The sequence below is a fragment of the Gymnoscopelus microlampas genome (genome assembly GCF_963454915.1).
Source record: "Gymnoscopelus microlampas genome assembly, chromosome: 21".
Classification (NCBI taxonomy): Eukaryota; Metazoa; Chordata; class Actinopteri; order Myctophiformes; family Myctophidae; genus Gymnoscopelus; species Gymnoscopelus microlampas.
In genome coordinates this window covers 29576581-29648669 of record NC_139958.1, presented here as the reverse complement: position 1 = coordinate 29648669, position 72089 = coordinate 29576581, and the positions used below count along the sequence as shown (strand labels likewise).

The following is a 72089-nucleotide window of genomic DNA, read 5'->3' as shown; positions in this document are numbered from 1 at the left end:
AACAAGCCACTACTGCAAACTTTGGATGTGAATCTCAGCCAATCAGGATGTAATCAGAAAAATCAAACAGATCCGTCTTGATCACATGACTTTAGAGATCATGTGTACCGATTTGCGTGAAATTTGGATAAAATCGGAGTCATATAAAAAAAATAGTTTTACATATGTCGGCCTCCTGGTGGCGCTATAAAAGGAAAAATGCAGGCCAATGACCTTTAGGGAGTGCGCATACAAAGTTTTACACAGATCGGTGCATTTATAGATAAAAACAAGAATCGGCCTGTTTTAGCGCCACCATGAGGCTGATTTGAAAGTTCAGATGGCATTTCTTCCTCGGCCTAGTGGGAATGTGCGTGCAAAATCTCATGGAAACTGCATGCTGTGTTCATGATTTGAGGCATTTTGTTCAAAACAGGACACTCCTGCAAACGCTGGAAGCCATTTTTAGCCAATCAGGATGGAATATGAAAAATCTGAAAGACACATTTCCGTTTAATGACAATAGATATACACAATAAGCGTTCTCAAAGTTAGTTTGTGCTCTTCAGTAATACCTGAGATGGCAAAATCCAAGTGCTTTGGTTGCAAAATTAAACAAGTCTCCGCCAGGTCAGGTAGATTATTGTGGCCTCCTGGTGGCGCTATAATAGGCCAATGTGAAAAGGGTGGCATTTCTTCTTAGGCCTTGCACGACAATCAGACACTGCATTCATGATTTGAGGCATTTTGTTCCAAAAATGTGGTTTGCTAAATTAGACCTGCTGGTGGCGCTGTGAAAAGGGTGGCATTTCTTCCTGGGCGAAGTGGGAATGTCTGTGGAAAATTTCATGGAAATTCCAAAAATGTGGTTTGCTAAATTAGACCTGCTGGTGGCGCTGTGAAAAGGGTGGCATTTCTTCCTGGGCGAAGTGGGAATGTCTGTGGAAAATTTCATGGAAATCGCACACTGCGTTCATGATTTGAGGCATTTTGTTCAAAATGAACCAATCCTGCAAACTTTGGAAGCCAATTTTAGCCAATCAGGATGGAATATGGAAAATCAGACAGATCCGTGTTGATCACATGACTATAGAGATACTGTGTACCGATTTGCGTGTTTTTTGGACAAAATCTGTAGGAGTAATAGCAAAAAATGTGTTTTGCAAAAGTCTGCCTCATGGTGGCGCTATGACAGGCTGATCTGAAAAATGTGGGGCAGAGGTTCTGCTGTGGCATCCAGGGAGTGTGTGTGAGCAGTTTCACAGCGACCGGGCCAACGGTGGCGGAAATTAGCTGGTCACAGACAGAAGGACGGACACACGGACGGACGGACGGACGGACGGACGGAGGGTAAAACATACTCTCTCGCCATGCCTTCGGCCTGGCGGAGACAATAAAATAAGAATAATAATATTACAGTGCTCAAGACAGGAATCACAAACCTTAGCAAAAGGCTGCAGCAAAGCGAAAGGTCTTCAACTTTGAGTTAAAAGAACTGCGAGTTGTTTAGCAAACCTGCAGTTTTCTGGGAGTTTTTCCAGATATGGACATGGTATATAAAAGTAAAAACTGGACGCTGCTTCTCCTTTAGTTCTGACTCTGGCTTCATAAAGCAGACCTGTCCCAAATGACCTGAGAAGTCTGGATGGTTCATTGCATGTTGACCCTAAACCATCCAATGCTTTATAAACCAATAGTATTATTTTTGAAATAAATTATTTGACAGACAGCCAGTGTAAATATCTAAGAACTGGGGTGATATGATTCACTTTCTTGGTATAAGGACTCAACAAACAGCATTCTGAACCAACTGAAGTTGTCTGATTGATTTTTTTCTTTTTCTTTTTAGGGAGACCTGTAAAGGCAGTAGTTGTGTCTACAGAAAATAAATGCACATCCTGCACATCCAAATCTTGCTGAGACATAAGTCCTTTAATCCATAACATATTCTTATGGTGACTTTGTAATTGTTTTGTTGCTGTTGTAGTCAGGTCTGAGCTCCTGACTACAACAGGATTTCTGGCTTGGGTTGAGGTAATACATTACATGTTGGTAGCGTCTTTAAATATGGGCTGAGACAACAACTCTTCCTATTTCCAAATATGTTGCTTTCTAGGTTCCTTTGATTGAGGTTTCGTGCCATCGTCACTCACAGCCAGACCTCTTTCCAAAAGAGCACGGGACTCTCATCTTCACCATTTACGCCTCACCATCACGCTAAAGCTGAATTTATGCTTTTTAGCCGCGAGCTGAAAGCGCTGCGGCTCTACAGACAGCCTCAGACATCGTCACTCGCGACACGACATGTTTTCGACATGTTTTCGGGACACCTATTTGTCTATTGGCTGTCCTGGCTGTCCTTCACTACTTTACAGCCAATGGGGAGACACTACTTTAAAGCCCATGGACGGCCCATGGACGGCCAATGGACGGCCGTCATTCACAGCACCCGCCTCCCCTCGCAGCACCCCCCCCCCCTCCGTCTCCATCTGTCCCTCTCCCAAGTCCCTCTCTCTCTCTCTCTCTCTCACACACACACACACACACACACACACACACACGCGCGCGCGCACGCTCTCTCTCTCTCTCTCTCTGGTTGCTTTGTTGATGTGTTAGCAACATGCTATGCTAACCGTAATAGTGAGAGGACAGAGTGAGAGGCTGAGAGTCATAAAGTCATTAAGTCATAAAAAGTCGGCCAGCGGAGAATCTTCTAATCATCTGTGACTTACAACAGCCGCAGGGCTTCAGTGTTGATTTAACTCTGAGGAGCAGTGGAAGTACTCAAATGTTTTACTTGAGTAAAAGTATTAATACTGCAATGTAGAAGTACTCTGTTACAAGTAAAAGTCCGCAATTCAAAATTTACATGAGTAAAAGTACAAAAGTGTTTGTATCCAAATGTATTTAAAGTACCAAAAGTAAAAGTACACAAATGTTTGAAAATAGCAGATCTACAAGCTCACAACGTGTCGCGATGCGACACTTTGTGAGCTTGTAGATCAGCTATTTTCAAATAGCCTTGGTATAAAATAGGGCTAAAGTGGTTAATGTATGTTTTATAATGTAATAATTTATATCTGCAAAGTAACTAGTAACTCAAGTTTTCAAATAATTGTAGTGGAGCAAAAGTACAATATTTGCCTCTGAGATGTAGTGGAGTAGAAGTACAAGTACTGAAAACTGGAAATACCACAGTAAAGTGAAAAATACCTCAAAATTGTACTTAAATACAGTACTTGAGTACATGTAGTTACTTTACACCACTGATGACATGCCTGTCTAAGACAAGTCCCAGAGTATTCCTAAAACTGTATATATCTGTAGGCTATTTTTATTTAGTTATTATTGTCCATTTTATTTTCTTGCTTAATATTTTCTTTTCTTCATTATATCAATTATATGTAGAACCATCTGTGGTACAAGTTCCAACAACATTTCGCTGCTTGTATCTTTATGAGTCAGTAACAAATAAAGCTTCTTGAATTCTGCACAATCCTAATGTTGTAATTCACTGCAGAAGGACTTGTTTTGTACCACAATAGGTAGCCTAGTCCTATACCGGTTACTTATTTTTATTTTAATGTTAAGACATTTATGCTTGAATGACAGTGATTAGGCCATAACATGTTACAGCACTATACAAAAACAAGACATGACAAAGTCATAATATAGCCGCAAAATGTCATATTGAGGTATGCCATTTTTTGGCAGAGTTCTTCTACATTGCAGTATTGATACTTTAACTTGAGTAGTTGGGGGGGGACACACACACAATACAGCTGCTAATAATATGAATGTCAAATCATATTCAAAAGGACATATATTTTTTTTTTAAGTTTTTTTTTATTTTTTATGTTTTTTCAAAAAGTTTTTTTTTTTCATTTTTTTTTTTCATTTAAATTTCTCAACGGCAGATTGGGGCAAAAAAAGCCTGCCGCTCGCGGCTAAATTATGACTTTAGTAATTTCTTGTTTTTTTGCATCGTGTCACTCACTGAAAATAACAGAAATAACAAATTATCCATACAAATTAAATTAAACTCGTAATGGCCTGTCAGGCAGGATGTGTCACGTTTTTCCGTTGAAAATTTGTCATTTTTGGCAGTCGTTTATATTAATGTCGAAGTATAAATTAGCCTTAATAACTGCACCGCCTCTGTTCCGGGAGCCATAATGAGGCACTTTGAGATGCTACTTCAGGTGAAACAGGCCTTTTTCTCCCCTCTGTTTTTCGCGAGTTTGAATTAGAACCTGTCAGACTGATGCAGGGGTCTCTACTCCGTGCTAGCTCTCTTTGCTTGTTGACTTGTTTGACAGCGTGATGAGCAACAAGAGAAATGGTTGAAGGCAGCCGGTCTGGTGTCGGGCACAGATGCCAGTGTTGGGAGGCGCTCGGCGGGGCAGCGTCCGTGTTTAGTGAGGCAGTTTGCTGTTTAATTACACGCGGTGGGAGTCACCTTCCCAAGACCTCGGGGTTCACGCGCCCGGGCCAAGGGCAGAGCACACCAGCTTCTGCGACCTAGATTTGTAAAGCCATGGGAATACGGATGTGGACACACACACACACACACACACACACACGCACACGCACAGGCACACGCACGCATGCAAGCACACACATACACGCACGCACACACAAACAGATGTAGATATGTGCACGCACGCACGCATGCACGTGCGCACGCACACACACAGTGACAGATATTTACAGTAGATGTGCATGCATGCGCACACATACACACACAAGCACACGCACACACATGTGCGCAAGCACGTGCGTGCAGACACGCACACGCGTGCACGCACGCGCTCACACACAAACACACACACACACACACACACACACACACACACACACACACACACACACACAAATTATCTAAAAGTACATATTCAGGCTCTACACTGTATAAGTTAGATTGGGGACAAAGTCTTGTCCTTGTCCTCTGGTGATCATAATGTTTATATCTCATTTATTATGTTGAATCCCCATCTACTCTTATGATCACAGCAGCAATGGTCAGTTCAATTCTCTCCTGGAGTTTTCTCCTGCAACTTTCCACACAGCGTTGCCTGTCATTGCGTCTCAGCTCGTGGTAATTTCTACTAATGATTAGCCAAGGCTAAAGAAACGATGGGGCTTTTCATCCATTGCTAAAAAGTCGAATGCTCTTACTCCAGAAAGATTAAAGACAGGCTCTTTTGTGCACTGTGGAGCGAAGCCCAATAAATCCTCATTGATGCCCTCGCGGTGTAATTATCACAAGACCCGGAGGCAGAGATCCAATCACTGTGCGTTATTGACAATGCAGCCTGATACAAACAGGTATGTTAGATCAGGGCCATTGGAGAGACCGCTCTAGGGTTTATCAGTCTGCCGTATCAGCCTGCTGATAGCTTTAAAAAAAAAAAGAACCCCAAAAAACCCTTGGGGTCTAATAATGGTATAACTCCCATGTGGATCTCAGGCTTCATCTTGGCCAGTCTATGACATCAGTCATCTAATGGTTACCAAACAATGGGCCGGGACCCATTTTTTGGGTCACAGACACGTTTTTATGGCTCATGAGTAAATATCCATTGATTTTGTTTCCTGCATTTTTTTTTATTATTTCAAAAGATTGTCCACAAAAAAGGTTTAACCGAGAATCTTTCGGAAATAATAAAACATTTTCCAAAAAAAAATCATACATTTAAAAAAAAAATTAAGAAATTCCATGAAATTAAAAAAGTAAGAAGTAGTGAAAATAGCAGATCCACAAGCTCTACTTTCACTAGTTTGGGTCTCAGCTAAAATGTTTGAGAACCACTGATCTATGCGGTATATCTATGACGTATGACTACAGAGCTGGGCACTGTTTCACCTGACCTGACCTCCATTGACTGACCTGACCCCCATTGACTAAAAGGGGAGTTAAAGCTGCACTATAACTTTCCTCCTCTACCCTGGATTTGAACCCTGTTTCCTGCGCAAGTGCTGAACTTTTTTACAATTGAGCTAACAGAGCCTGCCTGCTTGCTCGAGGGATAAATGGAATCTCGATCACCAGGTCAAAATCTGTGTGAGATCGTGTGTCTAGGTGAGACATACCCTTTGACATGATCTAAGTGTCTCAATAGAAGAGTAGGGAGACAAAATACAACCACCCCAATTGTAGTTATATTGTATTAACATACTCTACCATACAGATTGGACAAAATTATTAGTTTTTCATAAATAAATGGGACACAGTGCCGCTTTAAATATTTACAGTATGTGAAAAGAAAATTCATGGAGGTACTTCCTCCTTAGCCTGCTGGCTTGTGCACATTAGAGGTGAGTCCAGCATTATACCAGAAATAGGTTTTTAAAAAATTGTGTTCTATAAAGGCAGAACCCCCCTGGGTTTATTTATTATTGAAATGAATACAGAAAAAAAAAAGTACAAGTTATTTTCTCCATTTACTTATAATAAACATAATGAGCATTGCATTCATCATTTGTGGAAATGGCCTTTTCAATCCACAGTACTGCGCAGTTCTCGTCATGTTAACATTTCAGGTCAGATCACCACAGCTCATTGGCTTTGAAATACAGAAATAATTGACCACCATTGAAAGAAATGGAACAAAACTAGCAATTGAAAATAATATAGCGAGACATTGACAGTCGGTCTGATTTCTGATATTCTTTCTAGCAGTGAAAGGATTGACACGATATATTCAAATGCAATTATAAGATAAAATAATGTCCGGCTTTAGTGACCCTCAGAGGGGAAATTCATAATTGTACATCCTACTGTATAAATACAATAAGGTCATTAGATGTGTCTGTCTTTCAACAAAATACTACTCAGGCGATCTGACTGCTCAGCAAATAATTTACAAATACAAGTAATTATATATTTTTTTACATATTTGGTTGATTTGTGGGATGGGATCACCCCCCCCTTGAAACCGTACAGTACTTCATCTGTCAATTGTGAACATCACCAATTGCAGCATTTGGTTGATCGGCGTGAAAGGCTTGGGGTGGGTTGGACGCTCATCTCTCTCTCTCTCTGACACTCAGAGACTGACCCAATCAGCTGATGTATTGATCAGCTGAGAACAGAAGCAAGCAATGGTGACAAAAACAAATGGAACAAGAGCGACGGCCGCACTGTAATAATGGCAGCAATTATGAAAGACCTGGAAAATGTGTCCCTCAAAAGGAAATATGTCTGTCTTAATATAACAACATGGCTATTGGGATGTTGGCTGCCACAGGAGCAACTTGCGGCTCTCAATGAGCTGTCTTACATGCTGTGATTGTCCGAAGGCACAAGATTAGATTCGATCGATTTGAACACAATTCTGTAGAAAACAGGGTGCTTAAATTTGAATGACTACTATCAACCCACATCCTAATTTGTCAATGACGGACCGTGGAAGGAAAACACGATCATCTTATCAGTTGACCATATTTTTGGGTTGACATTTGCTCTCATGGGAGCAAAATGGCCGCTGTGTGAATATGGTCTATTCTATTGCATGGAAGAATTGAAGAAAGAGAGAGACAGAAGGATAAAGACAAGGAGAGATAAACAGAGTGAAAGAGACTTCTTCCCTCCTCTCATAAATGTGTGTGTGTGTGTGTGTGTGTGTGTGTGTGTGTGTGTGTGTGTGTGTGTGTGTGTGTGTGTGTGTGTGTGTGTGTGTGTGTGTGTGTGTGTGTGTGTGTGTGTGTGTGTGTGTGTGTGTGTGTGTGTGTCTTCTCGGTATGTGTTTCCGTACCTCCGGTAGGACTAGTGTTTGTGTGCACACACACACACACACACTGATGATTTTGACAGCCCGGCTGTATCAGCAGAAACAAGGCCTATAAATTGCAATGGTTTCAGATGCCTCATGCAAGCATTGACTGCTAATGTATTGGCTCGGCCTCCATGGAATAGCACAAGAATAATCCAGACATACCCCCCCCCCAACCCAACCCCCTCTCCACACACACACACACACACACACACACACACACACACACACACACACACACACACACACACACACACACACACACACACACACACACACACACACACACGCGCACACCCACACACAAATGCATACATACTGTACGCACATGCGCATGCATACACACACGCACGCACGCACGCACACACACACACACACACACACACACACACACACACACACACACACACACACACACACACACACACACACACACACACACACACACACGCACACACACGCGTCTATCCTCGCTACACAGTCCCTCAGAAACAGACATGGTAATTCGACATGCATATCCCCCCATGCACACACACCTCCTGTTCAATCTATATCTCCTTTACCTTTGACATTGAATCCAATTTGAGCACCAACACTTGCGTATCTCATTATTTTATCAAACAAATTGTGCTCATTCATTCATGATACTGCATTGGATCATGTAGTTGACCATACAAGATTTGCCTTGTTAGAATGTTTGATTTTTTCAAGATGTTTTGAAAATAGCAGATCTACAAGTCGGTGTGCAAATCTATGTCGCATTGCAACGCGTTTTGAGCTTGTACATAGAGTTGAAGTGTTTAAACTGATTTTGCTGATTTAATGCTATATTAATTAATTTTCCAAATCTCAGAGAAATTGGCCAATCTACAAGCTCACAACGTGTTGCAGCTTTCAGATCGTATCTTCGCCACAGTTGCGCGACGCTGTTATGCGACCAAGTATAAAAAAAAGTATAAAGGCCATTCATTTATGAAAAAACGAACATAAACAAAAACATTGAAATATGGAGATACAAGGTTTCTGCCCGTCAACAACAATTGTGTGAAATAATATGGAAATGGTTTGGAAAGGGGAATTCTGGCACTGATTTAATGTGGTTAACTTTCTCTCCGAGAGTTTGGAGATACGTTTTCTTTTTTGTTTTCTTTCTCTTGGTTGTTTTCAACCTAATTTCACAGTGCACTGAAGGCACTTTCTCTGCAGAGCTACCTTGCTGGCGTTAATGGTCTCTCTTCATGCCAATTAGTTATACAAGGTCATTATTTTTGAACATTTTGCGGTCTCTTCTGAAGAGGGACAGCTATTTAAAAGCTGGAGGAGTATAAATTGTGACAAAAATGCAATCTTGTGGTTTTGTTCCGTTCTTCTAAAGTGATGTGTTACGTGCAATATAACCTATGAACACGGGGCAACTGTATACAAAGAAAGTGTACAATATTTACATAACTGCAAAGAAGTCTCACTCTTCCAAGGCCTTGATCCTCCAATGGGATGGTTTACTTTCCTTTCTTTTTTAACGCATTAAGACCTGGAACGCATCTGTGTCACTTTTTTTGGATTTGAGCTAAAAAAGCATTATTTTACACTTTGGCTATTCAAAAATAGCAGATCTGCTCGTAGCGGGCACCGAGTGCCGCACTACGAGCTTGTAGATCTGAAAATGTGTGCAAATTAATATATTTATATGATTTTAAAGTGAACATTTTAACTCAAATCCTTGCTTCTGGGGGTCCCTGGAACAAAATATTTTGAGATGGGGGTCCGCGGCAAAATACATATAATTTTGGGGGTCCTTGACATGAAAAAGTTTGAGAACCACTGATATAGAAACATACGTTTTTCAGAATACTGTTGGGATTTAAGAGACATTTGTAGAAACGGCTTCAGTTCTTAATGGATTAAGATCTCATTTTATTCATAGGGACAATCGTCCTACCTTTTACAATTCCTATACAAGAGAAGTATTTTGCAGATGCCGTATGTATCCCAAGCAGTGGAAAAACACAGTTGCTGGCCTGTTTGTGTGCATAACATAATAAAGCTGGCCATTAATTTTCATTAAGTGCTGTCAGTAAGGACCATTAACCAGGCTAGAGGATAATCACCTCCCCAGAGTGGTGACCCGCTTACCTGCAGGTAAGGGTTAACAGAAACAGACCACCTTCCATGTACCAACACAACTCTACATACAGCACACCACATCGAGCTCTCTATAACGACTCACTATGTTTCAACAAAACAGTCAAAACAGAGATCAAAAGGCCACTTCCATTTGCATATGTAAACTCATAACAACTTATATTAAGTGCCAAGTTTTAGAAGACAATTTGGATTATCAGAAGAAAAAAAAAGATATATAAATAAGATACAAGACATCTTGTATCTATATATTGTGTATTGTATGTATTGTTATATTGTAAGATATATCATATGTGTGTGTATATATATATATATATATATATATATATATATATATATATACACACACACACACACACACACACACACACACACACACACACACACACACACACACACACACACACACACACACACACACACACACACACGTCCTAAAGATCAAAAGGTTTTGCTGAGGAGAACCAAGATTATTCTCAATTGCATTATTATTATTATTGTTTAATCTGTATCCTGACTGAGTTCTCTATCCTGATTGGATAAAATTGGTAACCTGACCTGAAAATGCATTTTCTGTTTAATAAAGAGCTGGAGAGACATGGAGACTCCTGTTACTGAACAAACACTCTATAGCAATGAGTACTAACAGAATATAGAGCGATTTAACACATATTTTGACCAAAGAAAATCACTTACCCTACCTTTAAAATAATAGAACATCAGACTTTCACTCCATGGTACAATAGAATTACCTTGCATGGTAGCTTTTACTGCCTATATGGCCTGACCCTAATCTAGGTTAAGAGCCTTATCTTACATTCAAAAGCTGTAGCCTAAATGTTGAGATTACAGTATTTGATGTGAACAACATGGTAAATAAATGTTTCAAGATTAAATGTGGGTGCTTAGTTATTCAGTGATGTTTCTAATAAGGGAGGCGCAAATGTCCCTTTCTCAGCAATGTATTACAAGGTACCGTACAGGATGGTCTGTGAATAATGTTACTAACGTTGATAACATAAACATCTTTTTCTCGTTACGTTAAAATACCTCCCCCCTCCTGCATCAGCACATCCACACGTGTGTAATTCCAGGATACAAAATATATATTAGGCCATGTATTCATCCAAAATATACTTCCCTATATATATATACTTTGTTGGTCCCGTCTTTTTTTCCCACTACTGCAATTTTCTTCGCAAAAAAAAGGTCGGCTTACAACCTCACAATGTGTCGCATTGAATCTTTGCCATTCTTTCCCTGAATGTTCACCTAGATATGCCCGGTATAGCAATGATAGGGTCCATATGGTTAACCCATTGAGACCTGGAACGCATTCTGTGCGTCATTTTTAGATTTCTTTGGGCTATTTTAGAAAAATCTAGAAGATTCGTGCAAATCTGTGAATATATATTCTACAAATGTATTCTAAAACTGTTTTTTGAAAACACTTCTGTTATATATATATCAGTGGTTCTCAGACTTTTTCATGTCAAGATTATATGTATTTCACCACGGACCCCCCATCTCAAAATATTTTGTTCCAGGGACCCCCCAGAAGCAAAGATTTGAGTTAAAAATGTTCACTTTAAAATAATATATATTCAAAGATTTGCACATATTTTCATGATTTTTCAAAAATAGCAGATCTACAAGCTCATAGCGCGGCACTCGATGCTGCGCTATGAGCTTGTATATCTGCTATTTTTGAATAGCCGAAAGTGTAAAATAATGCTTTTAAGCTCAAATCTAAAAATGACACAGATGCTTCTGTGCGTCTTATAAACACAAGTAGGCTACATACTTACACCAGTAGGAGACATTTATTTCTGCTTTCTTTGAGGGAGACTGATCAGTTGCCTATTTCCTTTCCTTCACTTTCTCTTTCTTTCCCAGCAGGAAAGCCTTGTGTTTTGATCCCCCTCCTCTGCAGGGGAGCAGAAGGTCATGAAGGACAGGGAATGCAGGGGACTCTCTCCTGCTGGGATTTGACTCTGGGTCAAAGTGGCACATGGGCTTCCTGTGGTGAACCATTCCAACCGATCGGGGGAAAAGTATAAAACAGCGAAGCACCGGAAATTAAACAGACCCCCACCAGTGAAGTCACAAAAGGGGAGTGAAGTTACATGATCAGCGCCTTTTTTTTTTTGCACTAGCCTACCTGTAATTTATACCTCAATCTCGGGGTATAAATATATGTATAAAAGTGGTGCAGCAAGTCAGTATTATATGCAGTGCAAGTTGTTCAATTTTTGTATAATGCCAAACAAATGTTTTTAAGATTGTTTGAAGATCTGGCATGTGCCATGTTGTTTCACAGCATGGCACATGAACTCATTAATAGACCCTTTTTCATGGTAGCTAATAGCCATATCATTGGCATGAAATATTAGGGTAAATACAGATGTTACCAATGATACTAATTGTAATGGTCTTTAACCTTTTATGAAAACAAAACTACCAAAAATATACAAAAATAAAGTATTGTATTCATTCACACACACACAAAAATCCTTTTAAACTTTGTGTCCTAAATCAACCTTTTCTAATAATCAAATTATACCTTTAACTGGAAAACCTAATTACCTTGTGGGCCCACACACACACACACACACACACACACACACACACACACACACACACACACACACACACACACACACACACACACACACACACACACACACACACACACACACACACACACACACACACACACACACACACACACACACACACACACACACAAAAAAAAAAACATTGCAGGCCTGGTCGCTGGGGAACGTGGTGGCTTTAAAACTGTTGTAGCCTCTTCACTCTACCGTGCCAAAATAAAAGGTGAGTACTCACGATATCAGAGTTCAAGTCACAGGAGGGTTTGTAGTTTGTACCTATATTGTGAAAAGCTATAGGGTGATTGAAAGGAAAAAATCTTCAACCATTTTAATTTCAGGGACCCCCTAGTTTGACATGCATTATGTTACGGACCCCCATTTAATGGCATTTCTATATCCGGGACCCCAATTTATATTGTAAAAATCAATGTTAATTTACCCGTTAGGGTCCATTTGGTTCCATTTGTACACTCTCAGAGTTACAGACCCATAAGGGTCCATTTGGTTCCTAACTATCTATCATTTAGCTGGGGACCCCCTGGAACTCCCTCGAGGACCCCTGGGGGTCCCCGGACCCCACTTTGAGAACCAACAATGTAAATGGTTAGGCTGAGTAGAAGTCTTTTCACGCTGATCACATTGAAAGGGTGTATCTCCAGTGTGAATTTCTCTGGTGTGTTTTTAATTCGGATGAGTCAGTGAATCTTTCCCCACATTGATCACAATGGAAAGGTGTATGTCCTCTGTGAATTCTCTGGTGAACATTCAGGTCAGAGATAGTGGTGACATTGTTGTCCACATTGTTCACAGTGGTAAGGTTTCTCTCCCCTATGGTTGCGCTGATTAACCGTGAGATGTTGTTTTGTAAGAAAACTCTTCCCACGTTGCTCATAAAAGAAGGGGTTTTCTGCAGTGTGAATTCTCTGGTGTATTTTAAGGTTGGACATCTGAGTGAAGTGTTTTCCACACTGGTCACATTCATAGGGTTTCTCTCCAGTGTGAATTCTCTGGTGTGTTTTAATGTACTCCATTCTAATGAAGTGTCTTCCACACTGGTCACAGCAGTGGTGTTTTGTTTTAGCCAAACATCTTTGTTCATTCACTGCTGGTAGGACAGGGAAGCCAGACGGATGATGCAACACTGGATTGAACATAGCAGTTTTTTGCCAATTGTAATTTATTTTCTTTTGCCTTTTTAAAGTCAGCAAAGCAGTAATTAAAAGCAAAACTAGCTAGCTAACTATGGCAAAATAATTTGTATATCCATAATATAATACAAATGAGTAAAATGTGACAAACTAATACTAAAACACTTTGAATCTAAAGTGAAAGAAACATATTAAGGCAAATTAAAAACAATAATAAACAAAAAACGATGTACAATGGGTCACGCTGCAACGCGTTGTGAGCTTGTAGATCAGCTATTTTTGTCATTAGTCATTCAACAAAACATATAGGGCTTAAGTGGTTCATTAGTATCATTGGTAACACCTGATCATGTGAAAATAGCTGCTTGTGGAAAAAGTTTCTAAAATCTAAACAAGTATAGGGTACTACTGTATTATGCAAAGGACAAACAATGAGAGCTTTATTCTCCTACATACTGTACGCACATGAATATAACTTAAGCACATCCATAAGGTTGCATAACTTCCTAGTATGCAAATGGGAAGCACTAATCAGTCGCCCTGTGTGAGCTTTCATGGGAATTTCCACAAGATATTTGTGTCCGTACCACAGCATGCTACTGTAGCTTCACTGTGGTAGATAAATAGTAGAATTGTCATTTGATTGTGCGATGAGGCAAAAAGTTCCCCAATTACTACAACTTGCACACATTAATCCATTCCGACCGGGAACACATCTGTGTGTCATTTTTAGATGTCTTGGCTATTTTTGGAAAATAATTGTGAAAATCTGTGCAAATCTTTGAATATATATATACATCTTTGCATCTGGGGGGGTCCCTGGAACAAAATATTGTGAGATGGGAGTCCGCAGCCAAATACATGGCATTTTGGGGGTCCTTGACATGAAAAAAGTTTGAGAACCACTGATATTATAGCAACATAGTTTTTTTTTCAAAAAAACTGTTAGTATTTAGAAGACATTTGTAGAATCCCCGGAAGCAAAGATTTGAGTTAAAAATGTTCACTTTGAAAATACACATAATTCAAAAGATTTGCACACATTTTCACAATTTTTCAAATGAATGAATGAATAGCCCAAAGAAATCTAAAAATGACACACAGATGCGTTCCCGGTCTTAATGGGTTAAATCTCAAAGAGTTGTTGATAATGGCGTACAGTCTGTGTAAGAGGCTGTGATGACTGTGGAAATATTTATCTTTTGTGTCCATTGAGCCCCAGCAAAAATCTAGCAGAGGTAATGGAAAAGTCCGAGGAGGCGGAGAGCAGGAAAGGTCAGGAGTCTGTGAGAAGAGAAAAAGCGAGTGGCATTTCCCAGTGACCGGCTTGTAGAGATAGTGGACTGAAAAGCTTCTACGTGCCACAAGCTCAGGAGTATCACTATAGCACTAAGACACTGCCACAGAGAAACGATGTGTATGGATATGGGAGGCTTGATATAAGTCCAAATGCAAGGCTAGGCATACAAAATATATATAATTTCAAGTTGTTATAATACAGGGGTCTTCAACAGGGGGTCCTCAGAGTTACTACAGGGGGTCCGCCAAATCTTTGTGTGATTAGATTTTTCTTTTTACCGTAACCTCTTGAACCCTAGCATCCCTTTTCTGAGGAGAACTTTAGCCAAAAACAGACGATCTACAAGCTCACACGAGGCGTTGTGGGCTTGTAGATCTGCTATTTTTGGCTTAGAGGTATAGGTGTAGAGGGAAAAAAGAGCAGACCAAGTAAACAAAAGAAGTATAATCTGGAACACAATTGTATACACTATAGAGGGGGTCCCTGCTTCATCTCACTCACAGCTAGGGGGTCCTGAAAACGTTGAAGACCCCTGTTATAATATATAACAAAACACATTATAATGATCCACTTTTTGGAAACTGCAATGTATCTTGTTTAAGTCTTCCTTACAAGTGCCCCTACATTATTTGGTTGTGCGTGTACTTTGTTGGTCGGGAAGGATAACAAAGTGTGTGGGGTGGGGTGGGGGGGGGGGGGGGTGTTGTGTGTGTGAGAGAGAGAGAGAGAGAGAGAGAGAGAGAGAGAGAGAGAGAGAGAGAGAGAGAGAGAGAGAGAGAGAGAGAGAGAGAGAGAGAGAGAGAGAGAGAGAGAGAGAGAGAGAGAGAGAGGGATAGCACTTACAGGGTACGTTCTTCATAAACATTGCCATTAATAAAATGCAATATTTATAATGCATTTCATAGTCTATCAGCCCTCCACAGGCGTGTGTGTGTGCAGAGTACTTCCTGTATATCAGCAAGCAACTCGGGCAGATGAAACCCTTTCTCTTCCTCCTCACGATAAACCACAGAAGCACCAAATAAAGACAATTGCCCACAGATTGCAGAACCAAATATAGCTTAACAATGGCCCATAGAAGTGTCACCCCCCACCACCATCAGTATATATATATATACTATATACTGTAGCACAATAATAGTCCATATACCCGCCCCTTCTGCATTTCACATTACGAGCAATCATCCCCTTCCACATGGGGTTTGAACTGTGACAACCTTCTGTATGAAGTCTGGAAAAACCCAGAGAGAAGAGGGAGAAAACACTCAAGAAGCCAGTGGGAGCCAGGAGCAGATGTTCCACACCCAAGAGGGTAAACAGCATTTGCAGGGCATGAAATTGATTCAACGCTTTTTGATGGGGAAAGAGGGAAGAAACTAAACTAAGGGATGGAGAGAGAGAGAGAGAGAGAGAGAGAGAGAGAGAGAGAGAGAGAGAGAGAGAGAGAGAGAGAGAGAGAGAGAGAGAGAGAGAGAAGAGAGAAACTTTTAGGTATGGCAAAGTCAAAGAAACGAAATGTCTAGCTAATTGAACACTGGAGATACATGTTAAAGGCATAATTACTCGTTAATTTCATGAGGTGATTTCGTGTTTGCGGTTGAGCTCACTCAGGATGGCAAGGGGTGTGCCGTAAGATCACCTCTCTTCCGAAGGCCCAAGACGAGCTGCGCATATACGTGTGTCTCGTAAGACACACGTGTGGTTCTCAAACTTTTGCATGTCAAGAAGCCCCAAATTAATGAAAGTGTTTGGCCTTAGACCACCATCTGAAAATATTTTGTGCCAGGGACCCCCATACAAGATTTGTGTTGTTGCAATGTTTAAAAAGTATTCACGATTGTTCTTCAAATTCTTCTTTTTTTAAATAGATTAAATAGAAGATCTACAATCTCATTTCCATTGCGTTGTGAGCTTGCTCATGTTGTCAAATGTTATGTTACATTGCATGCACTTTAAAAGGCATTAGCATCCTCAATAACTTCATAAGCCCTGCTTGTAACCAGATATCTATACTAGTTCCACAAGTAGAACTAATTAGGAATCAACGGCAGACCTAATCTGCTCAACGTGTAACATGTTACGTTTTCTGTAACAAGTCATTCAGTGAAAAAAGCAGATCAACCAAAAACTCTTCAAATAATAACCATAATAGATGCTATTTCTTCTTTTTTGTTTACATTTTGCCTCTGCCCAAAATGGAGACGCCAGGGTGAATGTTACACTTGATAAGGTTTTCATAACCTAATACAAATCATAAACCCCTGTATAGCTGCTCTACCTTACCTCAAGTGCCCTCCTGGCATTTGCTAAACTGCTATGCTTCACTGAAGACCTGCGAGGGTAGCTTGCAAAAAGGTCGCAGGCAATGTTTCTGAGATTAAGAACCAACTCCTGTTAGTAGTGACGGCACACCTTTTGCTGAAGTAGCCAGATTATGGGTGTAGGATACAACAACAGGAGTTATAGTCTGTATACCATCCATTATAAATGGGCCAAAACAATGGGAATTTACAGGTGAATGTATTACTCATCCTAATGGTCTCCCATTGTCTCATTTATTCTGTTGACTTACTGCAATAGTTTTTCTCTGAGAAAACACCATACCAAACTCATACTCAGTATAAGGAAACTGGCTAGGGTCCACATTAGTAGCCACAGGTAGCTAGAATTTAAACTTTAAAAATGTTTTTATCTATCTATTTCAGGATCCAAATCACTGGCTATATATCTGTTTTAAACTGTCGACATGAGTTGAACCAGATTCTGAATATTTTTGCTCGTTCAATGTAAAATGCAACACTTACTGTACAGTAAATGTTCTACAGTGGATTCAGAGGCAGTTTTCACTTAAGATGCCAGAACCACCTCAGGCTGCACCATGAGCTTTCCCAGGCCAAACTCTAGTTCTCTTTTCAGCTGTTCCTGTGTAATCCCAGATCAAAGGTCCAAAAAAGCAGGACAGAATCTCTTGGGTAATGGCCACACGGGTAATATGAGGCCCCGTTCTTTTTATCTTGCTCCCGCAGGTTAGCTCTTGGTAGTATTGTAGATAGCTACTGTCATGATAAGGAAGTTTGACCAAATGGTATAAACTTGGACAGAGTGTATAACAAGCTCATCTTTGTATTTATGTCCTGTTCTTATACCTTTTATCTGTTCCCTGTGGAGCAGCAGACTGTAAAATGATATGCAAAGGACCAGTATATATTCTGACAAATCTGTTTTGTCATCTAATTATATGCACAGCTGTTCGCCAACAAAGCCGTCAAGCTGATCTGACTTACTCTGCATAATAGGCCTTATGATCGCTGAGATAAGTGACACTTTTTGATGTACACACATCTCAACAATCCCATTCATAATGGTGACATGCTGTGCTCCCGTCCTGTCTCTGGGCCAGCCCCGTTCCACATAACGGCCGAGCCCCTGAAAAATCCGAGTGAACTAGAGCTGTGCTCACATCAACACACCTGCGAGCACTGCCTCACTCCACGAGCCCTCATGAAAATCATGAGACTTGCTCTACGTCAGTACACGCACTGACACACGCACGTACGCACGCACGCACGCACACACACACACACACACACACACACACACACACACACACACACACACACACACACACACACAGACACACACAGAAAGTGTAATCCCCGTTGTCTCACCAACCCACCTCCATACCTCGGGTCCTCCGGGGGATGAAACAAAACAAAAACAAAAAACAAATCAACAGCTGACTTCAAAGCTATGCTTAGCATAAAAGTAACGACAAGTCGTGTCAAAAGTAAAATATTTGTCTTTGAAATGTAGTGAAGAGGGAGTCACAACTTTCCGTCAGAAAAGTCAGACAAACAAACAAAGAAAGAAAGAAAAGAAAAGAAAAGTACAGATACTCAAAATGTGTACTTAAGTACAGTACTCAAGTAAATATACCTTGATACTATCCTATCCACCGCTGTGTGCGTGCGTGCGTGCGTGCGTGCGTGTGTGCGTGCGTGCGTGTGTGGGTGCGTGTGTGTGTGTGTGCATATATCAAGGAGGACTAATAACAGCTGTGTGCACTATACAAAATATGCTGACAGTTTCATTGTTGGGGATTGGCCAACCCAGCCTATTGGCTTCATGGACTGGCCAGACTTTACGTGACGTCCGTGCCACTGAACCGGTATAAGTGGTAGCACACAAAATATGTCTACATTATTTTAAAGAGCAAGCCTTGATGTCTCTCATGCTGTCCAAGGTGGTGGTCCTGGTGTGAGAAATGCTCCGCTGGACAGTGCACCTGAAAGGACCAAAGGGAGCCGGCGGAACTGCCGTGACAGTGGGACACGACGTGTACTTCTTTGGAGGGGTCTGTCACGGGGCCACAGATCAGATTAACATCCACGTCTTCAACACAGTGTCTTTCAGCTGGACGAAGCTGCCTCCGGTGACAACTGGAAGAAAACAACCCCCTCACGTTCCCCCCAGGCGCTGGGGCCACGCGGCTGTGCTGATAGACGATGTCGTCTACATCTGGGGAGGGTATCGTTCCGGCAGCGCGCTCATAGTGTTCGACGTCGACACTCACAGATGGTTCAAGCCCAAGGTTTCCGGGACTGTTCCGAAGGTGAGGCAGGGCCACTCGGCCTGTGCCTTGGGCAAGGTCATGTTTATGTATGGAGGATGGACCCATCTGACTGGACGCACTAATGAAATCTACAGGTTGGACACCGCCGCAATGGTCTGGTCCTTAATTAACACCGGAGGCGCTCCGGCACCTTCTTCAACGTGGCACTCCGCCACCATCATCGGGACAAAGATGTTTGTATTCGGGGGCCCAGGGCACCAGGACAACAACATCAGAGTGTTTGACACAGAGACCAACTGCTGGCTGACCAGCGATCTTCTGGAAGAAGCTGTGCCTTCTGCACGGCTTCTTCCAGAAGATCGCTGGGGTCATTCAGCCTTCGCCCACAACGGAGAGCTGTACATATGTGGTGGCCGCAGCTGGAACCAGTACTTACATGATCTATGGATATTCAAGCCAGAGACCTTCTCCTGGACGACGGTTAAGGCCAAGGGGAAACACCCGTGTTGGAGGCCTAGTATGTGCAGCAGTAGCATCGTGGGAGATCGCGTCGTCATCCTTTTTAAACGTGACCTGTACATCTTAGACGTGAGTCCTAGTCTGAAGACCTTATGCAAGCTAGTGGTTATTCAGTGCGGTCTGGAGCAGTCAGGACTCCCACACAACATCAGGTGGGAACTGGCAGCCATGACTACCAACAGCAACTGAAACAAATATCATAGCCCTATAAAAAAAACAGTATGCCCACTAAAATCTATTAAACAATAAATAAATATTACATTAATACAAATATACGTACATAAACGTACGTACGTACATATATATATACATACATACATACATACAGTACATATATCCATACACACATAAAACTCCAAGTGGCCATGGGATCCAAGCATAGAAGATATTTATGAAACGACGATGAAGAGGAAGATGACGAAGATGGTGGATTTCAGAACATGAAGAAGAAACAAAGGATCACTGCTGTGCTGTTGCATGATGCAATTTGATGATGTTTACCCCCATGCTGGAAAATGTATAATTGTTATGAGAGGGTCTGTCGGAGTGTCTGTGTGTTTTTCGGGAGCTAATCTCGCAAATCAATGGACTTATCAGCGCCAAATGTATTGTGGTCACTGTCAGTAGGTCACAGATGTACCGCAGTGTTTGTTAGTTTTGTAGTTTAGTTTTTAGCGGTGCCAACCGCTCTAAGCTTGACTTTGTCCGTATGTCCGTCCGTATCAGCACGGGATGATGAGCACGGGATTTTACACAGCTATAACTCCAGTTTGCAGCATGCCACCAAGTCCAAATATGGTATGTGGACTTAGACCACCAATAGGGACGAGCATGAATTGCTGAAGTTAGCAAAGAGGGGTCCAGGGACCCCCAGCGTATGTTATGTTTGTCCGTCCGTGGAAGCACGGGATGAGCACGGGATTTCAAACAGCTATAACTCAAGTTTGCAGCATGCCACCAAGTCCAAATATGGCATATGGACTTAGATCACCAATAGAGACGAGCATGAATTGCTGAAGTTATCAAAGAGGAATCCAGGGACCCCCAGCGTATGTTATGTCCGTCCGTCCGTGGAAGCACGGGATGCGCACAGGATTTCAAACAGCTATAACTCCAGTTTGCAGCATGCCACCAAGTCCAAATATGGTATGTGGACTTAGACCACCAATAGGGACGAGCATGAATTGCTGAAGATAGCAAAGAGCGGTCCAGGGACCCCCAGCGTATGTTATGTCCGTCCGTCCGTGGAAGCATGGGATGGGCACGGGATTTCAAACAGCTATAACTCCAGTTTGCAGCATGCCACCAAGTCCAAATATGGTATGTGGACTTAGACCACCAATAGGGACGAGCATGAATTGCTGAAGTTATCAAAGAGGGGTCCAGGGACCCCCAAGCACGGGATGAGCACGGGATTTTAAACAGCTATAACTCCAGTTTGCAGCATGCCACCAAGTCCAAATTTGGTATGTGGACTTAGACCACCAATAGGGACGAGCATGAATTGCTGAAGCCCCGCCCCGTCTGTCTTCCCATTGGCTGGCCTTTAAACAGGCATAACTCAAGTTCACAGCATGCTAGGGAGTACAAATTTTGTACATGGACTAAAACCACCAATAGGGCCCCAAAGGCACCGCTTCCTTCACACAGGGTGTGATTTTTTTTAATATATACTAGACCGGTGCACCAGCCTACTCGAGGACCACATAAGTCAGGAACAATGCAAATTGTGAATGCATGCTCCCCCTGTTTATGCAATACCTGCATTGTACTTGTTGTACTGGTCAGAGACCCGTTGTACCCATTCCATGAGTACCCAGTGCGTTACCGACAAACATACGTCAGATCGACAAAATATCCCTGATGTCTTCATAAACCCCTGACGTTGTGTTGATTACAACTATTCTATTGTGTTCGCCACCACTTAGACGTGACGCAAAGATCGGCCAATCCTTGAAGCTGATGGGTTGGGTTGGCCAATTAGGGAGTACTATACCTGCACCCCCACAGACACAGAGATCTGTTCGATCAAACTAAATTCCATATGCGGCGGAGGCGGTGCCCGAATTATGCCCGGGACAGATGAAAAGACATACAGACACACAGAGATTTGTGAATTGAATGATAGATTTTATTTTAATTGTATTTTTATAAAAGGGGGTGGGGGGTGTTCAGGCTAAAACCGTGGCCAAATATGGCATCATACGTCATAGATATGACATATTATTGATGTCATAGACTTGACACATGAAGTCCAAGTCATGCCGTCATTAGGCTATTAGACGTTAATAATCAGATTTTTTATTTAAGTAATAGCACAATGTAGTACAAATAATCTGTTCCTTGGCATACTGGGAGTGTGAATTTTCAAATTCCGTGCATAGACAACTGGAAAACCCGAAAATCTGTGCATAGCCGCCTCGCATCTCCCCCATTGTGACTGCTCTGCTTCCGGGTTTTTCCGGGTTGCGACTGGTTACGCCCACCGTGGGACTCGCCGTACATATGCACGGATTTTCGGGGTTTCTAGGCGACTATGCACGGAATGACATGCACTGGATCCGTGCAATGTATACTAAATTCTCTGGCGATCAGGCTGGTTCACCGTCACACACACAGACACCAATGGACTGGGGCAAAAACATTATCTCCGCCTTCCAGTTTTTCTGGCCTGGCGGAGATAATGAGAATTGAGTGGTTAATGTATGTTTTGTAATAATATCTAAATCTGACGAGTGACGTTTCGAGTAATGTTTTTAATTAATTGTAGTGGGGTAAAAAGTACAACATTTTTCTCTGAGATGAGTGAAGTATAAGTATAAGTACTGTAAAAACTGAAATATTCCAATAAAGTAAAGGTACATCAACTTTGGATAAAGTCGCTATGGAAATGCAGACCGTAAAACCAATCTTCTAGGACAGTTCACACTGAAAGGAACGTACTGCCACTTTATATAATGTCTCATAGCTCAGTTAGGCACAATTAATTCTTCATGATTTGAATTTCTCTGAGCGGCCATTGTTTGGCCCACTGGCAGTAGTCGTACAGGTATACTGTACAGTCGGTGTAGGTGGAGATCTAAGGAGTGAATGTGGTTATTTTTTTTTTCTTTTTACATAATTGTGCGGTAGTTCTCTCATTCTTGCTTCATGACTATTTAACTCCCACTCACAAATGTATGCTAGCATATGCTGCTCTGGCAAGCTCTGTCTACTGTCCTCTGTATTCCCAGTCTCCCAGCCTTTACTTTCTGACATAATGATTTGTGTAGCAAACATACGCTTACTTTAGCAATTAGTGGACTATCAGGTATGGTAAAGTTTCCTGTCAGTTCGTGTTAGAGCTTACTTTGGCTCTGTCTTTAGTGAAAGGCAAGTGCATGCTGCCTTGTTGCCTGATTACACTGTAGACAATATAGTTTTGTATTTATTGCAGGTACATGAAAATGAATTTAACCGATTAAGCACAAGACAACATGTTTCATGCCCCAGCCCGTCTGTTCTATCATGCAGCCGCCTTAATGAAGTTAGCAATTAATTTCATATTGACACATTTTGAAGGTATGGCATCATTTTTTGGTTAAGGTGGGTAAGTTATTTGTTTTACGTCTAGGTTAAGGGTATATTTGGTCATGGTTTGTTTGTCAAAAATAATGCCTGAGTCCACGTGGTCCACATTTGATTGATCAAATATTAAGGTTCAGTACTTTTCATTGGTACAAGTACAACCATTGATTTTCCATGAGGTCAGGCTCATCTACTTGAAATAGTTTCACATAATTTGATAATGTACTGGCTGCTATTATTATAGGATGTTTTTGTCGGCCGGGGATGGGGGGTGGGGATTTATGTGATATTATCCCTGACATACACTCCTGACATTAGACACAGACATCAGATACTGTAATTTTGTACTGCATCAAAGAGAATACTATATCACACTTAATGAAGGTTATCTCCATGTCACCAACCATCACGTGAATGTCTGTTAATGACCTTCCAGAGATTTTCAGTTCTTCTGATGCAGCTGTTAGGGTTACATTATTTCTGGTAAGCCAAAAGCACTGCGGAAAAATGTTACATGATGAAATAGATGAAATTATCATTATAATTTAGAATTGAAAAACTCTAGATATTGCTTTTTCTGTAGCTGCATCCATTTTTTTCTCCGTTCTGATTTAAATCAATCCAGATGAAGATTTTGGATCAGCTGTTTTCAACGGATGTGATCTAATATGGTCTGGATTGGTGTGCCACAGCTGTCACACAGCCTGTGTGACTTGTGCAAAACCGGCGAATACGTCACACATTCGTCTTTCTTGTCGGTTTTCCTATGCACGTGTTTGATCAGCTGCGCGCCCTGAAGATGGATATCTATCGTCTGTTCAGCGCAGTAGTTGCTGTTACTGTGTTACGTTTAATTGGCAACAGCATGATGACAATGCATGCTTAGCCCTACTGGAAGCAATGAAGAGGAGAAGCACAAGCAGGAACTATTAGTGATGGTACTGCAGTACTGAGCTAGCAGCGACAGATATAAGTTGATGGCCAAGAGAGTTGTACTTTTGGAATTTTCCGATCTTGAGTGGAAGCAAAACTTTCAGAGGAAGCACCAATCATGTGTCAAGATGGATGTGTCAATATATAATAAGAAAAAAGAATGGGAAACACATAAAGTGCATGAAAAATAGCTTTGTTTAAAATCACGTGGATTAAGAGTGATGTATGTATAAAAGGAGCATCATAAAACAGTACAGTTTTGAGCAACAGGATTAGCACTTATTCAGCAGGCTGCTTGTTGCTACAGTACATAAAAACTGTACCAGTATTGTTTGCCTGGCCGTAGTTACAGCAGCGGTTTGAACAGATTATGGCTAGGGTGGTGAATGTCCCTTTATGATACTTGTAGCCACAATTGTCTCTCGTGTATTTCCTGGTGGGAGGCAAGCTCAACCTCCTACGACGCTCTGAGCTGTCAGCACCACTCTCTGTAGTGCTGTACAGTTGGCGGTGGTACAGTTCCCAAAACAGGCAGTGGTGCCTGGTGTGGTCAAGATGCTCTCGATGCCTATACTGTTATAGGAACACCCTGAGGTATGCGGGGGGTCACCCTCAATTTCTTCAGGCGACGGAAGCAGTAGAGCCGTTGCTGAGCCTTTTTCATGTGCATGGTGTGTGTGGCTCCCAGGGTTGCCAGATCTGTTTATTATATAATTTCCCCGCAAGATTTTATTTGAAAATAGCCGATCTACAAGCTCACAACGCGTCGCATCGCGACGCGTTGTGAGCTTGTAGATCTGCTGTTTTCAAATGGCTGATGTATATGTTAAAGTGCTCATGTGGCCCATAGTTGCTTATTTTGGGCTGGTTTTCCTAGACATGGTTGCTTGTTTCTCTCACACAATCTGGCAACACTGGTGGCCCCATTTGAGGTCCTCTGAGGTGTGTGTGTGTGTGTGTGTGTGTGTGTGTGTGTGTGTGTGTGTGTGTGTGTGTGTGTGTGTGTGTGTGTGTGTGTGTGTGTGTGTGTGTGTGTGTGTGTGTGTGTGTGTGTGTGTGTGTGTGTGTGTGTGTGTATTTAATGTGGATCACTAATTGCTGCATCAGCACATAGAACAAATCAATAATTGGATGTGCCAACCTCTCCTTCAGTTAAATACAGACAATACGGAGATAATTGTCTAGCCATGAATCTTGTCGTAATTATGGATTCAGATCTAAATTTTAATGGGCACATCAAGGCAATAATGTGGTAAGCCTTATTATTATCTCAAATATATAACAAGAATTACAGGATTAATGTCCAAACAAGACTCATCCATGCCATAATCCGCAGCAGGTTAAGACTACTGAAACAGCCTATTATGAGTCGATCTCCCCCAAAAAAGATAGCTACAGTATTGCTCATTCCGAATGCAGCTGCTAAGAAAAGAAAAATAATTACACTTTGACTTTTAGTTTGTATGTATCTTTTATTTATTTTGTATTTCTCAACTGTCTCAGCAGTGGCTCAGGAGGTAGAGTGGAATTTGAATGATCGCCAGCTCCATGGCTGCATGTGAAAAGCGATATATAAAGCACTTTGAATTGCCTTCATGTATGAAATGGGCTGCATAAATACATGTGCCTTGCCTCAAACCAAAAATATTTGTTTTTCGCAACCATCCATGTAATGAACCCACCATGTTCACCACCACCCCCTAATAGGGGCCTCTTGGTCACACAATCTGTGACAAATATTGACCTGATTTCAACTCCAATTAGTTGATATAACAGTTTACATTATGTCATCCTTTCCTCATTCATATTTCTTACCCACCTTAATGAAGTGCGATTGCTTGGTTCTTCAAGCTCTTTGCTCCTAATTGACGGTCGGAGTGAGGCTGTGAATACAAATAATGTCTGACATTAAGGAGACAAGATGAGAGCCTTTGAATTGCCACCATTTGAAATTGTTTCAGGTACTTTGTAGATTTCGGTCTCATGACTCAGCATGACTGCCGAACAGAAAACAACACAAGAGCCCCTTTCAACATATTCCTGCAAAAATGCTAATTTCCCCCATCTATCTATGGGTCTGTTTTGTGCATTCTATTTGCATTCATTTGTTAAGACACCGCAATGTGAAGTCTGGATTAGAAACACTAGTTTGTAGACAGCAGTCAGGCGATAGCTTGTGAGTGGGTGGATGAGGAGGCGGAAGCCTGATTCGTACTTTAGTCGTACAACGGTGTTGTTGGGCCTGAAAATATTTGAGTTACAAGCTCACAATGCGCGGCGGCTGTGACACTTTGTGAGCTTGTAGGTCAGCTATTTTCGGAGCACATGCAGCACCGGCGTACGACTGGAGCATAAATTAATCATTTGTTTTTCTTAGAGGGTACCTCTGTGGCCCTGAGCAGATGTTCTGTGCATGAGCCGTGTTGTCTTAGAGATCTCAGAGAATTCATGTGATAGCACTGCATTGGGAAGCACCATGAGCATTGAATCATGCTGAACAACCAGACAACTGAATGAGAATCTTGGCGTATGGCCGCATGAACTCCAAATGCCTCTCGCCTTCCACATTAACATGCATGCACTGTATGGACAAATGCAAACATTATGGAAAACACAGTCTCTCTCTCTCTCTCTCTCTCTCTCTCTCTCTCTCTCTCTCTCTCTCTCTCTCTCTCTCTCTCTCTCTGTGTGTGTGTGTCAGTGTCTGTCCCACTGTCTCTTTTGCTCTTCCTCTGTCTCGCACGCACGCACGTACGCACGCACGCACGCACACACGCACGCACGCACACACACACACACACACACACACACACACACACACACACACACACACACACACACACACACACACACACACACACACACACACACAAACACACACAGTTGGGGAGAAACCTTATACCTCCATGTTTTCTTTTTTTTATTAATTAATGCACTAGCTTATATTATACCACACTACAATGCTCATGTTGTTAGCTTGTAGATCACTGTTTTTGAACATTTTCACCTACAATGACATGCCCAAAATAGGGACGCCAGTTTCAAAGTGGTTAAGTCTGTGTGGGGGTGCCGCAGGCCTAGCGGTTAGGGTGCATATACCACATATAGGCTCTAATGCAGCGAGTCATGGGTTTGAGTCCCGAGCCCGACGAGGCGACGACCCTTGCCACGTGTCACTCCCCCGTCAGTTTCCTGTATCTCCACTGTATATTCTTTTTTTAACTCTATGGGACTGACAGATACAGAGTTGTTGTCCAGAGCCACAGACCCCTTATGGGCATTCCAATGGGCATAATATACTGATGACATCAGGGATCTCCATATATGGGCACGAAAAGGGACAAGGACTGACAGCAGTGTTGCCAGATTCTGTAAGAGAAACAAGCAACCAGGTCTAGGAAAACCAGCCCAAAAGAAGCGACTATATGGGCCACGCGAGCACTTTCACATATACATCAGCTATTTGAAAATAGCAGATCTACAAGCTCACAACGCGTCGCGATGCGACGCGTTGTGAGCTTGCAGATCGGCTATTTTCAAATAAAATATTGCGGGGAAATTATAATCCAGTCCAACCGAACTCCACCACGGCTTGTTGTGCTGTAAATCATTGCGCTCTCAATGGTCTATTAAAATATGGAAAGCTCCATGTGGGATTTATGCATGCAATCCATTTCTTTGCTCCTTGGTCCCCAGTCCTGTCATCAGGTTTGTTGCTTAAGTGCCTTATCAGTTAAATGCAGCCATGATGGACCAGGTATCTGGTTGCAGAAGGGTACAGCATGTGACTTCAGAGCATTTTACATACCATGGTTTATGCATGGACAGTACAGTATATAGATATCCAAGCCTCCAATTTTAAAAATGACTGGATAATGACACTTAAAGGAGTAGCTCACCCAAAAAAATGACTTATTTTCTATCAACTACGAAGCATTGAATTCTTGGAGATTTTTTTGTTTTGTCGCATTCCTGAGCCAATCATTTGATTACCAGCAGAAAGATGCTAATGTATCAGGTAGGAGACTGTTTGAGACTGTTTGAGACTGTTTGAGACTAAACTAAACAATCTCCATGAATTCAATGCTTCATGGGGTGTGTAATTTATAGAAAATAAGTAATTCTTTGGGTGAACAACTCCTTTAATAATGGCACCAGTTAGGTGGAGTAGGCCTAATGAAGGAATGCAACATGTTGCATTAGTAGGCATATCCAAAAATAATTCACACAGTGGTAGGAATTTATATATCCCGGAACACAGAGAAAGTAAACACCGTCCATCTTGCCATGGGTGCCACAATCTAGTGTTCTAAAGTTATTAAATAACAAATGTGCAAGTACCCTCGGGGCGGCAGTGGCTCAGAGGTAGAGTGGCCGGTAGAGCGGCCGGATGGAAGCCGTGAGGTTCCCAGTTCGATCCCGGGCTCCCCCAGAAGAGTTAGTGTCGAAGTGTACTTGAGCAAGATGCTGAACCCCTAATTGCTCCCGATGAGCAGGTTGGTGCCTTTCATGGTTTCCTCCACAATCGGTGTGTGAATGGGTGAATGTATTGCACAATCTATGTAAAGCCCTTGCACCATTTAACCTCAAATCTTTGTTGCAGTGGGGGGGGGTCTTGACAAAGTGCTGTGAAACATTTGCCCTTGGTGCTGTTTGTCCGCGATTCAAACAGTTTCAACTGGAGTGCTCTCAACAACAAAAATATGCAGTACATTGAGGGGATGCTGAATACAACTCTTTTTCTTCTTTTTTTTTTCTTTTTGGTCAGGTGATGCCTGCAGGAAACCAAAATCCTTGAGTGAAAACCATGGCAGAAACTAGAAAATGAAAGTACTTCAGAAATGTTATAGACGGCTTCAGTTTGGCAACCAATACTCGACTGGAATTGGCTTCCGGCCAGTTGTTATGTTGGAGTGGAAACAATGTGTCATGTGGTGATAGATATGGCAGCCTGTGTCAACTAGCCTGTCCATCTTTCTGTCTGACAATTCTCCTTTCTATGTCTACTTGTTGATGTGCTTGTTCACTGACCACTGCCACTCACTAACCTGCGAGTAACCCATTGGTCCATGCTGTGATGTACTAAGTAGAACATGTTTTTCAAAAGAAATCCTGCTTCAGGAAAATTGAACTATTGAATGTGTAAACATTCCATAGTTCAATAAACAGATAATTAAAGCTAATCACTTGGACTTAATCACCAAGTCTTCCTGTCAGCAGTAGCTGAATGAAAAACTAGCACAGGCAATTCATTTAAAAATACATTACATACCTTTGATTGTTGATAATTGGGGGAAATTCGATTTGTATACTGCAAATTTGAAACGGTGAATCAATACCACAGACTGGCATCAAATCTATTACAGGAGAATAACAAACATCCCTGTGGAGTGTGGAACACACACACACACACACACACACACACACACACACACACACACACACACACACACACACACACACACACACACTATGGCGCTCGATCCGTGCCACGTCAAACCTTGACGCGTCACATGAACGCGTGATTTTTGTATTGCTCTGCACTGTACCGTGTGAACTTGTTATTATTTTCCCATTGACTCACAATGGGTACGCGACGCGCATGCCGTGCATGCGTGCACGCGTACCCTTCCCCCGTGCCCTACGCGGGTTACACGTTAACACTTAGTTTATGCGTTTTTAGCGAACGCACGCATCAACGCATGCATTTTTTTTTGGGGTCACGCGACTACAGGAGGCAGGCAATGAGGGCTGCACAAAATCACACGTGAATATTGTTGATGCACAGCACCGTGCGTGCGTGTGTGTGCATGACAGATGACTGTCAAATAAACCGTCATGGTGATTATAGCGTGTGTGTGTGTGTGCAGTGTTATCAAAATAGACCGTCACACGTGATTGTTGTTGTTTCACAGCACCGTACGTGCGTGTGACACGTTCTATATAAAGTAGCTACACTTTAATACGAATAATAAAGATCATCTCTCATCATAGGCCTACCTCATGAATGAGTTTGTGCGCAGATCCAGGCTCCATTAAAGGCTTGCATTTATTCTATGATGCTTTTTGTCCCCATATAGAAGCTAATAATAACTGTATTCATCTTTAAAACTCGTGTGAAACTTTCATCAGAAGTCCATCATTTGGGGTTTATTGGTCAGTCAAAGAGACAAGGGCCACATGGGCAGACCATGAAGTGCTGTGGGCATATAACTGTCATTGCGCACGGCGGCCTCTCCAGCACCTCAGGTTGACACAATTATAAATAATTATAGCCTATAATAAAAAGCTATGCAGATGGATGGATCATGGATGCTCTATTGATAATCAAAATGCGGGAGAACTTGCGACCAGCGGTGTCCACAATCTCCACATTATCCCCCCTCATATAAACTTGGGTGCAAAATATGGCATAACTGACCGGTGATTAGCCTACCAAGTCCGATCCAATTCAAACATGTCTGCGACTGCAACTTAATTTGGTTCATAAAAACACAGTCTAGGGGAATTATGAAAATGTACTTAAAGTACCAAAAGTAGGCTAGAAGTAGGCTACCCATTTCACAAGTTTTCAAATAAAATATAAAAATCAGCAGATCTACAAGCGGAGGGTCACTGGACATGAACGCGGCTCCTGCCCGCAACAAAAAAAAAGACGAGAGAGAAAGGGGAAGAGAGAGAAAGATAGAGAGAGAGAGAGAGAGAGAGAGAGAGAGAGAGAGAGAGAGAGAGAGAGAGAGAGAGAGAGAGAGAGAGAGAGAGAGAGAGAGAGAGAGAGAGAGAGAGAGAGAGAGAGAGAGAGAGAGAGAGAGAGAGAGAGAGAGAGAGAGAGAGTGTCACGGCCCTCTCAATCAATCAATCTCGAAAGCAGTCCAAGTTCATGTTCAGTTCAATACCATTGCTGTTGCAAATTCCAAGCCATATTGAAGTATAGGATAATCCACAATGAAATGATCGTCCCGTGGTGATTGATCACAGAGTAATATTGTGGCTTTTCCAACAATCTAAAACTAAAGCCACAGTTTTTGATCAGGGGGCAGGCTGCAGGGGATGTATGTATAGTCTCGTGTCTCGCTTTGTTTAGGCTATACAATTAATCGCAGAGATCCAAGAAGTTGCATCAATCACTCCACAATGCGTCGAATCGCCATGCATTGTGAGCTTGTAGATCGGCTATTTTCAAATGGCCGAAATGTGTATAGGGCTGAAGTTAGCCCTGAAACATGACTGTCATACCATGACAGTCATGGTGCCATGTCCCCCCAGTTTATAGCGGTGTTCGATTTTTTTTTACATTGCCAACTCTCACATGTACACAAACGTTCAGATTTCAAATATAAAGTGCTTACCCCTGAGCCACGGATGTTACAGGGCGATCCGGACCGCGATAAGTACCCGTATCTCCCGTATTGTTAAATAAAAAGCATTTTATCCCATCGCCAGCCTTTTCCTTTTTTTTGGTAATGTATCAGAGTGCAATACACCTCCCAACCATTAGTGTCGCATGGTTGAAATCGGAGAAAAATTGGAGAAAATGGCTGGCGATCGGATTAAATTTTTTATTGAACAATACGGGAGATACGGCTACTTATCGCGGTCTGGATCGCCTTGTAACATCCATGGCTCGGGGTTAAGCACTTTATGTTTCAAATCTGAACGTTTATGTTCATGTGAGAGTTGGCAATGTAACAACAATCGAACACCGCTATAAACCAGGGGGACATGGCACCATGACGCTTGCGTCATGAGAACCATGGCGAGGGCTGAAGTGTGTTTAGTGATAATAACCAATTACCAAGATATAACAAGTAGGCTACTAACTAAAGTTTTCAAATAATTATAGTGGAATAGGCTAAAAAGTACAATATTTGCCTCTAAGATGTAGTGGAGTAGGAGTAAAAGTATTGAAAATTGGAAATAATCTAGTAAAGTAAAATTACCTCAAGATTGTACTTAAGTAGGCCTACAGTACTTGAGTAAATGTACTTAGTTAGTTAGTTACTTTACACCACTGCGAGAGAGAGGGGCTCGAGTCGCAAAGCGAGTTAATTCAGCCAAAATCTGTCACTTGCGTTTCAAATTGTATTCTTTGATCGGCTGGTGAGTGATATAACTTAACTGTCACAACTTGGTGTTTATAAACATACTTGTGTGTGGATTACGGAGAAATTTGAATGAAGTCTTGATCGGGGAGGCTCTATATACGCACTTATGGATATCTTTATGTCAGTCCGTGCAACGTACGGTTCGCGGCCCCGGCCGGAGCGGCTTGGAGCGGCAGCCGGTCATTGAGTAAATGTAGGCTACTTTATACTTTACAGGAGGAGGAGTACTTCCAATTTTCAATACTTCTACTTCTACTCCACTACTTCTCAGAGGCAAATATTATACTTTTACTGCACTATAATTATTTATTATATATATAATTATTGTTTACAAAACTCACATTAACCACTTCACACCCCATATAATATACAAGATTTGTATTTGTGAAATGGGACATTCTGCATAATGAATATTAGCCTACTTTCTACTTTTGGTACTTTAAGTACATTTTGGTGCTCCGTGGCGGGGCAGGTTATGAAAAAAACCTGACCCGCGCATCACTGCCCCCCAGAGGTGTCCCCGGACCCCACTTTGAGCACCAATGCGCTCATCTTCAACAGGAGTTGGATGGGATGAATACATAATGAATACATAAACGCATTTTGATTGGTCAAAGGTCTAGCAGTCACCAGCGAATTTCCGCAAAATATGACTGCTGTCCGAATAAATAAAAGACGCATTTTCGAATTAATGAGGCCATAACATAACATAAATAATGGGAACAAACGATACCGAACAAACTTCAGTAATATTGCTCTGGCGGAGCTGCAGCTGATATAGATATAGAATGGCCACTCCGGTTGGGTCTCAGAAGTGTGTGAGTGATAAACGTAAATTATATAATTAATTTGGCCTGCAATTATCTAATGCTGCCAGAGAGAACCACAATGTTCTCTATTTCTCGCAAAAGTCTAGAAAGACATGTGTCCATGGCACGTCAGTGCGCCCCAGCCATGATTTTTTATTGTATAATAGAAGGCATGGGCATTTTAGCATTTTTGGTTGTGCATGTTATAGTGCCCTTGATATCAAAACGTTTCCCCTATAGTGGTGCGTAAAAGTGTGGTTCTTTTCGGTGAAATGACATTGTGCGCATCGGGCGCATCTGCTTTCGGGGATTTGAGTCAAAAATGATGATTCTGGCATTTTAGGGATGAGATCTGATTTGACAACTGTTTGTCTTATATTAGGAGGATGTTTGTAGACAACTCTGGGCATGTCCTTGAAAGTAGTGGCCAATTTTGGGTCGCTACTGAGGATATACCAATGTTCCTTTATTGTGCGTTCAAACTCCTTACCGGGCTGAATATTGTACAATGCATAAGGGAGCGTTACATGGGGAGGCGTCCCGTTCGGACTGTAGGGTATAGTCCGAACGAGTCTGTTTGGTCTGGAGTCACCTGAATACAGGAAAATTAACTAGAGAGTTCACAGAATAAATACAATTTTGAATTAGAGCAATCTCTTGAGAAATGACATGGTGTCGGGGAACTGAGGCAAGAGGAGGCATCATAACATACACCGGACCCGACATTGGTATCATAGGCCTACTGTAGGCATAGGCCTATAGCTTTGTATTGCCTTGAAATAAAATATTATTTGACAGACATGGCTATAGCCTACATGTTACTGATTATTTGGAATGTTATATTATTGCAACCGCTGCAATATTGATTGTAATGGATGCATAAAACTCAATGGAGGGAAAGGGCGCGCACAGTGCACCATGCGTAATGGAGCGAGGGAGGGAGTGCTATGACATATAACAACGGTAATAACAACGGTTATAACAACGGACTAATGTTAAAATCCGTTGTTACTCACGCCATAATCCTCTCAGGAGCATTGCATGTAAAATCCAAGACATATACAGTCAATATAGTCTAATAGGCTGCTTTTAAATCTACAATAAAATGACAACGGATTGTCCCCTCTCCTGCTTGTCGTTCCGTGATGATTTTTACTTTTTTCTCACCATCATGCACTCTTATAATATCAACCATTAAGCACAGTCAGCTGGCTGGTGTCAATTATCTTTCTATACTCAATGACAGCTGCATGGAGGAGACTCAGGAGAGTAGACCTCTAAACAATAAAATAACCAAATAAATATCCTAGGCTAAATTTCGTATACCGGGCAATCTTTCCACTCAAACAGAGAGCGTCTCCTTTCAAACCCCAATGGTTCTAATCAGCCCCCCGCCCACAGGAGAAGCCCAATTCTCTCACAACTTGCTACAAAAATCGCTCATGAAAAACTATATAATCTCCTACATTTAATTTTCCACCTTCACATGTGTCTCCTTCTATAATAATCAAAAAGTGCTATATATTTCATCTCGCAATGTACTTCCGGATGGTTCGTTTTGCACCTTTCTTTGCCACATCGGTCACGGGAAAGAAATAAGCACTGCCGTGGTCTATGGAAACGAGCCCAAAAGTGCACCCAAAAAAGCCCAAAATCGCTTATACAAACAGTCAGACCTGGCAACGCAGCCTACGCCAATCATGCGTGAGAGATCTACAAGCTATGGGGCAGAGACGCCACCGTATCTTAGCAACAACTACAGCGCTCACTCTCATTGGTCGTGTCACGCTAAGAGCAGTTCCCAGACAATGGCATCGCAGAGAGCTTGCTGTAGCCATCACAGCGACGACGGACAGGGCGCTGTGATAGCTGCCATGTCGCTAACGCTAACGTGGTTGTCATGCCTGCAGCGGCTGTGCAATCACTTTGTCAACAATGCACGTTCGTGTGGTGAATGTCAATATTGCTGCTCAGTTCGTCCATTGTAGATGCTGTATGTTTGTGTGTGTCTTCTGGAGAACTATGTAGCTCTACAGCAACTACAGTAACTAACGTAATGGCAGGACCGCCCCGTGCAACGCATGTTAGCTAGGCTGCATTATGGTCATGTAGTAATTTCAGATCATTTCGCTCCGATTCGAGCAGTGCTTATCAACCCTTTCAGGCCGTCCCCCCCCCCCCCCCCCAATAAACGTCATTGATCTGGGGACCCCCCCATTTTGTTTGACTCCGTTCCACAAGTAAATATTGTGAAAATAGCATATCTACAAGCTCCCAACGCCTCACGTTGAGAGGCTTTGTAAGCTTGTAGATCGGCTATTTTCTACATGATTGCCTCTTTCTTAGATTATTTGACAATGTGGCCAATGTTTTTATAGTATAGTTTGTTGACTACTTTTGTTGCAGAAATGGTCATTTCCTTTACTTTCGTTTTTTTATTGTCTCCGCCAGGCCGAAAGGCATGGCGATGGCGCAAGACTATGTTTCACCCCCTGTCCGTCCGTCTGTGATAGCTAATCTCTCACATCGTTCACTTGATCGCAGCGAAACTGTGCACACACACTCCCTCGATGCCAATTCAGAACCTCTGCCCTATTTCTTTCACATGGCCCTGTTACAGTGCCACCAGGAGGCCGCTTTTTGCTAAACACATTTTCTCACAGTACTCCTACATATTTTGCCCAAACATCACGCAAATCGGTACACAGTATCTCCACAGTCATTAAAAAAAACGGCTCTTTCAGATTTTTCATATTCCATCCTGATTGGCTAAAATGGCTTCCAAAGTCTGCAGGACTGCTCCGTTTGGACCAAAATGCCTCAAATTATGAACACAGCATGCACTTTCCGTGCAACTTTGCACCCACATTCCCACTATGCCGAGGAAGAAATTCCACTTGAGATTTCTCTAATCAGCCTCATGGTGGCGCTATAACAGCCCGATGTGGAGAGTCAGTGAGAGCTGGATAAACGAGGTAAAATGTGTCAAAAGGAGTCTGTACGGCTGTCGATAAATGAACACATGACGTCGGTGGGAGAGGAGATATTGTGTCTTTTGGACAAACAGCAGCGTGGTGCTCATGTTTGTTGTGTGAAGCAGCTTAATGTCAGAGTGTTTGTGTTGGAGCGCCTCAGTGCGGCTGCAGAGTTCATGTGCAACCTCTTCCAGAGAGAGACAGAGACACTAGAAACTCTGCTGGAGAAAAAAACAAAACACTGCTGGGCATTGACTTTCATATGGACATTGATCTACACACAGCAGGTATATCTGCTACACACACAACATCAAACTACACACTACAGGTATGATGCAGCGTTTGCATTCCAGCCAGCATGCCAGCGTACTTCCCATATGGTTTCAAGGTGGGCTAAACCATATGGACCCCATGTCAGCAATGTCAGCGGCATCCACAGTCCCAACTGCGATGCCCATGCAGGCTATAAGTAGCTTCTACCTGGCCCTTAGGTGGGCCCCAACTAGCCATGTTTATGTGGGACCAAGGCGGGTCCTAACTGGGTTTGCCCATGCAGGCTTTAACTGGGTTCTACCTGGGCCCTAGGTGTACCCTAACCAACCAGAGTGCAGTGCCCATCGTGCCAATTGTTGTGACGTCAGGGCTCTCAATACTGCACATTGGTGGAGGAGGAGGGGCCGCAGGGCGACCGCACACATCGCTGAACCAATGGTAGCCCACGGATGTTTCCTCTGGGGATTTACAATCTGCCCCTCTATGCCACATATCATCCGCACTACAGGGTCTTCACTGACCGAGCCACGGCCCCACTGGCCCTCATGACGCTACGCCACTTATATGAGCTGCCAAGTGGCCGCGGGCGCTACGTGGGCGTGGCCGCGGGCTAGACGCGAGCCCCCGCGTAGCGGGGGCGAGCTTCTAGTTATATCAATGAGAGAGCGAGAACGAGAGAGAGAGAGAAACGGAGCGAACGGAACCATTCAACACCATACAGGTTCGGTTTAGCTCAGGATAGACAATTCATATTTTTTTCCTGCCCTTTGATAGGCTATACTGAGAGAACATTAAATTACAACTAGATAGATACAGTGAGTGTGTCCAATCCTACTACAACAGCACTACAAGGGACATTCATTCCAATATAAAATAAAGTTGCAGCGGGGATATCATTAGGCTATACATTAGAGGCAGCTGCGCATCATTGTTAAAGTAACACATTTAACATTCGACCCATGAACTTCGACGCTGACGGCCCCAACGGAGGTTGCACCCTCCGTTTTTAAAAAGAATCCTGCAAGGATGACAGACCCTGCATTCAACCCGTGTGTGCACCGTGCGCTACTCTGCGCAGAAAGAGGGTTCTCGTCACAGTGAATGAGTTACAGCATGTTTCAAAGCTTTTTCATAATAATACAAGAACAACGTGACATTCGGCATAATGAGTAGCCTATACGTTCTACTTAAGTATATTTTGATGCCAATACTTTTGCCATAAATGAGCGTGCCTTCTTTCATAGACTGTAAGTGTTGCGCGCGCTCTCTCTCTCTCTCTCTCTCTCTCTCTCTCTCTCTCTCTCTCTCTCTCTCTCTCCATTTATTATAATGACCATGAGCGGTCCGGTGTTTATGTATTATTATTTATTATCATAATGACCATGTGCGAATGCGCAGTGACGTCATCGTACCTACATGAGAAATGTGACAAGTATTATAGGCTAGTTTTACCGTGTCTGGTACCAATACAAAAAAATAAACTGGTCTGAAATAGATAAATATATAGCTTACAATGGCGAAACAATATTATTTATTATTATTAGGCTATTTAGTTAATTTAATGCGGGGTATTTAGAAACAAATATTAATATCTAAATTGTATCAATGCCACTAACCTGGATACATGGATGTGATAATAATTTTATATTTTTTAGGCTACACGATCACACAACGCGATGCAGCACATATATCAGGCCTCAGGCGTTCACATGATGCGGTGCAGCACACCACAATAATCACGCCTGCTTTCTGCGCTGAACGCACGCACACACGCACGCACGCACGCATAAAAAAAAAACAAGTCACATTACACGACACGTTCACACGCTGATGCAACACGTCACGCTTGCTTTCGTGTAGTGTATGCGCAGAACGCACGCACACACGCACGCACGCACGCATTAAAAAAAATCACACGTTCATGTGACGCGTCAAGGTTTGACGTGGCACGGATCGAGCGCCATACACACACACACACACACACACACACACACACACACACACACACGTACATACATGCATTAGGACACCAGAAAGCATAACAAGAAACATTTTTGGATATGCTTGTATTTCCTGCTCATCAATATATTGTCTAAAATATTCTGACACATCCTGTACTAAATTGTTTAACAGTGTCAGTATACTTGAACATTGCCAGAGTGTTAAACCACACAAAACTGAGCACATATCTTGTGTTCTTTGACCACTGAACTAGAATTTCTGAAATCTAGAATTAACTTGAGTGAGTGCTGGTGGAATGGGAAAAAAACTCCCCTTTAACACAAAGACACCTCAAACAGAGTCTGGCTCTGTAGGTGGGTGGTACTGGTTGGGTTGAGGGAGTGTGAGAAAAAGAGAGAGAGAGAGAGAGAGAGAGAGAGAGAGAGAGGGAGGGAGAGAGAGACACAGAGATGCTCAGCAAACAATAACAACAACTACAATAGTCCACAGCCATTGTCCATGGAAACCCTACTGGCAGCATGCAAAGTTTGGTGTTAATCGGTCCAGCTGTTTGTGAGATTAGGTCCAGACAAACAAACAAACGGACGGATGGATGGCTGCACGCACGCACGCACACACGCACACACAAACACACACAGTTTAACAATTTATTTATGTCCACACACAGGGAAAGCATACAGGGACACCAATATTTTAGGTGCAGTAAAGGTTACATTCACAAACTCATGGATATGTCCTCATGATATGACACGCATGTCACTCATATGGCAGCAGAGACAGCACAATACTTCGCCAGCCTTTCTGCCTCGTCTTTGGGGCATCCCAAGTTGTTCGAAACCCTCCAACAAACAGTCCGTGGGTATAATGTCCTTGGCTGGATCACCAGAGGAAGCAAACTGCTTAGTCTTGCACTGACTGCTTGGTGTTAAAGCGTCTCTCTCTAGTTGTTCTCATGGGCCTGGAGGAGGTCCACCCGTTGCTATTCCGACAGCGGACGGACATACCGCGCTGGAAGGCCGCCGGGTCTATTGCCTCTCTTCCCGGTAGCTGTTCACGGGAAGGAGGGGCCGAGCTTGTAGATCTGCTATTTTCAAACATGTTTGTACTTTTACTTTTGGTACTTTAAGTACATTTTGATACCAATACTTTTGTACTTTTACTCAAGTAAGTTTTGAATTCCGGACTTTTACTTGTAGCAGGGTACTTCTACATTGGAGTATTGATATTTTACTTAAGTAAAACATTTGAATACTTTTTCCACCACTGCCAGGTAAATTGCAAATGCATCCACTGCACCGACTACATTGACGATGGTACGACGATGGTGTAGTTACACACACACACACACACACACACACACACACACACACACACACACACACACACACACACACACACACACACACACACACACACACACACACACACACACACAGAGAGAGAGAGAGACCGTGTCATCAGAATCAGTGTAATAACCTGGTCCAGTTGCTTCGCTACAGTTGCGTTGTTATTCTCCATAGGATGACAGTGTTCTTTTCGGCAAGTGACACTGACGTGTGATAGAGTATAAATGAAACTTAGGATGAGATGGATGGGCACTGAAGCGTGATGAAGTGGGAGGTGTAAGTTGCTGCCATGCCATATTCTATCTATCTTCTGGCTTTGCATGATGACACCAGACCCTGAGGGTAGAAGTTCTTCATGCTGCATGTTTTTAACTCTTTCAGACCTGGAACGGATATGTGTCCTTTTTAGATTTGAGCTTAAAAAGCATTATTTTACACCTTGGCTATTCAAAAATAGCAGATCTGCTATTTTTGAAAAATCAAGAAAATGTGTGCAAATCTTTGAATATATATTTTTTAAACATTTGTAACTCAAATCTTTGCTTCTTGGGGGTCCCTGGAACACAATATTTTGAAATGGGGGTCCGCAGCCAAATGCATTCCATTATGGGGTCCTTGACATGGAAAAAGTTTGAGAACCACTGATATAGCAACATAAGTATTTTCAAAAAACTGTTAGAAGACATTGTGTAGAATCGGAATAACCTCGGGTCTTAATGGGTTAAATCGTGGCGCAGAGGACCATAATGAGATGGGCTCTCTCGGCTTCATCAAAGTCATGCATACAGAGAGGTCTTACACCTCTTGTCAAGAAGGGATAGGGGACCTATTCGGGACATTATTGTGAAGTTGGCGGAATGGCTCCAAATACAGACAAATCCAGTTACGCACTTGTATTTGTTTTTCCAATAGCAACCAACAAATCCTGTGCTGTATTAACGGCGTAGACCTGGCAAAAAAGTACATTCCCATGCTGTGGCAGAGTCTATAAATAGTGCAGCGCAGCTAAGTCTAGACAAATCTGATCAGTGGTGAAGATCAAACAATTATCAGATTAGGTCTATACATCATCATTATATATCAATTATGCTTTATCACATGAGTCATTTCTACTTGGAAAAATGTAACTGTGAACTTCAGAATAAGCATATAAAACAGGTCTCATATATGATCTTATCAGGTAGATCAGTCCTTCTAGATTGGGGGGGAGGAGAGGGGATTTTCATAAACATACCAATGCAGCTCCCAGTACAGCCTGCATAAAGATATTTCATTCGAGTGCCTGGCCTCACAATTCCATTTGCCATTTGTAAATTGAATGGAGTGTGGTTGAAAGTGAGAGGAAAAACCTAAGATTAATACATCTCATATTTATGACCCTTATACAATCCAGCAATGGAGAACTGCTAACCCAGACCAATCTTTACTCCAGCTCTCTTAAAATCTCAATCTCTCTCTTTCTCTTCCATGCATGCATGCATGCATGCATGTGTGTGTGTGTGTGTGTGTGTGTGTGTGTGTGTGTGTGTGTGTGTGTGTGTGTGTGTGTGTGTGTGTGTGTGTGTGTGTGTGTGTGTGTGTGTGTGTGTGTGTGTGTGTGTGTGTGTGTGGTCACACACAAACGTGTTTTTGTTTAATTATTTCTTAGATCAGCCATTACCAAATTCCTGCAGCCTCTTATTTATACAGGATGAAAGGAAAGTTGGTCCTTCAATGTTACAATCAAAGACGACTTATCTTGCATCGTTGTTTTGAACAAGCCAATACAAACAGACAACTCTCAGAGAACCAGAGAGCTGTCTTTTTGTGTTACCTTTAGGTTTTTTCATGCTTGACTTTCATGCTTGACTGACTGACTGGCTGACTGACTGACTGCTGACTGTGAGGTTCAATTCATAAAGGTCTCACAGGTAATTTTATTACCTGTGTAGGCCCTATAAAGAGAAGAATGCATTCGCCATCTGTTTTGAATAAGGGGTGTCATGTTTTGCAATTAATTAAGCTTATCTAGACTATTTCTGTTATTAAGGTTTTGTGATTTCTCTCAGACTGTGCAGGGCAGAGGCGTCTAATCTCTGAGTTAGGGTAACCGCATACCCTCGGATTAAAACTATTTCTTAATTCCATTTAAAGATGTGTTTACACTATAATTTAAAATTATAAAGCCGATAAAGTATAGTTTTGGACCATGACGGAGGCGCGCCGACTCAGCAGACCTTGAGGCTGAGGAGTCGCGCCCGAGCGCCCCCAGGCGCGAGTGCCCGCGACGACCAGCCGATGGTCTGCTAGTCGAATCAGCGCCGTCCGAGTTATGTACCGATAGGGACAGAATCGTAAATATTTTTGGTGCGGACTGCGTTTGCCCCACTGACTGCGTTTAAACACACAAGCTGTCGCTCTTCTGACAATTCCATTTAATTTCCCTTCTTTCTCCATCTCCCTCTCTTTCCCATGCACCCCCCCCAAAATCCCGTTCCACACTCTCTAAAGTACACGTTTCTCACCCAGTGCTGCTGACAACACAGCCTCTATTCGACCCGTCTTGTATCTAGTGTTTATCAAGGCCAGCTTGAGACCCGATGTGCTTGAAAAGACAGGATGGGAAAACAGTTCACGGAAGTCGAGTAAGATAAGAAGCTGGCAGAAAAGAAGAGAGATGAGAATCGAGGCAGAATGTAACGTGACAATGAAGAATTGCATACAAAGACTTATCAGAGCCTTAAACTATGACCCTGTTGCTTGCATCTGCCTTGGACATGAAAGGCATTTAAAAGGTGAACAGGGCAAAGTTGAGCCATTGGGTAAGATGAGCCACCCCATGTCTCATGGAATCAAAAACACTATGCAGTACTACTAATTTAGGTTGGTCTTCAGTGGTGTAAAGTAACTAAGTACATTTACTCAAGTACTGTACTTAAGTACATTTTTGAGGTATTGTTACTTTACTGTAAAGTGAGTGAGTATTTCCAATTCTCAGTACTTTTACTTCTACTCCACTACATCTCAAAGGCAAATATCATACTTTTACTCCACAACAATTATTTGAAAACTTTGTTACTTTTTAGATTTAGATTTAGGAATGTGAGTACTTTTTCCACCACTGGTCTTATATAGCATAGTGGCAGTGGTGCTCAAAGTGGGGTCCGGGGAGTCCTTGAGGGATCTACAAGTTCACAACGCGCAGCAAATGCATATCAATTTGGGGGATCAACTGGTTTAGGGTAAGTTGAGACTAATAATTCATATCAAAGGGTATATATTTCCTAAAGAAAGGTTTGTACACCACATGGCTTTCTTATTTAATACATATATAGTTTATGAAGAGAGAAAGGCTGTGTTTTAATTCTGTGAATATTATGGGACAACACTGTTGTGGCAAAGGAATACTTTTTCAGATATCAACCATGTGTAAACTACATCTAGTCAAAAATATTTTTGTTTCTAGGAGTGCACTATAAACTGAAGTAGGTTTCATTATTGTATTGAAAGTTGTATTGTCAAGTAATATGTAGCTCATCTTACCCCATTCTTCTATATTGCTTATCAACAAAGGCACTTTCTGTTCTTGCCTTTATACTGTAATTCATCGCTAATTTTTGAAAAATGCAACACATTGCAAAACATTGCATCACAGTTTTCATCTGAAAATCTGTTCGTTTCAGCAAGCAATAGTACGACCTCAGATGCACAGCATTTTTAGTTAACTCCCAAAATATATCTACGGCAAAAATATTAAATAGACACTTTTTATTATCTAATGTACCCACCACTCATTCCTTTGGCTGCACAAAATGTCAATAAAGGGTTAAATGTGTTTGAAAATCCACCCAGAGGCTTAAAAAAATAGTATCAAAATAAGTCCAAATTAGGCATTTGTAACCATACTAATACGAATGAAATTAATATCAACCCATTTTGTTTTACACACTTTCAAGTGACTGAATGGGCTGTAGCAGTAATCCTATAGACACTCGTTCATCCCCTGGTTCGTAAAGTAATTTCTCTATGGAGAATAACATTGGGTCATCTTAGAATCGTCTCATATAAGAATTGTGGTCCAAAAACAAACAAACTGTCTCGGCGATATTGCCAGGGAGGAGGTTCTGTATTGTTTATGATACTCAGTCACTTATATTTGATACAGTCTGTTTATGGCGAAAATGTAACTAATTCGGCGGAAGTAACATTATCGTTTTCTCACCGTCAGTTGATGCTTCATATCCATAAATGTATTTATTTTTGGAACACAGTTCTTATTTGACGCGATATTAAAGACGTCTAGGGGATTCAGAACGGGGGTGGAAAACTGCGAACCAGGTAGGATGTGTAAATTACGTCAGACTTCGGTGCTCTATTGCGATTGCACGAGAGACCAAGTGGGCATAGCTGAGCAACACTCTCAAGCAATTACAGTGAGCACATAGACAAGATAATACATACCTCCTCCATACCTCAACAGGAGTGAATAATGTGTATGAATCGATGTCTGGGTGCATGGTACGGACAGCCCAAAGCATGAGTCCATGTGAGCTTCCCTCCATCCAGGATATACAACAGTTGATGTGTCAGCTGAGCCGGTAGGACCCCTGCCACCCCAACCATGGACTGTTTCAGCTGCTACCGCCTGGAAAACGGGTACTGCTATACAGTACCTCAAGGCCTGGAACAGCAGGCTCTGACAGCTACCAGGGAACAAGGCTTATGAACAATGGACACCATGGCCTAATGCCTGTTTGCCTGTTACCAGTGGTGTAAAGTAACTAAGTACATTTCCTCAAGTACTGTACTTAAGTACAATTTTGAGGTAGGCCTACTTTTACTTTACTGGAGTATTTCCAATTGTCTACTTTTACTTCTACTCCACTACATCTCAGAGGCAAATATTATATTTTTACTCCACTACAATTATTTCAAAACTGTAGCTACTAGTTACTTTGCAGATATAAATGATTACATTATAAAACATACATTAACCACTTTAGCCCTATTTTATACATGGGCTATTTGAAAATAGCCGATCTACAAGCTCACAACGTATCGCGATGCGACGTGTTGTGATCGGCTATTTTCAAACATGTTTGTACTTTTGCTTTTGGTACTTTAAGTACATTTTGATACCAATACTTTTTGTACTTTTACTCAAGTAAATTTTTAATTCCGGACTTTTACTTGTAACAGAGTACTTCTACATTGGAGTATTGATACTTTTACTTAAGTTAAACATTTGAGTACTTTTTCCACCACTGCCTGTTACGTCTGCACAATTACATGCAGCTGTGTATATCACAATCACACACAAACAGGCAAACAACATTGCCACAATAATTCTTTCTTTTTTTTACGACGTGACTTTGTAAGAGCTTGCCATCAAGAGGGTCTGGTCTGTCTGTGAGTGTCCATGTGCGTCTGTTTGATCAAAGCTAAATATTTTTGTTTTACACACGCAACACACTGTGTGGTGAGCTTGCATTTTGGCTATTTTCACCAAATGTTCACCTATTATGACAGATTTAAGTTAAACAAAGACAAATGGTCACAACATGTAAGCTACCCCACTATTTGTGCCATTACGTTTGATCAGCTATCATGCAAAGTTGACCAGATTCCTTGCAGCAGATCCAGAGACATTTTCATCCAGGTGTAACTCTGTGACAGCTCTGTGCAGTTATGTAACTGACAGACACCGTTATTTGTAAGTCAATAGTCAAACTTTTTGGGTGAAATTATTAAGAAATTTCAGTTTGTTTTGGCTCATTTTTTTCTGTTTTCTGAAAAACTTTTTTTTAAATGACTTAGGCCATTATTCTAGCAAGGTGACAATATTTTGATAGGAAAACAAAATAAATATTTGCCGAGTAAATCCTTTATATTAGCCTTTCAGCCTGTCTTCATGACGTGCCATGTTTGTTTGTTGGGGGGAAAACGATATCACTTGGCAATTGTTCACCAGTCAGACCATCTGTCCATCCCTCAGGACACTGTAGTGGTTTTCAACCTTTTTCACGTCAAGGACCCCCCAAATTGACACATATTAGCCCACGGACCCCCATTTGGAAAGATATGCCAGAGGGACTCAACCATTTTTATTTCTTGGGGGTCCCAATCCACTGTATCATCAGCATTAGTTGGTTCTGGTTCCACTCTCAGAGTTACACACACATAAGGATCAATTTGGTTCCACTATTAATTTGGCTGGGGACCCCCTGGAACCCCCTCAATGACCACTGGTGGTCCCCGGACCACTGGTTGAGAACCACTGCTGTATACGACTGACTCAGTACTGTATAGCCATGATCAACTATACAGCTGTATGTATGTTTTCTTTATAAACTATTTTTATGGGGGATCAGTAACACACTACTCACACATTCAGTCAGTACTGGAGCAGTGCCATTCACCCCCCTTCATCCCCGTTATGCAATTATACCAGATATTTCACATCCGTCTGTCTCTCAAATGTCAAACAAGGTAAACTCTCCTTTGGAAAATAGGATAACTTCCTTGATGGTGACAGTACAAATAAACTCTGCAAAACCAAGGGGAGCTAAATGTCAGAATGAATAGAAAAACATATCCGGATGGCCTTCATCAGCATCAATCTCACATGCTTTGACTACCATTAATCAGGCCTCGTCAAAGCAATAATTCTCTTTATGCGTTTTCCCCACTGCAGTGCCGTGACACATATCAGATGTTCTGCTAATAAATGCAATGTTCACATTAATTTTCCCCTTGTATGCAAATACAAATTTACGTAATGGGACAAAGCCGGCCTCAGAGATTTTCATGTGTGACAAAATGGCCTTTCATTGACTTTTCTTTCTAATTAAATGTAATATTGCATTTTGCATTTACTCTACCAAGCAATAATTCTTGTTTTAACACATTTCCTGGCATACATTTGTGCTAATAAATGATTTGATTGTTTGGATCGATCCTTAAAACGAAGACTTTGCATTGATTCATCAGATTGTGTTCCACGCTGTTCTGAAACCATCTCTGTGCATAAAATGTAATTCAGCTTTATGCCCAGTCCATTACAACATTGGCACCTGCCTCTACGAGCTTTGCAGCACAGTGGACATTGTGAGGCCAGAAACAAATCACATTTTACGATCCCTCTTAATTCATCTAAATTCATAGTAAGTCAGATAGCAGCTTAAGAGATGTTTAGAGCCACGCACTGATATTTGGAGTGCAAATGTGCATGCTTGCAGTTGTGCTTCAATTTATATAGTCTCAACTTCAGTCAAACGGCGCAGTCCTGCTGTCTCACTTGGATCCTCTGAAGACTTTAAAAGCCCTGAATGGAGAGAGATGGGGGAATTGATCATGTTTATTAAGCCTTCATGGCTTCATGTCGAATCATATTCTTCCACGTGGTGTAACGCTGACTGGATGTGAAGTGTGATGATCACCAGCTGTGGACGAGATCCACTTCGTCTGTCTCCATAGACATGACAAGGGGACAGGAAAGGCCTTCTGCACATTAGTCTGTCACTAATTCAGGTTGCCATCCAGAGCCAGAATAGCTGGCATCTAATGACGGCGCGTCTGAGTGAGGTCATGGCTTGTGATAATGGAGAAAACATCTGTTATGGCAACCTTGAGAAATACCTTGTATCATTTTCTGCATGTCTAACTCTCTCTGTCCACGGCCATCTGTCCGTAGCGCAACATTCATCAACGAGAGACAGACTAACTAAAAACAGCCATCTGTTTGTAATGTAAACATAATTTGGAGAGTGTGCCTCTTTGACCAGTGAAACTTACTTCATTCACTCGACTTGAGAAATGAACCCCTAATTAATTTCCCAATTCAGTGAAATCCAGTAGCTTAGCGGGATGTGGATAATTGTTTTTGAACTTTTTGAACAGCTGAGTGTCAAGATTGCGGACATGTCTGTGTGGGAGGATTCAATCTGGATTCACTGGCCTGTTTGACTTGGGGAAATATGCAGTGGTGGAAAAAGTACTCAAATTCTTTACTCAAGTAAAAGTACCAATACTGCAATATAGAAATTCTCTGAGATGTAGTGGAGTAGAAGTAAAAGTATTGGAAATTGGAAATACTCAAGTAAAGTACAAATACCTCAAAATTGTACTTAAGTACAGTGCTTAAGTAAATGTACTTAGTTACTTTCTACCACTGGAAATATGAGTGTAAGACTTAGAGCTATGCGAACAGCACTGTGTGACTCAGAGGCGAGATGGTGCATCACCGTGAGTTAGATGCTGAGAGCAGAGCCCATACAGTGCGTTGTCACAAATCTGTGTTCGATGATAGGCTGTCGGCTTTCATAAACAGGGCTTTTTCCACTCTGACTTGCATGACGCCACTGGCCAAACTTCACCCAACGTTGTCTTTGTTTGTCTCTCAACATCAAAAGGCAGCATTTTTCCTACAATAACACAAGATCAGTCAGTGCTCGGGCCGCTTTGATCTCTTAAGTGTTTCCAGTAGGGAATAAAGCCTGGCTGCTCTATAACTGCCCATCATCAGCATGTGTCAGCGATGTGTATGTTTATGTACTTGACCCGAATAACTGTGATTGGCTAACCTCCGTTTAGCCCTCTTTCATAGTCCGTTGGCAGTCCTTTTTGAGGAGGATATGCGCTTCCAGCACCCCGTCAATAAGTCAAGTGTGGAGAGATAATGGGTTGACTGTTCTCATCCACAGAGACCCCACCACGGGGAACAGAGGAGCGGGAAAACCTCTCTGAGTGACACATCTTTGATAAATCCTGTTAGTCAAAAAAAGCGCTTTAACACGAGTCATCAGAGAGCGTGACAGCCTTAGTCAATACCGGGCCAGCATCGCTCACCTCTAACTAGTGATGTCCCACTTTGTGCAGGCGAGAGCCTTGAAATCCGGAGGAGAGGAGTGAAGTGGAGTACAAAAGAGGAGGAGAAGAGCGGAGGGGAAAAGGGAAAAAGGCAGCAGTTTCTCTGGGGTTCCATTTTCTTAAATTAATCAGATCCACAAGCTGCGACAACGGGGGGACGATACGCACAGTCACTGACAGCTAATCAACCTCTCATTCATATCACATGTGTCAACTCAAGCTTGAAGTCTCCTCTCCCGAAACCGTTTCATAATTTGTTATGGCTGGATTTGTCTTCTTTTAGGGCAACTGTGTCTCAACTGGCTTTATATCATTCAAGAAGGGAAAAAAATCTCTAATGGCCCATTCGTAATGGATGTTTGCAATCTAATTTTCTCTATCTTAACAGCCTAAGAGAGAAGTTAGAGAAGTTTCAAGAGGATAGAATTCAGGAAGAATCCATTTCAGGTCCCTGGAGGCGAAGCCAGAGAGCGGCAGTATATTAAGCACAGTCTCCCTGTCTAAACCATTAATCAAAAGGCCCAAGAACAGAGTAATGCGCTGTTGCAGTTAATACTGTGTAGTCAAACTCATTTGTTTTTCTCTCTCTCTCTCTCTCTCTCTCTCTCTCTCTACAGTTTCCGCCTTATTCTATCCGCATCTCCTCACGACCTTGGCAAAGACTACTCCAAATGAAATCTTGCATAGTAGTTTGTTGAAATGTAAGTGTGGGCGCCAAAAAAAAAAGAAAAAAAAAGAAAACTCTTCATACAGCCGCAGAGAGAAAGACTTTGTATTTATCTCAAGCATCAGATGTATAGTATGCGAGATTCTGTGCCACTTGAATTTCAGGGCCACTGCACACTGACAAAAACAACATTTTTTTGCTGCAAATGTGGTGAGATTCCATAGCCAAAGATGGATTGCCATAGATCTAAACAGCTATATTTTCATGAGCATGTGGAGAGGTGAGAGAAAGGAACAGAAGGGGAGAGAGGGGAGTGTATCCCCTGTCTATGTTGTGCCTCTATGGCCCTCCCCCTCTCTCGCTTGCTTGCTTGCTCTCTCTCTCTCTCTCTCTCTCTCTCTCTCTCTCTCTCTCTCTCTCTCTCTCTCTCTCTCTCTCTCTCTCTCTCTGGCTCCACAGTGGAGAATAAAGTATATCAAGGAGGCCACACAGCGACATTTTTATCAGTGTTGTGCTGACTGTGCTGAACTCTCCCTCTGAGAGACTGATGAGGAGGAATGGCCTTGTGGAGGAACCCACCATGTGCATCCATAGCTGTCATCATCATCTGAGTCCAGGAATGCTGAGTCTGCAAGCCCGCGGACCCCCCGCGTGGATGGGAAATGACCTGTCTGTGTCCACCTGACACCCTCTCTGTCTACCCCAAGACCCCTGCTCATCCTCCATACAACACATCCCCAGTACGATATGTCAGTATGGGTCGGCAAGCCCTTTTCTTTTTGGGTGGTTGACACGGGTCCTGCCTCAGAACCAGCATAATCCATTTCTCATCTATGACTCTGACAGAACCCACCCAGAAGCTTGGACCACGGAAGCATGAGGGAGAACTCTGTAGAAAAAGAAAAAAGCCTCAGTCCACTTCTTCAAACGTGGCCCTGTTCAAGCAGAATTCTTTGTTTCTGCTGATCTAATTTGGATGTTGATTTTGTGAGCTCCAAAAAGCTTTCACGGTCCTCTCAATAGAGTGAGGCATGGAAGTAACACTGCCGTACAAAAACGTTATCTTGAGGCTAAATATTTTCACAAGTGTCACTTGACAAAAACAATGTATTTACAACTGAATCGCTTCACAAATTATGTCATTTTAGGCTAGCACTACTTCTTTTCTTTGTTTTTCTCTCTTTCAAGGATGTTTCAGGAACTTATGCAGACATATCCTGCAAGTTGATTGAAACCATGCTGAGCCATGGCCTTTTTCAGTTCATTGGTCAATATCTTCAAAAAATCACACCCAGTGTGAAGTGGGCGGTGTGTGGTCATCACAACATGACTCACTTTAAAAAAAGGATAAATTACTTTTTTTAAAGTCCATACTGCTATTCATAGGGCTGCACATGTGTCATGTGTTTCGCTAGCCAATCACAGTCCTGAATTTGCAAAGTCAGCCAATCACATTACAGTTAGTGGTGATGACACTAGCTGTAATGTGATTGGCTGACTTTGCAAAAGTATCGATTTGCATTAACAATGGAAGGGTTAGGGGGTATACAAATCTTTTGGTCGGTGTCCAAAACTCACTTATAGGGGGCGGCTACACCGCCCCAAAAATAATAAGATATCAAAAAGCTGTAAGCTATGTCAATTTTGATAAGCTTGGTCCACATTCTGAACTGTGCAAATTCAGCCAGTGCGTAAAAAGTTGACTTTTCAATGTACATTTTGACCATTAATATAGCACCCCCATAAGGCAGATTAGGGTCATATTTATAAGCAATGCACTCAACTTCCAATCATTGGAGAAAATGTCATGTCTCTACCATTTACCATGTACCGTGAATTTGCCAAACTGCGGTAGAAGCAGAGAAATAAGCAAAAAAACGATACGGTTTCAGTCCTTTGGGCTTGAACCCCTATAGACTTTAATTAACATGATAATTCCCTTCTTTTTTGGAGGACAGCCATAGCTGATCGGGTAGAGAGGCAGCCTGGTAATAAGAAGATTGCCAGTTTTCCCTCCAGTCTGCTAAGTCTGTGTCAAAGTGTACCAAACCCTAACGGCTCCCTGGACGGCATATTAAAGGCACTTCCACACTACTAGAGACATAATTCTGAAATTGAGCCACCCATGCCATGTTTTAACCACATTTCTGTTAAAATCGTGCTACCTTAGTAGAAGCAATCAAATAATTCAAGAGATTTTTTTTTTTTTTTAGAAAAAAACATTTGAAACCAGTTCCATTGTTGTATTACAAGATGAAGCAACATGGTTTGATGATTAAGTTGACACCTAATAGCTTAGGACAATCAAGAGTAACATGTTTGCGCACAATGGAATGATGCCTATTATAGTCCACTGATAAATTAACTAATGCAAAAGTTATTAAATAATGGTCTGATAAAAGATACATCTGTGGGAAGATTATGAAATGTTACATTTACATCCGGAGAGAAGCCAATTTAACACTCTAAACAGCTGAGAAATGTACTGTAACACAATTTAGATTCCCCATACATGTCACTAATGTGAGTTAGAGTTCTCAAATTGCCGTAATGTCTTTACATTTCAGTTGCACTGTACAGAAGTTACAGTTGGAATAGAAAAACATTTAGATAATCTGAGAATAGAATAAACAGTTAGTAGAGGGACACATGCCTATAAAAGAATGTTTGATATAAAAAAAAATGGGACCAACTGAACATCCTACTACCATAAATGAAATTACCTCCAAAAGTACGTCCGGGGTTGCTCAGCACACGATCACTCCACTTGCCCCAAAACTTGCAACAGACTGTTGATCAGTGCTCTGGCTAATACCTATGCCTCTTTCCCCGCCTTCAATGTACTTACATACTGTATTGTACAGTTACAATATAAAACTACATTTTAACATTTTAGCCACAGCAGCTTTCCTTCTTTTTGGCCACAGTTATTTAAATGTTTGTGGATAAAATACATCAATCTGTTGTGTTTGGATGTAGGCCATCATGCTTAAAAAGTTCAGTGCGGTAAAGTATTAAGAAAATCCACATAGGGGATGTTTCTTTTCCTACAGTGACCTTTAAGCTAGACCTGTTGTTGGCATTGCTGAACTTAATGTCTCCAAAACAAAGAGTGGGCATGGAACCATGATAAGATGCATTGCTTTGCAATTTGACAAAGAGACAAAGTCCTCCTTTAGTGTCGGTGATTTCTGCGCTTCGATGTCCGTTGATGCCCACATGAACGACAGAATGTGCTGTCGCATTCTAGCAGTTACAGAGCAGATTATGTCCTGGATGCGAGCACCTGTGTAGCAGAACGTCTAACCTCTGTCCACTGTTACAAGGTGGATCATCGACAATACATCCATTCATACCTGGACTGGCCATAGCTGTTAGCTGTTATTTCAAGTCTCCAGTCGTCACTCGACAGCTCCTGTCAGAGGATGGACTGGTGGGAGTACATTGCCAGCATCCGGGGCAGGAGGATCGAGTGGAAGGACGAAGGCGGATAGGACAAGCAGCAGCAGAGAGCTCCGTGTTAGGCACTGGAGACAATGGTCCAGTCAGCTTCTCCAGTGCTTTAAACACATTCTGTAGAGTCTGTACAGTCTTGGGCTGGGATCTATCCGGGCATTGTTTTGTCCATTGGTTTCTGCTTTTGACCAGTGTCCACGGGTGGAACAGGCTTGGGTATTAGGCTTTGCTTCAAGGCTGGGCCACAGTATGTCATTCAGAGCCAGCAGGATTTTCAAATAGCTGATGTATATGTTAAAGTGCACATGTGGCCAATGGTCGCTTCTTTTGGGCTGGTTTTCCTAGACCTGGTTGCTTGTTTCTCTCACAGAATCTGGCAACACTGCCCCCTCTTCCTCTCTTCCTCTCTGCTCCTCCACGTCCTCCTGCCCCCGTGGGGAGTAATCTGTGTCATAAATGATGTCCTCTGGGTTTGGAGCCGGGGGACAGAACTCCTCCTCTGGAAGAATCTTCTGGAAGATGGACTCAGCCAGGGCTATGGGGTGTTGGTATCCCAGGGAGGCGTCTGGACTGGAGCAGACATGCACGTTGGGCGGTAGGTCATAGCTCCCTTCCTCCACCGCTGTGCTGTCAGCCATGTTGAAATACATGCACCACAGGACAGAAGGACGGCCCTCTTGATCTCGGGACTCTGGCGTTTGGAATATTCTGGTAACCACAGGCAAAAGGTCTTGGTAGGCAGAGCCAACTGTTTGACAGGTGAGATGGACTAGATAGGTTCCAGGTATACATGTCATGGTGGAGGAACAGAGTTCTACCAGCCTCACCACTGGACCACCGGGTTCTACAGGTGGAACCGATACTAAAGATACCTGTTGTTCTGATTCGCTGGGAAGAACAGAACCATCGGTGATCAGAATGGCTCTGGAAATGGTCCTAGTGGGTGTGGCTCTTGACTTCTGCCCCTCCTCAACATAACCCTCCTCCACCACAACATGGCTACAGCTGATTCGCTGCCCTCGGCTGTCAATCACGGCTTTGCACCTTTTGTCTTTGTCGATCACCAAGCACCGGATGGAATGACAGAGACAGTAGATCCCTCCAAACACAGCAGACATTCTACAGAAACACTGGGGAATGTCTCCCAGACCGTACAGAGGGAAGAGGAAAGGTGTGTTACCATAGCGACCCAGGCACTGCAGGAAGTGACATGTGGATGCCAGGCCCTCCTCTGTAGATGTGTCTTCCTTCGCTATAGTGATGGAGTGAAGCAGAAAGTGCTGCAGGTTGTCCGTCAGCTTCTGGGTTCGGAGGAACTCCGCAAACGGACGCTTAGCAAATGCTTGGTATTCCTGTGGTTGATCCTGGTAGTCCAAACAGAACGTTAGAAACTTCATCAGCATCCTCTTCTCCACCACACTCAGCTGTTTACTAGCAAACACATCAGCTCTGCTACACGGAACCTGTTCAATTCGACCATTAAGATAGGTGAGAATCCTGGTGACGTTCTTGAACTCCGCATAGCGGCTGACATTTGATTTGATGAGCAGGTTAACCAATGGGCCACGAGAATACATCAGCTTTGACACCAAATCAATATTGAATCGTCGTCCTTCCTTCAATAGCCAACCATAGGTGATCTTCCTGGTTGACTCTGATTGGTTCTCAACAGGAGAGGGCGGGGACTGGGGGGATTGGCTGCCCTCAGGCCCCTCCTGCTCTGTCTCCACAACCTGTTCTTTTGGTGTTTCTGATGTTGGTTCTTGGGTGTTCCCAGTTCTGGTTTCTGTGGTTTCTGTGGTGCAGCCATTATTTCCACGTCCTCCTCCCGATTCTTCTGTGGTGTTTGAAGCACCAGGAGTCTTAGTCACTTCCTCTTCTTCTCCCGTCTCTTCCTCACTAATGTAACAGAACACCTGGACGTTGCTGATGGGAGCAGAGTCTATAGATGACAGACAGACGGCTTCCTCTCCTTCCCCTATCAAGCTGGACCAATCAAGGACTGCCTCCTTTATCTGACCCCCATTGTTATGTTCTTGGATCCAGGCCAGGAGGTTGTTGAAGGTGAAGCTAGCCCAGTTCCCTGCATAGTAACTCCTCCTGTCAAGATGGAGGACCCGTTGTCCAACTCTGGCACATGCTGCTGCCACAATGGACTCAGCAAGACCCGTGCCCAATATGACAACATCAAATTCTGATGGTAGACTCTCAGCATCCATGATGTTGCCACGGTGGTAATGTCACGTGACCGACTGTGCAGGTCTTAAGTCTTCCCTGTAGTAGACAATGGAGTAAGATCTGGTGGGGCTCCAGTCGGAGAGTGGACTTATGTGCATCGCATGATTCCAGATAATTATCTTAATTTATGAGTCCAGGTTGTCATGGTTAGCATTGACAGTCTTACGCCACGGACTCCATATTTGGACATGGCTGACACGGAACTCACTATGGACATGGCTGCCTCATCATGACAACACTGAGATGACAAACACATCACCCGCCAGACAGTCTATAGAGAATAGCAATCTGCTTTATATCGATTATCGAGGGGTTGAGGGCCAAATATGGCCATGGTATCGTATTTTGGGTTGCTCGTATTGTCCCACATGTTACACCTTCGGAATTGCAGTCTTTCATACACGGCCCAGGCAATGTACTAGGTTTGACCTAGTCCTGGTTTTCTTTTTAGGTTGCATCATTGTCTTCTGACCTACTGTTCTGGATTTGTGGGTCTCTTAGGATCCCAGTTGGAACTGTGTTAACGGAAGCTTCCATTTCCATCTGCTGTGGACTGACAAGCCACCTGCCAACAGCTCACGTTGTGAAGGAGCAGGGGTTGAACAGGGCAGGTGGCTGATTACTCACCTGTGTGTGTGTGTGTGTGTGTGTGTGTGTGTGTGTGTGTGTGTGTGTGTGTGTGTGTGTGTGTGTGTGTGTGTGTGTGTGTGTGTGTGTGTGTGTGTGTGTGTGTGTGCGTGCGTGCGTGCGTGCGTGCGTGCGTGCGCGTGCACACGTGTGCACGTGCGTGTGTGTGTGTGCACATGTATAATTGTGTACTGTACTGTATGTGTTAGTGGTATGCAGCAATAGCACCAACACTGGGTGGGAGTGAGTGTAGGCGGTGTCATGGGCGCCATTGGTCTCCCATAAACACACTTCCACATTTATTTATAAGTTGCAAATCCCTGTATTCACAATAATGCCCATATTGGAGGACTTACAGTAAAAAATACATATATTTAAATGTATTTTTACTGAAAACACCAAACAGGAAGCATATTGTTGTTTTAATCCAAGAGAGAGTCCATTGCAACACAAATCAAATGCATTGTAGGCAACATAGAATTGTTTGATTGATGTGTGTTTACATCTGTTTACTTTGAACCATAACTAACAAGCAGAAGCACTGCAGCTTGCCATTGCCAGGGTTGTTGCGCTGATCAGTCAACACGTCAATCAGCGCGTTCAGGTTTCGGTACATTGTCCAGGATGCGCTTATTTTTCTTTCCTTCAGCTAGCTTGTTCATGTGTCTGACTGTCTGGGGGGGAAAAGCTCTCTAGCAGTCTACTGACAGTGGCCTTATGGCAGGAGAGGCACTTTCCACGTGGCATATCATCTGAAATAGTCCATGGTTGGGGCGACTATACGATCTTTGATTCTGTGAGCTTTGCTGTTGTCGTGTTCATCGCCTTTGATTCAGAGAAGATTGAAACCCCGTAATATAATCACCATATATTTTATTTCACCACCATAAGCACTCCTACAGTACCATCTCAAATGGGGAGGAAAAGCAACAGATAGAAACAGATGGAAGTTCTATATGCTGTGACATGCATTTTCTTCATGAGTGTGTTGTTCTCTTTTTAAGTTGCATTGCTACAGGGCATGGTGTGTCTCCCCCTGCTAAAATAAAGGATGAATGACTGAATGACTGAATGACTGAATGAATGAATGACTAATTGACTGAATGAATGAATGAATGAAAGTCTCATCATTGAGTTGCTGGCCTTAAGCTACACAAATAAACGTGTATTAAAGACAGAGGAGATAAAAAATATATCATTTGTAAATACTTTGATTGCAGTTCATGGGCCAAATCCATATTTATGGGCAGCCGTCAGCATTCTTTGCCTTCGGCGTTTTGCACAGAACTGTAAATCGAATCCTGTCATGGTGCAGCCACTTTGACAGAATGCTAAGTAAGTCAAGGGATCGCAATTTCATTGAACCGGGTCTCGCTGACTGGAAATCTGCATATTCTAAATATGAATGATATGCAGTGCATGAGTGTACATATGGGACCTGTCATTTCAAGGGTAAGTGGGTAAGTGTGTATCATTTGAAATATTTCCTTTAGTAAAAAAAACAACAACAGATGGTCATTGTCATATGTTGTAAACTATGGCTGCTTGGAAGACACATACATCAGCTTTGGTTAATTCAAGACCTCTGTGTTGAGTGGTTACTTATCCAATAATTCCAACCAAATACATTTAAAAAGAGACAAGTCAATTTGCTCCCGACTCATTCTGAGATACAAAAGTAACATCAGATTACAGGCACCATTTATTTTTGCATACAAAAATGTGCATTGTAATTCTTCCAAGTGATCTGCTTAATGATATTAATTGTAATAGCTTGTTGATCTGCTCATCTGAAAGCTTTTGTGTTCTACTTCCAACAACAATCAAAGACGTGTAGCCATCAGTCAAGTTTTAAAGAGGCACAATTTGCAATCGATAGACTTGAAATAATAACATGTAATAATAATAGTAATAATAATAATTATTATTGTTATTTGTATTATTATTATTATTATTATTATTATCCTTTGTTATGGTGTATTGTCTGTGGAACATGTCCTACCAACATTTTGCTGCAGATAGAAATAAATAAATCTCAATATACCTTTTATTCTCAATCTTATTCTTTGTTTCACAGCAATTTCACCTGCACATTTTTTTGTAGATTAGATTATTTGTTTAGTCTCAGAGGTTGTTCATACTTTGTACATTGTATTTGTACAATTTAAGTTAAACACATAGAAGACTATACGATGCTGTCCCGTGATTTTCCCCGTTCCTTCATCATCAAACGACCGGTCTGCACTATATGCTATTTAGGATTACAGACTCCTGCTTTGACTCTGACCGTGTCTGTTCTTTCGGATTTCTACTGACTCCCACTTTAATAGTTTGTTGATATGTGCTCCTATATTACACAGATAGTAATTGATGAATCCTGTTGACACTGTACATATATTCAACTTACATGACATTGTTGACAAAATAATAATAATAATAATAATATGCTGTCCCTTCACTACATCAGGTATTGATCTGGAGGAATTTGGAGCAATCATGTACAAATGAAGTTTCTATAGGAACTTGAATGGCCTTGAAAGTGTATCAATGGCTCTGCTTGAATATCAAGATGAAAGTGAGAGAAACTCATTCACACACACACACACACACACACACACACACACGCACACACACACACACACACACACACACACACACACACACACACACACACACACACACACACACACACACACACACACACACACACACACACACACACACACACACACACACACACACACACACACACACACACACACACACACAGGAAATGAAGACTGTTGTTTATTTTAAATCTAAATGACAACAGGACATGCAGAATGGACAGCACTTTACAGAAGGTGGTCTGTACTTTACTTTTCAAATCACAGTTGGTTTGTACAGTGGTCCCTCATTTCTCCCTGAGATTTCCAAGCCCTTGAAGTGAATTATTCATGTGTAAAAGAGACATTTGAAATGTGTATCTTCACTTGTGCTATCGATGTAGTCCACGCGTTGTATAAGTTACTCTAGCCATGTACATTTTAGTAATCAAACAGTATTTATTTAGTAAAAAAATAATTTAAAAGCCTTTATTTGAACTGCTTCTTAGCACTAAACAATGGACTTGATATCTTCCAGTCACGTTTTCGACCACACCACAGCACTGATACTGCTCTTTTCGAAGTTATCAATGACATCCACTTAAATACAGACAGTGGAAACATTTCAGTCTTAGAACTACTGGATCTCAGTGCTGCATTTAACCCAACTTCTAATGTATGATGGAATATGTCTTTGGAGAATGTGAACCTAGAGGTGTATATTACTTGTATGTGTGAGTGATAAATAAACCCATTTTGGGAATGTTCAAAGTAATAATATTAAAAGCAAAGTAAGGTGGTGTCTGTTGGTGCAGCCAGTTAGTGCAGTAAACATACTTCTTGTTAGTTGTGACTGGAGTTTGAATGTGACTGCTGTCATGTCTCACATGTCTCCCTGATCTCTGCCTCAGTCTCCTGTCTCTCTACACATAGTATAAATACATACAAGACCAGGTTATACTGTTCTGAAGGGGTTTGGAGCAATCATTTAGGTTTCTATAGGGACTTGAATGTCACGCATATGTCAACCTTAATGACTAATCATGAATAACAAGAGGTAGGAGAGAACTCATTCACACACAAGGATAAGGATAGAGTTGTCTATTTTACATGTACATAGCCGGGGACTTTACAGAGAAAAGATCACACGTTATGTATTTCACTTTTCAGTGAGTCAGAGGCAGTGTGCAGTGTTAGCCTCAGAGCACAATTGCCAAAGAGATTGCTTAGGAAGATACTGGATTTTGTAATGTAACAAGCATTCTGATGAGGTCATGACTTATACAGTGTAATTTAACTGGAACACATATTTTAATTTTCAAAGTCAGAGATATATTGTGCAGTGGTCTCCCATTACCATTTGATATGTCAGAGTCCATAAAGTTAAATACTGTATATATAGAGATACATTGTACATCTTCACTTGTGCTATTGATGGAGTTTCAGAAGTCAGTCTTTTTATTTAATTTTTGTTAATAACATGGTTACAAAACAAAATGATTCAGTAGATTAGATTCCTCCCCCCATTATAGGGTAGATGGTTGTCCTCCTCTTTGAGGACATTTACACCTGTATTATGAGATACCACTTTAGATCACCCAGGATGCTAATGGTGAACCAGCCCATCAACACCTAAGATGCATTGAAATGCAAAGTCTGGCCAGGTCTATGCAGACTGGTGACTGTTCTGTACAAAACAACAACAGTCCTATACAGAGACCACTGTTTTCTAGGTACTAAAGTGAAATCAATTTAAACATTGAACTTACATTGCAACTTCATTCTAAAAACGTACATGTCATATTATACATGTAAATGTCCAGTACTGTGTGTTAATGACACATATCATTGTTTTTTTCTTTGCTGGATGTTGTGTCTAAAGCACATTGAAATGCCTTTTTCAAATTAACTATACAAATAAAACTACCTTGCCATATTCATGTTATAGATTTTATGGTCCCATAGCATATGCCCATACAAGTATTCATTGGATAGAGATAGGATATTGAAACTAACAATGTACATGTTGTCATAGATGGGTGCTTTTGTTACCACTTTCTTTGTAAAAGGTTGCACGGAGCATGTCAGGGGAGGAGCACAGTATGTTATCACCAACGACAAAAACTCAAAGTGTGTTTGTTACTTCTCACGTACATCTCAACTCATAATGACTCATGGACTGAACATTTTAGTTGTGAACCATGGCAATTAGGCTACTTAATATTTCTCACATACATCTCAACTCAGATCGTGGCACATGGACTGTCAATAGGATGGGATGAATACAATGTTGATTTGTTGATTAATTGCAAGTAGGCTAAACTTAACATACTGTTTAAATGAACTGTTATTTTTAGTAATATTTATATGTAACACCCGTCCCAGGTAGCATTTGACTAGACTTTGACTGACTGGAAAGCACTTCCCTAAATTGTCTAACCTGAGAATACACCAGAGCATTCACAGTGGAGAGATGTGATCAGTGTGGGGGAATATTCTCTAAAATCTCCAACCTCAAAATACACCAGAAAATTCACACTGGAGTGAGACCTAAATCAGCCAGGAAGTCACTTCACTTGCATGTTGAAGAGAATCCCCATGGGTGTGATCAGTGTGGAAAACACTTTTCTAACATCTTAAAACTTAAAATAAACCAGAACATTCACAGTCGGTTGAGACCTAAATCAGTGTGGATGTCACTTCACTTGCATTCCCAGTCTTAAAACACTGTTGATGGATATGAATACCTAAGAAAGAGGAGCTTTCCACATATATAACAAACAGAAGCAGGTCTGCTGTTGCTGTAATTTATTTTAAACTAAAGACATTTAATTGTAATGAGTTATTAGTAACTTTAATTTTCTTTTTCTTTTTTTGTGCTCATTTTGTTTTATTTGATATGATTTTAATTTTACAATTGTGTTTTCTTTGCTGGATGTTGTGTTGAATTGCCTTGTTGAAATGAGTTATACAAATAAAACTACCTTGCTATATATTAATGTTATAGATTCTATGTCCCATAGCATATGCATGTATTCATTGGATAGAGATAGGTTATATTGTAACTAACAAAGCAATGTATGTCATAGATGGATGCTTTTGTTACCACTCTCTTTGTAAAAGGTTGTATGGAGCATGTCTGGGGCGGGGGGGCAGTATGTTAGGTTGTGATTGGTGGAGAGATGGTTCTATTGTTGTCTTCGGCCAATCATTCAAAGCAGTTAGTGGCTCCACCCCACACTCTCTAGTATAAGAAGAGTTGGGATGTGTCATTTGTTCCACAACTCCTCCTGGATATCAATCATTTCTGACCAGATCTGACTGTGGACTCCAGACTTCAGGTGAAGATGAACTCTCTCAACCTCAACTCTGCTGAACATGAGGGAAACAAAGACCGTGGTATGTTACTTACTTTTATTTTATTTTCATCATGTTTTTGTTGCTTTTCCTTTCAAGTCAAATAGTCTCAATATAGATTTTATTCTCAAATTTCTCAAAACAATTGTTGCGTTGTAATAGGACCTGTAGCTTTGATGTATATTAAAATTTGATAATTTCTGTTTGTCTAACAGTTCCTTCAAACACATATTCACTATATGATGCTAAGACTTTTAGCATTACTTAAGTCTTAAGTAACAGCTTAATGCTATTTAGTCGTGCAATTAATAATGAAAATATAATTATCTAAAAGCTTGCAATGTGTTGCATCATAAATTGTTGTGAGCTTATAGAACGGCTATTTTAGCCACATTTGAAAATATTATAGTTGTATGGTTTTTAGAGTAATTGTTGGTTGTCTATTTCCCCAACACAATTTGGAGATTGATTTATTTACATTGTACATTTAATTGTGGACTACTTGCAATGTAATTTTAAGTCTGTGAAGTATTGTCTACCTCTCAACAATAAGTACTGTGTCTTTGTTTCCAATCCAGTGTTGCATCATCAGTCTGGCTTCCCTGTCCTACCAGAGGTGAAAGAACAAAGAAGCTTGACTAAGCAAAAACTCCACTGCTGTGATCAGTGTGGAAAACACTTCCCTACCATCTCCAGACTTAAAATACACCAGAGAATTCATACAGGAGAGAAACCCTATGGATGTGAACATTGTGGAAAACACTTCTCTGAAATGACAAACCTTAAAAGCCACCAGAGAATTCACACTGGAGAGAAACCCTATGGATGTGATCAGTGTGGACAACACTTCTCTCAAATACCCCACCTTAAAAGCCACCAGAAAATTCACACTGGAGAGAAACCACATGGATGTGATCAGTGTGGACAACACTTCTCTCATATTGCTAGCCTTAAAAGCCACCAGAGAATTCACACTGGAGAGAAACCATATGGATGTGAACAGTGTGGAAAAAACTTCTCTCAAATTACTAGCCTTAAAAGCCACCAGAGAATTCACACTGGAGAGAAACCCTATGGATGTGATCAGTGTGGACAACACTTCTCTCAAATACCCCACCTTAAAAGCCACCAGAAAATTCACACTGGAGAGAAACCACATGGATGTGATCAGTGTGGACAACACTTCTCTCATATTACTAGCCTTAAAAGCCACCAGAGAATTCACACTGGAGAGAAACCATATGGATGTGAACAGTGTGGACAACACTTCTCTCGAATGGCCCACCTTAAAAGCCACCAGAGAGTTCACACTGGAGAGAAACCCTATGGATGTGATCAGTGTGGACAACACTTCTCTCAAATATCCCACCTTAAAAGCCACCAGCGAGTTCACACTGGAGAGAAACCTTATGGATGTGATCAATGTGGACAACACTTCGCTGAAATGAAGAACCTTAGAACCCACCAGAGAATTCACACTGGAGAGAAACCCTATGGATGTGATCAGTGTGGAAAACACTTCTCTGACATGTCCAACCTTAAAAAACACCAGCAAATTCACACTGGAGAGAAACCCTAAGGATATGATCAGTGTGGAAAATATTTTAATTATTCAAATGATTTTAAAGTTCACAAGGTTGTACCCACTGGATTTAAACTGTTCCCATGTGGTAAGTGTGGAAGGAGTTTTACTACTTCAAGAAAATGTCATGAGCGCACATATATGAAAGATAAATCTGATTAGTGTGAACAGTATGACAACAGTTTCATTATAGTGAAGGAGAAACATCAGCACATCCACATAACCAAGAATAGCATGGTGATCCATTATAGTATTTTTAAACAATAAAATACTTTCCGTTTTGTCTCACAGTTCCTTCAACCACATATTCACAATATTATGTCTTTACTATTACTTAAGTCTTAATTACAGCTTAATATCTATATATTTAGTCATACAATGAACACTGAAAATAGCAATATCTAAAAGCTTGCAATGTGTTGCATCATAAATTGTTGTGGGTTTGCAGAACGGCTAATTTAGCCACATTTTTTAATTAAAACAATAAAAACATTATATATGTATTGAGGTTTTTAGTTAGTTAGTTACTTCCCCAACCCAATTTGGGGATTTCATGTATTTATAAAATGCACAGCACATTTGGATGTTGTTAATAATGGACATTAACTACTTGCAATGCAATTTTAAGTCTTTGAAGTACTGTCCTACTGTACAGTACCCTTACTTTACAACAACCCTTACTTTGTAATTGTTTCCAATCCAGGCTCCCATGTCCTATCAGAGGCGAATGAACATAGCTTGGCTAAGCAAGAACACTGCTGTGATCAGTGTGGAAAACACTTCCCTAACATCTCCAAACGTAAAAGACACCAGAGAATTCACACAGGAGAGAAACCATATGGATGTGATCAGTGTGGGAAACACTTCTCTCAAATGTCAACCCTTAAAAGCCATGAGAAAATTCACACTGGAGAAAAAGCCTATGTATGTGAACATTGTGGAAAACACTTCTCTGAAATGACAAACCTTAAAATGCACCAGCGAATTCACACTGGAGAGAAACCATATGGATGTGATCAGTGTGGACAACACTTCTCTCAAATGGCCCACCTTAAAAGACACTTGCAATATTTAAAAGTTTGCAATATTTAAAAGTTCACAAGGTTGTACACACTGGATTTAAACTGTTCCCTTGTGGTCAGTGGTGAAGGAGTTTTACTACTTCAAGCAACCGAAAATGTCATGAGCGTACACATATGAAAGATAAAACTAAAGATAAAGCTAAAGATACATCCGATTATTTGTGTTGATTTGTTGATTAATTCCTAGTTAACTTAACATACTGTTTATGAACGGTTCTTTTAAGTAGCATTTGTTGTAATCGAGTCAAGAGTTTTCAGATAAATCATTAGAATATAGATGGACTATCTATCTATATTATTCTGTGTATGCTTCATTACTTCAGAGCTTACTATGCTTTATTATTACTATCATTTTGTTATGCTGTATTGTTTTTGTGTAACATGTCCCACCAACATTTTGCTGCAGATAGAAATAAACAAATCTCAATATACCTTTTATTCTCAATCGTATTCTTTGTTTCACAATAATTTGACATGTATATTTTGGTGTATAATAGATTATTTCTGTTTTGTATCAGAGGTTGCCTTGTGCATTTTATTCTTATTTAATCAATGCCTCTGTCTGTAGCGGTACCACTGCACGGCGACAACGCGTTTATATAGGAACTTTAATGGCCTTGAAAGTGTCAATGGCTCTGCTTGAATAACAAGATGAAAGTGAGAGAAACTCATTCACACACACATGAGAACATGCATAGTGTTGTTTATTCTAAATGACAACAGCACATGCAGAATGGACAGCAGTGACCTTCACAGAAAAAAGGTGAAATGTGGTTTGTACTTATACTTTTCAAAGTCAGTTAATGTTGATATGTCTAAGTAAATGGCTGTATTTCAGCACCTGAACAACTTCTTAACACTAACTAACACTTCTTAACACAAAAGGTTGTCAGTGACATCCACTTACATTCTAGACAACATAGGGAACATATTATCTAAAATGTCCAACCTCGTAATACACCAGCAAATTCACACTGGAGTGAGACCCAAATCAGTGTGGAAGTCACTTCACTTGCATGTTCAAAAGAATCCCATGGGTGTGATCACTAGTTAATCTAACATACTTTTTAACTGAAGTGTTATTTTTAGTAGTATGTCTTTGTAATTGAGTCAAGAGTTTTCAGATACATTATTAGAATACAGATGGAATATCTATCTATATTATGTTGTGTGTGCTTCATTACTTCAGAGCTTACTATGCTTTGTTATTATTATTATTATTATTATTATTATTAATATAATTATTTTAGCAAAATATGTTTATTGCTTTTTTACATACAAAAGACAAACATATAAACAAACAATAAAGAATGAAACAAAACAGCTCAGACACAACATTCATAAAATAAATTGAAAAGTGTATGAAGATAAAGCAAGAACATGATCAAAGGGAAGTCCTCCGGGCCATTGACAGCCTCCCAACAAGGAAAGGAAAGACACCATGTATAGTAAAGATGTGTGGAAACACCAGTTACCAGAGGCACAAGGACACTAGCCAGGACAAGATGCTGACCTACAGGAAGGCTAGGGCTGCTAGGGAATCCCCCAAGCCCAGTGACGGACTGCGTGGGTCCAATATAAGATAAATATGAATCCTAGATCTTAGATCCTAGAAAAACAAAAGTGTCCAATTTGAAATGCAACAGGGATACAGTCCATCACAATATTATGCCACGCTCTTTTGCAAAGAGCACCGTCCCTGATCCAGGACAAAAACAATTTATTTCTGGCAGCGAACGTTAACGAGTTAAATAACCTTCTATGTTTAACATTTACAATGTGACCATCTGGGAGACCAAGTCGAAGACAAAAGGGATTTTAATCCATAGGAACACCAAAGATAGCAGATAGTTCTGCTACAATATCAGACCAATGGTTCCGAAGCTTCACACAGGACCAAAGGCGGTGAATGTAATTACCAGTCTCTGTCTTGCATTTAAAACAAAATGGGGATGCACTGGCATCCATTTTATTTTTGAGAGCAGGGTTTATATGAACACGGTGTAGTTTTCTCTTTGATCTGATTTTTTTTCTATTTTACTATTATTGTTTTTGTTTCTTTTTTGTTTTTAACATGTAGCACTTTGAGATTTGTTTCAAATATAAAGTGTAACAAATAACATTTATTATTATTATTATTATTATCATTATTATTATTACCCCAATCAATTGCCCTATATTGGTTTAATGTACAATTGAGTAAAGAATAATTTCACTGCTTTAAATGAGTTGTCAATTATATTGATCTCCGTCTTGTTCATTAATCCTTCTCAATCCCTTCAATTACTCAGCAAATTAATTCATAACTGATTGAAACAATCCTGGTGTGATAGAGTGTGTGCACCTCCTGAGTGTGTGTTTGTGCATGCGTGCATGCGAGGGCAGGGGTTCTCTTCTTGGGGTGCAGTACGTTAGTCCGACAGCGCATTCCTCCGACAGCGCAGCGCTCCGACGTTTCCAATACTAAACCCGAACCAAACCCGCACCCTAACCCTAACCGCACGCGGATGCCACATAGTCGGAGAAAAGGTCTGTCGGATTAACGCATGCCTCCCCTCTTCTTGTCTGCTACTTGTCTACTTTAAGTATGTATATTCACAAAACAAGTTAATTGTATTTTGACCAATATTACATTCTGTGTCAGTGAGACAACTGAAGGACAATACCAATGGATTCAGATGATTCAAGGCATTGAGGATAATCTAACTTGCAATTGGTGATTGAGCTTTATGGGGTCAGGTATATGGCAACGAACAATGCTATTTACGACGAGATAAAAATCAGCCATTCCTATGATATCTTACACACACCATGTCCTTTTACTACGACCTATTTAGCATAGAGTGAAGCAAAGGAAAAGTGTTTGAGATGACAAGACAAAAGGACAAGAACTTCAAGTCATTGAGCGCGTTGTATAAAGTGCTTTCTGTTTTCATTTTCCACGCGTTTAGTGTCAATGCACTTTGCTCAGGGGACTATTACACTGTTTTACAGTCTAGCTATGAAGTAATTTGTAGCAGCAGCAGAGCCCGAGAACAGGCCTAAGCCTTGGATTCCTCCAGAGGGAAAGATAAAGGCTTTGTCATTGTTTATGTCTCACATTCTCACAATGGCATGCTGCATCCAACACTACACATTGTGAAGAACCCACTAGCCCTAGCGGTCCCGACAAAAGATAAACTCGTTGACCAGGCAGCACCATTTTGGCTGCGGAAGCATCACCTCAGATATATGACATAACATAAAGATCATGACAGCCTGGCCTGGGAGCGCCCAGTAGAGCAGCATAGTGGTGCGAGTCCTCATCCGTTTCCATTAGTGTAGTGCGGCTCGACCGCATGTTGCTGCTGTTGTTTGGTTCCAGCAGCAGGGTAATTAATGGTTGACTCCCAGACATGAGCAGACGAAGGCTGGCCAGATGAATAAAGGTGAGGGATTGGCTCTGTGACGCTGAGAGATCGAACTGGCTTACATGGCCATCAGCCCACAGATATTGATATATTTCACCTGGGCATGGTCCGACGTGAGCTGCCTCTCTGAGGGCTGCACCCGGGGGCAGTGGTGGAAAAAGTACTCAAGATATTTTGGTTAAGTAAAAGTATCGATACTGCAATGTAGAAATACTCCCTTACAAGTAAATGTCCGGAATTCAGAATTTACTTGAGTGAAAGTACAAGAGTATTGGTATCAAAATGTACTTAGAGTGCCCAAAGTAAAAGTACTAATATGTTTGAAAATAGCAGATATACAAGCTCACAACGCGTCGCGATGCGATGCGTTGTGAGCTTGTAGATCTGCTTAAGTTAAAGTGGTTAATACGTTTTCAAATAATTGTAGTGGAGTAAAAGTACAAAATTGGCCTCTGAGATGTAGTGGAGTAGAAGTAAAAGTATTGGAAATTGGAAATACTCAAGTAAAGTACAAATACCTCAAAATTGTACTTGTACATGTACTACTTAGTTACTTACCGATCCTTCTAGCATGTCCCTCTGGCACTGAGGACTATACAGGATCTGACAATAGCGCTCAGCAGTTTAACACAAACTAATTGTGTGGACATGAACATCACATGTCAGTGTGATGTTCCATGTCCACACAGTTAGTTAGTGATAAACTAAGTGTGACCTTTGTGTTCGCGGGGCCTGGCGTCACAATCGCCGATCTGATCGATATGCCCATATGATTGATGTATATGTACTTCTTTGCACAATTCAATCATTCTCAATTGATCTGTTTAATGCATTTCAAATACTTCGATACCTGAATTTAAACGGCCACATTAAGACAATTACAGGGTCTCTCTAACATAATTGGTCAGACAGCTGCAGATGATTCAGAATGCTGCTAACTAATACCAAAAAAAGGGGATCCAGTTCTCAGATATTTACACTGGTCTGGCTCCCTCTCTGTCAAAGAATGTATTTACAAATATGAATATTGGATTATAAAGTATTGAATGGTTTCAGGCCAAAATACATGTCTGATCTTGTGCTACGACGTGAACCAATCATGAATTGTCAGGCCATCTGTGACAGGTCAGCTTTATATTCCCAGAATCAGAACCAAAAGTGGTCATTTGTTTTTTATGCACCATAGAACAAACTCCTAGAAAGCTGCAGGTCAACTACAACTCTCAGTTATTTTAAATCAAAGCTGAATGTTGCTGAATAAGGTTTGTGAACGGAGCGTTTTTTTTTTTGTGCAGAAATCCGCGAATGGCAACAAACCGCTCTGTTCCCATTGAAAAGCATTGGCAGAATCCGCTGCACTGGCAGAATTAAAGTTCGGTGTGACTGCACCTTTAATGCGGAATATTTTTTTTTGCGTAAAGCACTTTGAATTGCCTTGTTGTTGAAATGTGCTATACAAATACGCTTTCCTCGCCTTCCTAATACTATACAAGTTACCGCAATATAGTTGTGGTCATACTCATTGCTACTCAACCAGTAGCACAAGGCAAACAAAAACAAGGTCATGAGATGTTCTCACAGGACCAGAGATCAATTGAATTGAATCAATGCACAATGTTGGTACTGCTACAAAAGCCAACTGATAACCTCTGGCTTGTGCAATAGGTTCTAACACTTACAGTTTATAAGCTCTCACTTATTGTAAGTAGCTCTGGACAGTAAAAAGATAAATTGGATGCCATGCACATGAATACCATCTAAATGCCAAGCTAAAATAAGGGCTTACTATCACTAACCAGGGCTGTCTGGGAGATATGTGAGGCCCCCGAAACACTGTAGGCAGTTCATGGCCTTAATTTATTCATTTATTTTTGTGATATCATGATGCACTACTGTAAATGCTCTATTTTTCCTCAGGCCTGAATACAACATTTGGTATAGCCTAATATGGCAGATATAGGCACATTACTCAGCAAATAGCAGTAGAGGTATGTGAGCATTTTTTTCCTTTTTTTTCCAGCCCTTAACTAAACATTTCTCCCTCTGTCTCTTTCTCTGCACATTTTTCCACTCAAGTTCCAAATTGCAGATTGATTTTGAGCCTCCCAAAGAGCAACTAGTCATAGTATATCATTTGCGGACCCACACAGCGCTCCTATCTTGTAATGTGCATTATTTGATTGTTTTTGTTATTGTTTTTTCATCATCAAGTCATTTTTCTTTATATTTTGTTTTCAGAAAAAAAAGTAATCCCTAAAATTAAAACCATTGAAGGGAAAATGATGTCTTCAGTTGACTAGATCTCTGAACTCATAAGATTATGGAATACTACAGACTGGCAAATGTGTACATATCCCCCCTTCAATGAATGTCACACCACAAAAACAACTTATTTTCAAAATTCTGAATTTTTGTAGAGAAAAAACTGTTGAGGGAGAACATAGAAATGAGTCTTTACAACTTAGATACTGAATGATTAGATTAAGGACTGTCCCCCCCCCCCCCCCCCCCCCCCTCAAATGGGTTATGCACATATAACAGAACTCTTCTAGCGCCGAGTTTTAAATTAATATTAGCAATGCCGTAATCGCCCACTGTCATTCATTGAAAGGCTAATACAAACATTTAAATGAACACTAATTAGCGAATTGGTGCTTAATTACTGCATCAGTAGATATCCCATTTAGTCAGACCTTCCTTTCCTTTCTGCTATTCAGCTGCGAGCAAAAGAGTGACAGTGATCGAGATAGTAAGAGATACATGGAGGGGGGATTTTGTGAAAAGAACAGGTCATCCATGACAGCTGCAGAGAACAGAAGAGAATACTGTTTCCAGACATACACTGCAAAATAACTTATTTTTTTGACCATGAATACTCCTCTACTCTCTGCAAACATGTGGGAGGCAGTAGCAAAGGGTGATATTATGAACCGCGATGGTGGGAGGCTGCAGCGGAGAAGGAGGAGAGAAAGACGAGCAGATGGTCTAGAATTCTCAGGGTTTATTTCTGGAGAGTTCAGCCTTTACGGCTCATATAGTGACTTAATTATGACACAGAGGGGAGACTGAACCCCTGGAAGACTGAGTTAAAGGAGGGAAGGAAATCATTATGCCCACAAGGAGACAACAGCGCCGATAAAAATGACTTTGCTCTCTCCTTACGTTTAGAAAAAAAAGCGACACAATCTGCTTACATAATTATTACTAGCAGTTTACTGCACGGTTTAGCAGGCTACTGTAATAGAAATATTTTTCACTTACAAAACCAATTGTGAAGGGCTGACATAAAGCATTAAAAGCTAAAGTTTAAACTGTTATAAATCTAAATAGAGTAATTGTTATACAGAACACTTGGCAACTAGATTATTCTAATTATGACTAACAGATATTCAGAGCGACTTAAAAGTGCCAGGTACTTTTAAAGGGGAAGACCACTCATTTTCAACATTGGAAATAAGAAAAAAGTCCCCCCCCCATTCTGTGTTGCCTAGAAAAGGATAATTGATTGAGGTCATGTGATCAGTGACATACGCAGGGTGTACTTTTGGCTGAGGGGGCGGAGCCAAAAGTAGTTCAATGTTGAAAATGAGTGGTCTTCCCCTTTAAGTAGAGTAAACATGAACCGCACAGTCAACAAACAACAATGTCGGGTTTTTTTTATTCAGCTTATAGGGTAGAGTGTTCTTAGAGAGGGAAAATATACAGTAGGCTACATATGCTTCTTTTTCTTTTTTTCTTTTACATACGTACAGACGAATACAAACATGTACAGGACTTCAATGTTAACATAACAACAGGGATACAAGATAATCGAATGGTTTAAGTACATGTGGATGCTGAAAACACAACAAACATTCCTACCCTTTCCCCTCCCTCTTGGGGCTTTGGATCCCTCTCACCTCACCATATAGGCATATAGAATATTTCTTGAAAGTAATTGACTCTACACATCTACACATGTCTAGGGTGATAATATTGTTTTCCTCTCCTTTACTCTCTCCCCTCTCCTCCCTTGATAAAAACAAACAACAATGTGAATAGAGAACAATGTAGTGCCTAAAATAAACTATGGTAAGGTAAACATCAAACCAACCAAGCACTATGTCAAAAGAACATGCTATCACTCAAGTTTATACTATTCTGGGGAAAATATGTGCAGGAAATAGATCTTGAAAGCTCTCAGATCGGCCATTTTCAGAAAATATATTTAGTGTAGA

At 41.4% G+C, this 72089-nt stretch overlaps 1 protein-coding gene across 1 annotated transcript; it reads right to left on the bottom strand.

Annotated features, from left to right (window-relative positions):
* Window positions 1-52141: 52141 nt before the first annotated feature.
* LOC311037895 (rab proteins geranylgeranyltransferase component A 1-like) lies at window positions 52142-55210 on the bottom strand (the record flags this gene model as incomplete). The annotated part of the gene is made up of 2 exons (XM_084047191.1): window positions 52142-52150; window positions 53375-55210. The coding sequence occupies 2 exons, from the start codon at window positions 55208-55210 to the stop codon at window positions 52142-52144; spliced, it is 1845 nt and encodes a 614-aa protein (XP_083903317.1).
* Window positions 55211-72089: the final 16879 nt, after the last annotated feature.